The sequence below is a fragment of the Thalassophryne amazonica genome, chromosome 10 (assembly GCF_902500255.1).
Source record: "Thalassophryne amazonica chromosome 10, fThaAma1.1, whole genome shotgun sequence".
Classification (NCBI taxonomy): Eukaryota; Metazoa; Chordata; class Actinopteri; order Batrachoidiformes; family Batrachoididae; genus Thalassophryne; species Thalassophryne amazonica.
This window is the reverse complement of record NC_047112.1, coordinates 51108941-51181029: the sequence shown is the minus strand read 5'-3', so window position 1 is coordinate 51181029 and position 72089 is coordinate 51108941. Positions and strand designations below refer to the sequence as shown.

General features: G+C 39.7%; 2 long non-coding RNA genes across 2 annotated transcripts; one reads left to right on the top strand and one right to left on the bottom strand.

Moving 5' to 3' along the window:
* Positions 1-23140: 23140 nt before the first annotated feature.
* On the bottom strand, positions 23141-39920 carry LOC117518069. The gene is made up of 3 exons (XR_004562913.1): positions 39909-39920; positions 26006-26017; positions 23141-23212 (listed from the first exon to the last, which is right to left on the bottom strand). It is a non-coding gene; the product is annotated as an uncharacterized LOC117518069 (long non-coding RNA).
* A 3340-nt stretch (positions 39921-43260) lies between these two features.
* Positions 43261-66848, top strand: LOC117519511. The gene is made up of 4 exons (XR_004563317.1): positions 43261-43374; positions 46579-46585; positions 65618-65620; positions 66838-66848. It is a non-coding gene; the product is annotated as an uncharacterized LOC117519511 (long non-coding RNA).
* The last annotated feature ends 5241 nt before the right edge of the window (positions 66849-72089 follow it).

Below are 72089 nucleotides of genomic sequence, written 5' to 3'. Positions count from 1 at the left end.
AAACATCCCTATTTCAGATGGAACCGTCACTTTATGTTCATAACATGTTCATTTTTTAAAGTTTTTTTTCTCTGAAATGTGGTGCTTCAGGGGTGAGAGAAGGTTGATTTAGTCATTCTGTTTCAAGCTTTAATTAACTGTTGAGTAGCAAAAGTGAAAGTAATAATCATAATAATAATCAAGGAAGCAGTTTTTTTATGTTGGATAGATCTCCAAATTTTCATGCCTATATTTCTCATTAAAAAAAAATGGCACACAGCTTTAACTCAGTGTTGACCACTGCTTATAAAACTTTCATGATGATTGTATTAGAACGCAGAAAGTTACTGGGGTTAATAAAAACACAAATGTTGAATTTTATGATATACAGCTTTCACAGGCCCTCTTTGTTCTTGTATAATGCACAGCTTTACTGTGACTTTGGCCACTGCATATTAAGTTCCTGATCAAAACCTAAAAATTACTGAGGTTAAAATGAACCAGAATTTCTTTGCTACAGCAGAGATTTCCCACAGTTATTCACTCGAGTATGATAAATGTCCTCAAAATTTGCTGCACAGCTTCACCTCAGCCGGAGCCAGTGCATACCACAGTTTCTCTGAGCTGTCATATATTACACAACACAAAGCAGTTGTGTTTGACAGCACTGAATATCTCAATGTGTGGATTACAGTATTAGAGGAAAGCACATACTTTGGCCTTTTCCCTGATGTCATTCTGGCATTCCCATGTCTCCCCTTGTGGGATCCCTATTCCGATGAAAGACGAAAGGGTAAGTCAAGTCTCCTGCAGCTCCTGAAGGACAAAAGCCAGTCATAATAAGTCAAGGCTGATCCCTGGACCCCGGGCCCCTAAAACAAGGAAGACAAAGCGTCGAGTTCTCCACACAAAAGCAAGTTATTACAGTGGAGAGCCTCACGTTGCTACGCTGTCAATCAAACTGCAGCCGAGTAGAAAAGTAGGGTTGGACTGTTTTTCTTCGCTTAATTTGAGGAAATCAAAGGTATTTTTTTCTTTCACTCTCTCTTTCTTACTGCTCAAACAGTCTCTCTTTCTCTCTCTCTCTCTTTAACGTTCTCATTACTTCCACTTGCTCCCCCCTCTCCAATTACAGACAAGTCTTTCATCTCCACGGCCAAGGAATGGAGTGATAGGATCAGGAGGAAGAGTGAAGAAAGAGGCTTTGTTGCCCTTTGCCTCCCCCCTCTGATATCCCACCCTGGCCTTCTAATAACCCCAGGGCCACTCAGGTCACTCAAAAATTGCAGGTTACATAGTTACAGCTCTGTAATGCCAAAATAAACATATTTTCAAGCTTCTAGTCTGACAGACATATTTATTTGGATGCAGTTCAAGCTTGATTGTCAAAATTGTGCATTACAAGCATCAGTAATAAATTTTATTCATGCATATGTTCACTTTTCTTTTTCAACCTTTGTTATATTACATGAGCAAGTAGCTCAGTTGGATGAGGAGTTGGGTTACCAACATGTAGACCTGGGTTAATTTCCCAGTCAAGTTACCTTTCTGTGCCCTTGGACAAGACACTCCATCTGCATTGTCCACCCATTTGTGAAAGATTGCTGGGGGTGGAACCTGCATTGGACAGGTCTCTTATTCTTGGAGACTCAGACTCTCATCTACTTAATTTTATGGAATCCTGGGAAAAGCACAGGCACGTATGGGCCTCAGGTCCGAAATCAGACTTTGATCTTTATTTTAATCATATTCAGACCTCTTACTGCTCTACTCACCTTTTTTTTTTTTTAAGATTAGGGGAAATGAAGGCATGAACATGACAACTGACATGAGTGTTATAAAAATTCACTGTATGCTACATATGGAGTAGACATAACATCAGAAAGCTACTTTCTAACAATTGCGGCATTAGGAATATGATGACAACATCTGTTATGGTGGGACTAAGTGTTTTTTTTTTTTTGACAGGGACATTGCACAACAAATATGTTGCACATAACCAGATTTAGCTACAAACTAATTTTCATCTGTTGTCACCGGGCAGAGAAAAGAAACAGCAGGTCACAATGTACAAAATACTACAAAATATAAAAAATAAAAATAGATACAACCACCATAAGCACCAACAAGAAGCTAAGTGGCTAAGTGTTTAATTTTCTCATATACTGCTTTACGCCAACCATACATCAGTCTTAGAACTTTGCTCCAGAAAAAAAGTGTTTACAACTAATGCACATGGATGCTGCACTCAGTTTATCCTTATTAATAACACAGTGAACATGCAGTACAAGAGAAGAAAACTAAAATCAAACATAAAATGTGTTGTAAGCCTCCTCAGTAAGGTCAGTGAGGTGGAAGTGACAATTCTTTCGTATTTGGTGAGACCGCTATCTTACAGATTTTTCTTTCCAAATTTGTATGAGCAAAGAATAACAAAAGCAGGCATTAAGTATTCAGGAGATGTTTACAGAATGTGTACCACCAGTGGGTAATTACCATATTATTACAATATTAGACTCCAGTTTTTCAAGACATAAAAAAATTAAGACTTTAGAAATTCTTTTTCCAAAAAATATAATGACAAGTCTTTCATTTGAAAAAAGATTACCAATAAATGCATATTTTATAGACAGTTCATTTATTTTTATTTTTTTTTAATCAACATACTGACACCCCTTCCCTCATTAATCATCAATCAACTCTCAAGCACTCTCACATCATATTGTTTGACTGCTTGAGAGTTGATTGATGACTGCTGCATTTATCACCATGAGCTTAAAATATGCAACATTTCCCAGTTGCTGGTTAACTTACCCAAGTTCAAAAGTACTTTTTTCCCAGATTGATCATCATGTCTCTCTGTCATGGTGTCTTTTCAGACACCAAGCACACTCATGTCACAGGTATTTGGTGCCCACTGCTATTGCATATGTATTCCATGTAGTCAAGTTCCTGAATATAATGCAACCAAATTCTTTTAGATGTATTTCCAAGGGAGGGAAAAAAAAAAAAAATTATATTTTTAAAATACTACCATAGTTTCCAAGGGAACACTATAGAGATTTATTCAAATCACCACTAATATATAATATTAGTGGTGATATATATGGTCCCTGTCATCTTTGACAATGGGGGGTCTCTCATAATGATGATTTTTTGTTTGTGATTTGCATCTCGTCAGTTCACTGAACAACAACTGCTTTGTATAAAGGCACAATCAAGTTAAAATACTACTCAACAAGTAGTACCACTGTAATGCCAAGATTACATAACATTAATAATATATGTATGGTGTTATTTCGTTGGGTGCTTGGTTGTATCAAATGCCAGAAAATTAGTAAATCAGATAGCAACTAATGCTACAAACACAGCTTACCTGTTTATCTCACTAGCATCCGCCGTGGCTTCTTCAATGGAGCGTTGTAGTCCAATCATTTCTCTGGGTAAAGATCCAGTAGTGTGGGTTTTTTCTCCACAAAATAAAAAGAACAGACATAGGGACATTTGAGTGGATTTTTCAAATTCAGCACCTTTAGCCAGCACCGGAGATCCTCATCTTTCAGTGGAGGAGGGAACAAGTTAAATGTTGGTCCACAGGACACAGATCTCTCCTTTCCATGTTCAAAACATGTTTCTGAAAGCGATAGGTTCATCTTCTTCTGAACATTTAATGCTGCTCATGTTGGGACACTTGTAGCGGACGCAGTGGAAAACTGGAAATTGCTTGGCAAAATGGAGCCACCCACCCTGACTTCCTGAATAAGGTGAATATGAAGGAAGAAATCATAAAATGCAAGAGTCCATTAATAACTATGCTACTTAATTGTAAGGTTTGGGAAAAATATAGTTCATCTTATGTTCTACGGGTTCTTTATTGACATGCATTAGTTTGGTTTTCATCAAAGTGTGGGAAATAGGATTTCTCTCGACACAAATGATTTTTCAGAAGTTTGATTGTGGACAGATTTAATATGAAGAAAAAATGTTGAATTTTGAATTGTTTCCATCACTGCAAATGAAGTTGCTAAAAACAGGAAAGTCATACAAATTAAAAAAAAAAAAAAAACTTTGCCTTGGAAATGAATGACTCAGTTCATGTCTGGAGACAATGGACAGGCTTAATGTCTTCCCAGTTGTGGTATTCCTGTCTCCTAAATTTTTTGGCCAATTTGAAAGACCAACCCCTTGGTTGGTATCTTAATGCCATTCTTGGATTTAAAGAGGCTTACATCGTTAGCTTTTGTGCCCCCAAAGTCATAGCTAATCTGTTAATGTGGCTTTCTTGGCAAAGTTTTCCATGACATTGAAGTCAATGGAACTTGACAACAAACACAAAATGCTGATGATAGCTAGAGCTAATGTCTGCTCATTTATTTGATAAATTTATGCATCAGACTGAACAACAGAGATTTTCAGCATAAGGACAGATCAGCGCAATTGATAATGTTCCAGACCTGAATTCCGACATCACCTTTTATAAGTCTTTCCTCAGTGGTCCCATCTGTCTAAACACTGGCAACGAAATTTGAGTTGACTCCTGATTCCCAAGAGCTTGGGCCTTTCTTAGGAGCACAGCCCCCTATAAGGTTAAGGCAATTAGGCCCGGTGAATAGGCCGGCAGCCTGCTTACAGTGGGGCATTGTTCCCCTGTTGTAGCCTGGTCCATTGTCTCAGGACTAGCTAGAGGGGGAAGGTTCCATCCAGGAAATGGACAAGGGGATGGAGTTCTAATTGCAGCACCCTATTTGAGTATAATACAACTGTAAAAGAAGGAAGGGTTTTAAGGGGTGGGAGAGGCTTACTCACCTGGAGAACACTCTCATTCCATTCCAGAATACATCATGTCTGGTATGTGAGGGGACTAATTTGCAGAATTAACCTGCAAGAAGAAAAACAAGATAATATTCCTGTTTGTACACACAGGCTCTTATTCAACATCATTACTTGGAAGAACGACTACATGTATGTTAAAAAGAAACATCTGAATACGGGCAAATGTGTCAACAATGTAAGAAAACATGGATGTGTCATATTCATGGACATGCTCATCTCTATACCCCCCAACCCCCCTTCTTTCTCTCTGTCTCTTTCTCTCCCCAACTGTCTTGCCCAGCCTATAGCTGTTCTCTCTTCCAGTCTGTTTTTCTCTGGTGCATGGAGCTGCTACAGGCAAGATAAGGCTGGTCTCTCCGAGTTGGGGCTTAGCATAATCCGTCTTCCTTCTTCAGGAAAAAAAAAAAAAAAAAAACAGTGCTCAAACTCATCAGCGCTGAAGAAGAGAGTAAGAAGTGATGAGAGAGGGCACAGGAGCAAGAATGAAAGAGGTGGTCAGGATGAAGAGACAGGGATAGAGAAAGCAGAAACAGGAAAAGGAAGCATGGGTAAGGCTTCTGCCACACATTGTGCAAACTTTGGCCAGGCGTGAAAGAAGGACAAAAGAATGCAAGCATGCAGTCGTAGCAGAGAAAGCGCAGGAAAGGTTTTGCATTCCCGCTGATCAGCGTGCGAGTTAATCCTTTGACAAGAGGGTCTGGGGAAACCGAATCCTGATGCCCGAAGGCCTGACATACTTAAAGCTGGCATCCCGACTCCAATGGCAGGATTCAGACACTGTGTCGGTGAGCCAGTGCTCAATAAGCTGGCATGCACCCGGCAGTTCAAAGATCTCGTGCAGACAGACGTATTTGCCCCACCTCCAAAAGCAAACATTGTGCTGTGAAAATAAATATAAACCACTTATGAATTGAACTATAAATGCTTGGCTGGGTGCAGTAGGTGGACAGATGCATATTGTTAGAAGAAGAAGAGATTAGAGGTCAGAGTGCTGGCAACAATCGTGTCTGTCCTGGAGGTAAAGAACAATGAAATAAAAGAATGTAACATTCAATTTTTTATTCATTTAATTTTTTAACATTACTTGTCTGATTGCACAGTATTAGACAGTGTAAGTCATAAATTCAGAGAACACATTTGCTATCAAGGTGCTACATTAGGGCACCTTCACACATAATACGAATTTGGTCAAATTGTGCATTAAGTGTGCATGAAGCAAGAATCGAATGCAAACCGTGTAATTTCGGAGCTGCTTCCAATGCCTGATACACGTGTTGCTACAACTATTTGTGCACACCAGCGGCTGACAGAGTGTGCGCTGTGCGAGCCCGCTGAACCCTCTCGCAGCAGGTGTTGGCCAAATTCCGGGTGACACGCACAAACATCTAACGCTGCTCGCATGGCACTTAGAAAATGTGTGGCCATTCGCACTCTTGGCATGACAACAGTCTGCAGACAATCACTGTTGCAGTAGCAGTGAAATTTGCTTTACGAGTGTGGCTTTGGTGTGTGCGCTGAATTGACAGGAGGTGTGGCTATGAGAGAAGCGGCCATGGAGATCCGTCATTCTGGACATCACAGCAGGACAGTACTGTGTTTGGACGGACATGGGCTAACAACTGACCACTGTGACGTGCATTTGTTTGCTGTCATCAAGTGGACAAAAATAAAAACATATCACTGTGGCGATGGGCTACAGCAAGCGAGCATGCGCCATCCACAACACACGTGTGGGCCTGCAGGACATACGCCAACAGATGTGGACATGAATGAGAAGAGCAAACTGCTTCTCATTCATCCATCCCTTTTTCTCAAGACCAGGCACCTAAGTGGCTCTACTTTACCCTATTCTACTCTTCCTTATATATATATATATATATATATATATATATATATATATATACACACCTTAGTATACACTAATAGAGTTCTACCTTAGAAACAAAATAAATTCTAGAAGACACACCTCACTGAATTTTCATGTGATTTCATGACTGTACGTTAGTGATCATGGGTCATCTACAGAGGAACAGATGGATCATATATGTATTGCCCACTTGATGATGTTTTATATGTTTTATATTATATGGTATATGGTGCATCGTTTTTATTTTTTCTTTAAATACGTCCATGTGCTTCCTGATATAAGAGAGTGTTCAGCACCTTTTAAAGGACATTGATGATAGCTCACTTGGTAAAGTTTCTGGTTGCAATCAGAGCTTTTGGAAGGTGCGGGTTCAAATCCCGTGGGTGACGTATTTTTTTTTTCACACCAGCTGGTGACACTGTGGTCCTGCGCGCACAAGCCGTCGCAACAGCATCATGCATGCCTGCCCGTCGGCACGATGTTTCATGGTGCGCACATACCAGCTGCTCTGACAGGTGTCACCCTGGAGTTGTACATATTCGCACTATGTGTGAAGGGGCCTTTACTTTGGACTTTATACTGCAGATGACAAAAATATTTTCTTTTATTTGGTCTTTTCTTATTATCACTATACCATGTAGTCTCAAAGAAATACACTACAATATACTCAAAATGATTCATCTCAGAATAAAACAGAGCACAACCCTGGAGAAAATATACCTCAACCAGGACATAGCACGGTTTTTGAACATCGTACCTTTCTACCACCTTACTTAGTACCACAACTGCCTTCAATGCTTTAATTCTTCATGGCATAGATTCAACAGAGTTTAGAAAACATTCCTTAATGATAACCATGTCAACACAATAATGTCACACTACAACACGAGCAGGCTGAATTCCACACAAGTTTTTTTAAGGACTTAGAAGAGAGCTGCAGTCACTCCTGGTATAATCAGTCATTTTTAAAAAGAAAATGTCTCTGCATTTGCTATGGTAAACATGCACATGTTCCTCAATCAAATCCTATTCAAGCTGTCTTAAACTTTTGCCATTTTTGCCTGTTCAGTGGCAAAAAACAAGTGGTTTATTTTCAAGATAGGCTTACATTGCACAGCTGTTTAGTCTGTGACGGCATTGGTGTTGTCACTCAGTGCTGAGCAGATTATCATTATTTTTGAACCAAGTAAAAGGTTGAACCCAAAAACATCTTAAAATAAGGCCTGGGTTTAAATATCCCAGGATTCCTCTTTGAAGGCTGTCAGACTTTGATGATTTAGCCTGCATATGCCAGTGTATTAAAAATATGCCATCTATGCTGGCATACGTTTAATAAATTATGGGTACGATTTGTATACGTCAATAGCACATTTAAGCATGCTGGTATACATCATAGTATGGTGAGTTCATGGACAAATTTTGTGCATGCACAAGTAGCGCACCTAAAACTTATGAATAACTAGCTTTGAACCTATGTGTAACTTATCTCCAATGAATATTGACATTTGTAAATGTATTTGATGTGTTCTGGATGACACAGAACTTACTGAACATGTCAGCAACCATATAATGGCATATTGTGAATTTCCACAACATTTACCTAAATAACCGACCCATACTGTGCCATTTTTTTCAGCACCCTTCAGCTAGGGTTCCAAAACTATAGGGCCCGGTTGCAAAAGAGAGACGCTAACCTGCTGCTGTCAGTGATTTGCTCAACAACTGAAAGCTGCAGTCATGCAAACAGTCAGGGTCGGACTGAGAACAAATTTCGACCCTGGCATTTTTCCTCTGGACCAGCCCACTATTGGCCCGATGAATCCACCCCCAAACACGCACACCCACCCGTCCATACCAAACCCCCAATGAACAAATACCATACACCTAAACACCATGAACACACACCTAAACACACACTTTCACTGTCATTTCATCTTGATCATAGTACAAAACGGAAGCAAAAGCACACAGGTGGAAAAAAGCTTTTGTGTCTCCAAAGTGTGAGTGAGTGAGTGAGTGAGTGAGTGAGAGAGAGAGAGAGCGAGAGAGAGAGAAAATTAAGGTAATATTTTGCATGAACATTACTGAGTGGAATGGAGGCAAACTAAAGAAGCTTGAAAAACTTAAATTAAATAACTTGACTAACTAATAACACCAAAACCTTTAAATTAAATTGGTTAAAATTAATTAACAGTGTAGAGGACAAAGCAAATTAAGTATACAAAACCACTTAATTAAATGTGTTGCTAAACTTGGGTTTGTCTGACTATAAGTGTCTTGTGTGTACTCAGTGGCTGAGTTAGAATTTTTTTTAAAAAACATGCAAATTGCTATTTTAGGGGTTTCTTTTGTTTTGTTTTGTTTTTAAACTGAGTAATAATTTGTTTTAGACTGTGGAATACTCCAAAGAATATTTCACTTCTGTGGACTGATCCTCATAATGTGTACAGTGAAATCAAAATACCAGCAAGGCTGCAGCTTTGAACACTGTTACAAACAGCCCCGGCCTCCCCTATTACCATTATAACTGGTCTGCTGTCCCAATAAAGATCACAGCTTTGACCCCCAAAAACAAACAAAAAACATCACTCATTCGTTTTATCTTAAATTTTCACCCTCGTTTCCACACCAGGAGCAACATTCGGGAATAAATCTGAGCAGCAGGGAGAGCGAGAAGCGCAGAGAAGTCCAGGCGCCGAGGACTCAGTCCATTCACAGGGGCGCAGATATGAAATATAAAACTATCGTACCAAAACCTCAAAATGATCATATTTTGGGAGAAATGATCGTACACAAACAAAACGCATACAACGTAGCTATTTTAGCATTTTTTTTTTGTTTTTTTTTTATTTCCAAAGAATTTTATGTCACACTTTTAAACAGTAATTATAGGAATGGGGAAACTAGAACGCACTACTAGAAAGATTTTTTTTTTTTCTGTGAAGGGACACAAACGTGTTAATTACCAGACTAGAAAGAGTCGAATTCAACCTCGAGGTCGCTGTCGTCATCCGATGCCACTTTTGTTCAACACAGAAAAAATGTTGACACCTCCATAAGGAACTTGAACTTTTTTTTATTTTTCTTGTATATCTCTTTGCTCTTGTGTTTTGTTCGTTTGTTGTTGCATTTGTTGAAATAAAGTTTCAAAAAAAAAAAGATGGTGTTGGTTGGGGAATCTTCCTGTCCTGTCCTGCACAGATTGGATGGGAACTCATTACTTTGTATGGGGAGGGGGCGGGCTTTCAAATGACTGTCCCGGGCCGCCAAAGCCAGCAGCAGCCCTGTGTGTGTTGTGTCTTTGATGCCGCCTGAGTGCAACGCCTGCAAAATGATTCTTGGGTGTCAGAGAGAGATGCGTGTTTGGGCAACCAACTGAAATTATCGTACATTTTGGATTTTTTCCCATTATTGATCGTACATCGTACAGAGGGTAAAACTATCATACAAATATGATAATTATCGTACATCTGGCAACACTGCAGGGGCGGGAGCGGCCGCCTGCTTTTCCTGCAATCTGATTGGCCACCCTGTATGCTTCTCCAATTGTCATTAGCTGTTGGTCATGTCAATCATTGTGCTCGATGTAAGTCACCGTTGTGATCGAACGGAAACAAAACTGAAACCTAGAATAAGACTGCGCCGTGTATGAAACACAACAGAACTTATATTTTGACACAAATTCAGGAAGTGGTTCTGAAGCTGCGCCGATTAAATGCTGTAGCTTCACCGATCACGGACTTTCCTCGTGTTGACAGCAGCGCGCGGTTCGAGAACACTGTATTTCCATAATCTCTGTAAATATGGGAGGGCCGGCCCACGCACGTGAAAACGTGCAGCGGCCCACCGGGCAAATGCCCAAAATCACAGATTATCAGTCCGAGTATGCAAACAGTTGTAAACAGAGTAACAGAGTAAATATAAAGTCAGAGTAAATATAAAGTCTTAAGGGCCTTCACATTGGATGCTTTATACGCATCAGGCAATGCCTCCCAACGCGTTGTGATGTCAGATGCTTCGCTTCGGAAGCGACGGGGGGCGGTGGAGATTGCTACGTCACACTGGCTGTTTTCACAACCCGAAAAAAGTTGAGCAATTGCCATCTTTGAATTCGCATCGGCTGAACCACAAAAAAGCTTAAAAACAGCAAAAGAACCATTCTCCCATCACCCTGCTGGGAGAAGCTTTATTTCAGCTACTTTTCAGAGTGACGAGGACTGACGACTTGGTGGGATATCGATCGAACCGTGATAGCGGGTCGACCCGCATGGAGAAGCCGGGGTCCTGGCATCATCCCTGGGCAGAGTGAGGCAGGCAGTCAGGGTGATGGAGGAAACCCACTCAGTCTGAAATCTCCCACTTTTTGGATATATGCGAACTCCCAGTTTGACCACCTGAGCTTAGTTCTGCAGCTTTATCGAGATGAGAACAATATAAAAATAAAACGTGATGTTTGCTGCACTGCTATGAAGGTTTAATGATTGGCTAACATTAGCTTAGCCTCTTAGCACAGTTCATCTGAGTGAATGCTTTAATTTGTAAATGGTTGAGTCATTTTTTTTATTTTTACCAAATAAAGCTACAGCTTCTTTGGAGACCACAAAAGCTCAATTTAAATAACTTTTTTCGGACATTTTTTTTTCCCCATTTTTTTTAAGCATGTAAACTGTTTAGTGTTTCTTTATATTTTAAAAACTATTTTTTATTTGTCATTTGCTGTGCAGACAAACTAAATACAGATGCGCTTCACAAACTTCCATTGATGAGCTGAACACCAGGAAGTCCAGTCAGGAGAAAAATCTCTGCTCTTCAAAATAGGAGAAAAATGTCTTCAACAACAAAACAGAAGAGACCTTCATCTGGTCCCGAGAATCCAGCATAACATCACCTGCTTCTAAATAAAAGGCTCTTTAAACAGCAACTATTTTATTATTATTTTTAAAAAGCTGTTTCATTTTATATTTTTACAATAAATGAATGGATCATTAAAAATGTTCACAAAATCAAATTTAAGTCAAAAGACATTTGCACAGATAGAATCTCTCCCCTTATTGTGTACAATTTTAAAACATTCACAATCACTAGTTAAATTCATATTTAGAAATAACTCTGTCCTGATGAAGTTAAAATGATTCAATTAAAAAAATATTTCACCATGAGGTTTATATCAGAGAAATCCTACTTTACAATCACACTGCAGTCATTGTTAAATTATCTCCTGTTGCATTTATAATAATTATTTGTATTTATTTACAGTGTCTGTTTTTCAGAATCAGGACATGTGGAGGCCCTCGATGATTTTGTTTCATGGTGTGACGTAATAAAATGTCAGCTACAGACAGCATCATTCATGGCAAAGCAGTGGAAAGAGTTCCTGCATATAAATACCTAGGCACCTTTTTTGACGAGAAGCTGAAATTTAATGTGAATACTGCAGATATTGTGAAGCGAGGGCAGCAGAGAGCCTATCTCCTCCGCAAACTGAACTTTTTCTCTGTCAGCCCTGTTATTATGTGTCGTTTTTATCAGTCTTTTATTGAAAGTCTCCTGTGTTTCTCTTTCATCTGCTGGTATCCCAGCTGGTATCCCAGCCTCACATTGAAAGATAAAAACAGCTTGTAGAGTATTATAAAACATGTTAAAAGATCACTTGAGTGAAATTTAGGGATCTAACCAGATTTTGTGACCAGCAAATTCTGAGGAAAGCAAATTGTATTTTGTCTTCTCCTGGTCACGTGCTGGCAGGTGAATTTTCCCCATTGCCTTCAGGTTGTCAAAAGATTTTAAAATCTTTTATTCCCTCTGTTATTCATCTTATAAACTCCTTGTATGTTTTTTTAATCAAATTGTTGTGATGACACTGTATCCCATGGTATTTTTTATTTATTTATTTTTGCTAACTTATTTTCTATGTATCTTTTGTATTGGGTGGTTACTGTGTTTTGTGTGTCAGTATGTAACCTGCTGAAACTAATTGCCCCTGGTGGGATTAATAAAGTCGTCTAAGTCTAAGTCTAGTTGAAATGAAACATGAATAATCTACCAGACTTTAAAAAAGTACAAATTTCCATGATATTTGTCTAAAAATAAATGTCCAAGGTGACTGGGCCATTACCTTTTGTTTGAGTCGGATTCATCATCACAGCCTGTCCACATAAAGCATCATGATTTTGGAAAACGACCTCTGAAAATACTTTTAATTCCTTGTCGTAGCTGAAGAAACATAGCATTTTAAAAGAAGCCCCTTTGTGTTTGCTCTCAGCATGTTTCTCAGCCTGAACCAGAGAACGCCGGTGCTTTGTGCCACAACAAGAAAATTAACTTATATTATGAAGTCGAAATAGCTACAGCGCCTCATTCATTCACATCAGTGTTTATCACAGGCATCAGTCAATTCTTCAGCATTCTGCACGTGATGAAAATAAATCCCATAATCCACCACGGCAAAATAAAACAAAAATTAAAAAAAAAGCTAAACTACCCTGTTTGGCCTCCATGTGGAGGGCCGAGGCTGCTCGACAGTGTAGGCACACTTAATGACGTACGTCAACATCTACATGCTTTGCCTAACAAACAAAAGGGTACCGCTGGCGGTGGAAACACAAGCAAAGCCAGACATAACTGTTCTGACCCATACCATACTGTGCTGTATCAACCCAGCCCACTCAGTGGAAGCAGGGCTGTCACCATACACTGGCTAAATGGTGATGGTGTGACATCTGCATAAATTATTCGACATAGCCAGTGTATTTCCCAAATTTTTCAGAATTCAGCATACCCTAGCTAAATCATCAAGGTGTGACAGGACCATAAGTAAGAAAATTCAGACATTTACATCCTGTGGGAATAACAATCTGGAATGGGACACTCTCCAAATACAGTTGTGCTTGCTATGTACATTAAACCGTGCACCATAAATCATCAAGACTGACTCGAAGTTACAAACACATTTGTTAAAGATTGCTTTCTAGGTATACTGCTCAGTTCATGACAATGCAATGATAGTTGCCGATGAAAAATTAATGTTGCACAAATGAACTACAACCCAGTTTTCGCAATTTATTTTTATTTATATCACCAAAAATAAATTAGTTTTCTACATGTGATCAGTGGTTACACATAGTTTTATGGCTATCTCTCCCTCTCTATCTTTCTCTCTCCACACACGCACACACACACACACACACACACACACACACACACACATATATATATATATATATATATATATATATATATATATATATATATATATATATATATATATATATATATATATATGTGTGTGTGTGTGTGTATGTATGTATGTGTGTATATTACAGTGCATGTATTCACAGCGCTTCATGTTACAGCCTTATTCCCGAAATGGAGTCAATTAATGTTTCCCTCAAAGTTTCTACTCACAGCACCCCACAATGACAACATGAAAAAGTTTTTTTTGAAATGTTTGCAAATTTATTCAAATAAAAAAAAACTAAGAAATGACATATGGCACATAGATATGCCAGGTACAATCAATAAAGCAAATCAGTTAATCAGTTCAAAAAACTTTGCCAAGGCACTGAATAGCCCAACCAATGTGAGATGCAAGATACATACATTGATCTCATTCCCAAACATTGTGTAAAACCAAAAGGTTGTCGGCTTTACAAATTTAAGTTTGTAAAGTTTTATATATATATATATATATATATATATATATATATATATATATATATATATATATATATATATATATATATATATATATATATATATATACGAGGTCTATTAGAAAAGTATCCGACCTTATTATTTTTTTCAAAAACCATATGGATTTGAATCACGTGTGATTACATCAGACATGCTTGAACCCTCGTGGGCATGCAAGAGTTTTTTCACGCCTGTTGGTTACGTCATTCGCCTGTGGGCAGTCTTTGAGTGAGGAGTCGCCCACCCTCTCGTTGATTTTTTCATTGTTTAGGAATGGCTCAGAGACTGCTGCTTTGTTTGATCAAAATTTTTTCAAAACTGTAAGGCACAACTGAGTGGACACCATTCGATAAATTCAGCTGGTTTTCGGTAAAAATTTTATCGGCTGATGAGAGATTTTGGTCTGGTAGTGTTGCTTTAAGGACGGCCCACGGCGCCTGACGGCGATTTGTGCTTCGAGGCGGCAGCGTCTCGCCGTTTCAAGTTGAAAACTTCCACATTTCAGGCTCTGTTGACCCAGTAAGTCGTCAGAGAACAGATAACTTTCAGAAGAAGTCGGCATGAGGAGTTTATTCGGACATTCCATTGTTAACGGACATTTTGTAATGAAAGAACGTGCGGGCAGAGTCGCATGTCGGGCCGGACCCGACCGCGGGGGGTCGCGACAGGAAAAACACCTCCGTTGGAAACCTTAACGGACAAGTTGGAACATGCCCAAGCTGTTAAACAATTTCTCAGTTACTCACTTGTTGAAAGCCATCAAAAGCCGCCTGAATTTTACAAATGGTTTTCAACACGGAGGTGTTTTTCCTGTCGCGGCGCACACAGATTTGCCGAGTCGTCACGGAAACGACTCGGCGAATTTGCGCGCACGTCTTTCATTAAAAAATGTCCTTAAATAGTGGAATGTCCGCATAAAGTCCTCATGCCGGCCTCTTCTGAATCTTCTCTGTTCTCTCACGACGTCCTGGGTGAATTAAGCCTTAAATTAGGATGTTTCAGGTCGAAACAGGCCGACGACGGCGCCTGGAAGCGCTGCACGACGTCCTGCTCCATGGGAAGTCCTTACACTGACAGAAACACCCCATAATCTCTCATCAGCCGTTAAACTTTTCACTGAAAACCAGCTTAATTTCTCGAATAGTGTCCACTCGGATATTCCTCACAGGTCCAGAAAAAATTTTGATAAAGCAACGCGCGCCGTCTCGAGCAACGTGTGAAACAAAGGAATTCAGCCGAGAGGGCTGAACCACATCTCACTCAAGGCCTGCCCACAGGGAAATGACGTCACCGACACGCGTGAAAAAACTCATGCATGCGCACGAGGGGTCAAGCATGATTGGTGTAATCGCACGTCATTCAAATCCATATAGTTAAAAAAAAAATAAAAGGGTCGGTTATCTAACAGACCTCATATATATATATATATATATATATATATATATATATATATATATATATATATATATATATATTCTGGAACGGCCAGAATATTCTGAATATTATTGAAAGTAATATATAATAAATAAATATATTTTAAGTGGGCTGTCCATGCTCGGAAACCAACAAACCAGAGATGTTTTGTAAAGAAGAATGGTTCAAAATACCTTCAATCACAATCCAGACCCTCATTGGAAGCTATAGGAAGCGTTTAGAGTCTGTCATTTCTGCAAAAGGAGGATCTACTAAATGTTGATGTATTTTTTTCTGTTGGGGTGCCCAAATTTATGCACCTGTCTAATTTTGTTTAAATAATTATTGCACACTTTCTGTAAATACTAGAAACTTCATTTCACTTCTCAAATATCACTGTGTTCATCTGCTATATGATATGTTTAACTGAAATTGCTGATCCAAACAACCAATGATTTTTAAAGGAAAATCATGGAAATCATCAGGGGTGCCCAGACTTTTACATACAACTATATACCAAACTGTGGACCAAAATTTATAGTTCTTCCTTGTCCCGTATCTGACCTGATCGCCACGTTTAATGAAAATTGGTAAGATTTTTAGTCATCCTGGTGACAAATAAACAGACTCTTTGACAACACAACCTCCAGGAGGTTAAATGTCATTAGAGATGTGAAGATAGCTGCAGTAAGTTTGACACTTCAGGAGCAGATCGTGACTGAGGTGATGGTACGAACAGATAAAGATGAAGTGCCTGTTTCACTAGGATCAGTTCAGGTTTAGTTTGTCAAGGAGAGACCTGAAAACATTCATGTTATCACAAAGTCGTCACTGTCTCATCAAACTGATAATGTTTTGGTGACTGATAGCTGTTTGGACGTTTTGACAGTTTTATCTTTGTAGACGTCCTTGACTCAGGATTCAATGGGTTCTTTGTTGAGTCATTAAATGAAGACGTATATGACAAGCATGAGGGTCTCATTAGAGACCATTCAGACCACTCCTGGCTCCTGGTTTTGCTTTTAAGAAGGCTTTTATTTAAAAATTACTGACCTCCATTATCTCAAAGAAAGAACAAAAAGCATTTGTGGGTTATCGTATTTAATCATAATTTTAAAAGCCGGAATTTGTCTTAGCGGGATTCAAAACAAAACAAAAAAGTAAAAATAAATAAATGTGACAAAGCTAGTCTTTATGATCTTATAAATCATTTGGTGGGATGAAACAAATTAAATTCAGATGAGATGAACAATTTTATAAGTTGGCAATCTGATCTTGGCATGAGCATGATTGAGAATGTTTTTATAGTGAACAAACAATTTCCTCCGTCTGGAGCCGTACGTTCAATTTGATTTGCGGTAACCTGTGCCCAAGTTGTTGGCAATTAACAAGAGTGATCACACATCTATTCACTGTGCCACACTGCTCTGTTTTATATTTCAGTTGAAGTTCATATCGCTGCGAGTGTGCATCTCTGTTTCATACAGATATTCTCTATGTGCAAAGGCAAAGACTTTTATTGTGATGAAAATGTCTGTGCTGCCATAATCAAGCAAATAAATGGAACAAATTACATTAATAAACTATATTTGCCTATAAACTGAGATTTTATTCTGTTTTTATTCATGAACATAATATGCATCATTGGGATATCTTTGGTCTCAATAAAAAAGCAATGTTTCTGTTGAAATGTTTTTTTTTTCATCTTTGTCAGCTGAGTTCTGTTTGCAGACAGCATAAAGAACAAACAACACATAATGGCAACATGATGAAACACATATTTGTGATATTGCTTGTGAAATGGCTCTTTTAATGTCTTTTTGACTGGATCTCAGTGCATTTGTAACATTAATAATACATTACTTTGCAAAAATCTTCCATGAATTTATGATAACATCATGTGATCAATTCATTATTTACTGCTGATTATACCTGTTTGTTGTGTTTGCAGAATCATGCATTGAGATGTAAACCTACAATTTAACCAAGTGTTTCAATCATCTGAGGAGGTATTTTCTAATCTCAATAAATGTTATCATTTTATAACTCAAAAATAGGAAAAAATATAGATAACATGAACAAACCTGATTGCATCTGGTGAAATGTAATGCAACAAATGGCGACATAAAAAACCCCTTTGTTAACCTTGTCTAATATTCCATAGACATGTCAGACACCTGCTGGATAGTAAGTGCATGCTGGATCAAAAATTATGAACATCTGTGGTTGAAACCCACATGACTCCAGAACTGTGCACATTGTTTTGCTTTGCCCAGCTAGTAAGTTATCATCCACATCCAGTTGACACACTGTACATGGGACAAAATATACAACAGAACAGGAAAATAATACTGGAATTAAAATGGGGATGGTGCCCAATCTTTTCATCAGTACTGTAAGTTAGTGACTGCAATAGCTTAGAGAACCCCAATGTAGAGAACCACAGCAATGGTGTGAAATAGCTGGTTTATTGATCACAAATCCATCAGGTTGTGTTAAAACACTAAAGCCCTTTTATGCTTCTACAACTCTATAACTCCATGTCCATGCAATTGCACCAATGTGATAAGTTAGATACCTCCATTGTATCATTTACTGAAGGGTGGAAATATATGTTTTTGACACCTGAGTTATTTCTCTCTACCAGCACACTGAACCATCTGCTTCACTTTGGATCAACAGAAAACATTCATTTATGTTTTGATTATGGTTATGGTCATGACTAAGGTTAGGGTTAATTAATGTTTTCCTTCGTGTTAAACAGTTCGGGCAAAAGTAGCTGTTTGCTTCAAATGTGATGAGTCGGGTGCGAAACTGGGTTGCTAGGAAACAATGCGAGAGAAACGGCATGACATAAGACAATCTGGCAAGGAGGTAATGCATTGTGAAAAGTTACAGAAAACGATTAACAGCAGAAGTGCAGAGACACCTTGAAATAGGAAACCAAGAACAGGAAATCAAGCTACATGAGATGAGCTTAACACAAGGGAGAATTACTGGAGAACATGTAGGAGAATATCACTCGAGCTCATGAAGAGAATTAGCATGTAGTAGAGTCATGAGAGAGCAATGAATCCACACTGAATAACAATCTGCTGAATATGAGAAATAGATCAGAATCAATCACCAGAAACCTGACCCATGACAGCGATAGCTAACTCTGCTCTGGAATAGTTTGAAAATTGTTTTTAACATTACTTCAGAGTTCGTATCAAAAGGAAGACATAAAGATAAAATGGGGCATCAATACAACAACTGCTTTGAAGTAAATGCTTTGAAGTTTGAAGTGTTTGAGTTGATTTGCTCCCTCTTGTATTGAAACGCAAAAGAACAAACTAGGATCACATTGAATTGTGAATCTCACATTGAAAGCTTGGGTCAGCAGAGGGTCTATGTACAGCTAGTAGCACATACATTGTTTGTTGGCATTTTAAAATAGGTCTTTTACTGACTTCTTAAAAAATAAAAAAAACACATTTTGACACATAAAGGGACTTGGAACTTCTGCCCACGATTGTATTTTGGTCCATTGTCATAATTATGTGATTAGATGTGTTGATATTGATTTAAAAAAATACAGTTATCAAACATGGTGAGCTAAAGCTCGGCCTGTTTTCCTTCAACAGGTGTGGAGTGTTTTGTTGGACTTCATTCAATGTCGGGTGAAAAGAAAAAATGTTTACTTCATTATTTCTGTGTATATTTCACCATCACTTGTTTAAACTCTGCATTGTCTATGTGTTTCTCTCACTCCACTCTTCGGATGCGAACTCATGACCTCTGGCATCGGTGGCTGGCTGTCTGACCAGAAGGGTAAAACGCATGGGTGCCAGCATCTGTGGCCAGAGCATCTTTTGGCATTGGGGAGTGAGATGTACTGACGACGATATGCACAGCGACCCCTGCATGAAGTAGTTCTCCAAAAACAAGGCAGATTTTTGGCGTGGAATACGGATAAGAAAATCACTATCTGTGTTTTGGGTATCCTGCACTTTTCGTATGGTTCTTTGCTCCCAGACAATATCTCTTTTTGTGCACAGTGAATGCAAACAAATACAAAACAACTCCAGGAAAAGCAGAATCAATTTCCATCATCCAAACTATTACCCGCCCCCACAGAATGCGCCGCGAGGCTTTAACCAAACTCCAGCAAACACAACCACGTTTCTCCTGTCTTTGCTCCCCCATGCAGTGGCTTCTGGTCAGTTACAGAATTGATTGTAAGTTTGCACTGATAACTTTGGAATCACTCCATGACCAGGCTCCAAGCTGCACTTTAGACATGTTAATTCTTGGTAAGCCAAAGCGGATCGTCAGACCCTGAGGTGCCTCAACACAGTCTGCTACCCCCGTCCCCCGCCTCCACCAGCTTTTGAAGTTCCTGCAGTCTCTCAAATCATTATCATCTTTTAAATCACTCTGTTATATTTACTTCTGTTGGAAAACTTTGCAGTATATGTTATCATATGCACTCTGTTAATTTCCTTATACAAGTTCTATTTAACTCAATATGCTATTTAGAAAGGTATTCAGAAAGCTCCTGTCTAGACAGCTCCTGCTCCAGTTTGAAAATAAATTTTTGTCTTTCAGGTCGAGGTCATTATCTGGATGTGGGCTAAAATATTATAATTGGGGATAAACAATCACAGGACACTGAACACTCACCTTTGATCTTAATCATGACAGTGATCTCAATTGTTCACCTTTGTTTATGATTGCTGACCTATGATCCTCAGCCTCTGTTCTTCATTGCTCATCTTTGATTGTGACCACTCATCTTTGATCTTGAAATAAATGAAGACTCCAGTTGGTAATCTTTGATCAATGACCTTAAAACATGAACAGTAATCTTTGATCCCAGTGGGTCTCCTTGGATCCTGACTGCCATCTTTTGGTTGGTCCTGACCATTATCCTTCATTCTTGACTCTTGGCCTTTGATCATTATTACCCATCTTTGATTTTGGTTGCTGAACTGTGATCTTGGTTGCATCCACTGCCGTTCCACTTGATTTGGATACATGCCAAAATTTAATTTAATGTATTTCCTTGGCCCATGCCCCACCCTTGTACAAAGCATTTTTTTCCTTTTTTAATGACTTCAAAAACTAACACTGTTCAGGTGTTGAATATCTGAAATAAATGTCAGGACTGTGATGTAATACATTTGTCAAAAGTCATAGAACTGTTGCAAAATATAAAAAAAAAGATACCACCACCACCAACAAAAAGGTTTCTTAAGCCATTTTTTTTTTCAAATCTCAGACATTCCAAAATACATTTAAGTGTTGATACACTTTTTTTTAACCTCAGGATTGTCAGAATTGAATTAGAGCACCAAGTTGCGTTTGAGTCAGGAAGAAACTCACTTTTTCCTGAGTGTAACAAACTTTTTGCTGCTCTTATTGCTCTCACCACCTACACATATATAACTGTGAGCCAAACTGGCATAAGTTCTTCTTATTTCCAGTAACTCACAAGACAGAAAGGGATGAGTAGAAAAACACCACTGGACAAACAGGTTTGGCAATAGCCATTGTTGACCCAAATAGAATAGGGGTACATTAAAAATAAAGCATTTCCAAGTCACTGTTGAGAAACTCAGCAGCAACACACCTTCACTCAACACATAACAATATAAGTGTACATGTCTGTAGTGGTGTTTTTGACAATGTATTACTTAATCATACAATTTCTGTGTGAATTCATTATGAAGTCATTCATACCAAACTATCAATCAGACAGATTTTTCTGATCGACGTGCTTGAGATCAGGTGTGCACATAACTGCCGCTCAGGTGCCTGTGTGTGCTAAAAAACAAATGATGTGCAGCAGAAAACACAGAGGGAAATGCAAGGAAAGTGATTAGGGAAGCTTGTAGCACATTTCTCTTTGTTTACATTTACGGTACAACCAGAAAGTATTCACAGCTCTTCACTTGTTCCGTATTTTGTTACGTTACAGCTTCATTCCAAAATGGAGTAAATTCATTTTCCCCCTCAAAATTCTACTCACAACACCCCATAATGACAACATGAAAAAATATTTTTTTGAAATGTTGGCAAATTTATTAAAAATAAAAATGCGCATGTACAGTATTCACACCCTTTGCTCAATACTTTGTTGATGCTTCTTTGGCAGCAATTACAGCCTCATGTCATCTTGAATATGATGTCACAAGCTTTGCACAACTATCTTTGGGCAGTTTTGCTCATTCCTCTTTGCAGCACCTCTCAAGTTCCATCAGGTTGGATGAGGAGCATCGGTGGACAGCCACTTCCAGATCTCTGCTGAGATGTACAATCAGATTCAGGTCTGGACTCTAGCTGGACCACTCAAGGCCATTCAGAGTTGTCCTGAAGGCACTCCTTTGATATCTTGGCTGTGTGCTTAGGGGTAATGTTCTGCTGAAAGATGAACCATCGCCCCACTCTGTGGTCAAGTGCGCTCTGGAGCAGGTTTTCATCCAGGATGTCGCTGCACATTGCTGCATATGTGCACCCCTGCTTTAGATCAATCATTGAGTCTCCTTGGTTTTCTTGACATTGTTTTCCTTTGTAATGCCCCGGTCACACGGCACACCGCGAAAGCTGGAGGATAAAAAGTGAAAAATTGTTGAGAAAGGGTGGACAAACCATAATGCACTCATCACATCACCGAAAAGCCTGTGAATCAAGCAAACTCAAACAGAACTTAAAACAAAAAGAAAAACAAAGCAAACACGACCTCGATGTTTTAAACAAAATCAAAACAAAACATTCACGATGCCGTGACCGAAGGCGGGCATAAAGTGCACATTGTCGTTCTCGTGGTGTGTCTGTACGTTATTGTACACTTTCTCTGTGATAGTTCTCATCCTGACAAGAACCTTTGACAAGTCCAAGAAAAATAATGGCATCATAGTCTTCTCCCTTTAGGGTGGCGTTGCCTTGACAGCGGAGGGAGAAGAAAATGTGTTACTCTGGAGGACCTCTAATCTGATTGAGTTCAAATTTGGTCTGCACCTATAAAACCCCAAGTGGAACAAAAATGTGGCCCGAAGTCTCTCACAACTTATTTTTTTCACAACATAACATGAACAGCCCTAACAGTCTGAATAATTGTTCAATACCTATTCTAGTGTTATTATTCTGTTAATTGGCAGGTTTATGCTAGTTGTTCAAGCTTCTTAAAGTTTCTTAAAATGATCCTCATAAGTGATTTTGATGTCTACATTAAAACAACATGACATGATGACTGAATGGTAGTTATAGTTGAATAGTTGGGTTCCAAGCTTCTGTTGGATGAGCTCTCACCACCTAGTGGCACATTTATTTTATTTAATGTTTATATTTTTTCTCTCAGCACCTCCCTCTCCATTTCACAAAAGTTGATTTTCTTTGCTCTCTTAACTGTTATTCCAATGAGGAACACAAGCAAGAAATAGATAGCTGTTTTGTTGCCATGTATGGTTATCTGTGAGTCTTACTGAATGCAATTACCATGAACATGCACGAGCATGTGGTTTAGAACATGTGGAATTCATCAACAGCTGATACATACTGATGCGTGTTTGGTGTCAAAATTCCACCCTTTGTCTGCTTTGTGACACCTGGATAACGGATCAAGTAGGGGCCTGCCTGTTGGGCTGAAATATGGTGGAGACCTTGTGTGCTCTGTGGCTGGTATGGTAACCACGAAGGCCCAACAGGAACCCTGAACATTAGATGGCTGACAGGGCACTGGTGAAACAAGAAGTCCTCAACAGGGGATCAGGAGGTGGTGGCTTGTGAGCCAACAGATGTGAAGGCAGATGAAGGCTGCAGCAAATCCTCAGACCCTGATCATCTGGGCTTTCCCAGCCATCAGATCAGGCTAAGGATCTGTCAAGGGTGTGTTTGTCGGCGTGCAAATACATTCCCTTGTTAAACAAACCCATGCACAGGTGTCTCTAAATTGTCTATAAATGTAGATGTCCCATTTGGGAATCGATCAAGAGACAGTTGCCCCAACTGATGTGTATATGAATGACATGTGCCTGATTGATGAATACAGAATTGTTTTATACTTACACATATCATAAACTTTCTTCATATGACTCCTTTTAAAACCTTTTCTATGCACAGTTTGATAAGTGAAGGCCCTGGTCAGAATATCTGGTACCCAACATATTTTAAGTGCAAAATTTTAAATATTAGCACAAAATTAAAATTATATTCAGGAATAAATGCAAATGGGTAAGTTTTGTTTTATCATATTATTTTTAAAAACTGTCCAAAGTTGCTGAACAACAACAATTAAGCAAAATAATGTCACACGTTAAAATAAAAATCACCATACAGTGTACGCCTGACAAAGATTTAGGCACATTTTGATAAATTTACAGGAAATTACGTTGAACATTTCCAAGTCACAGAATATGTCGTACACTTCAGTTCATCGATTACTAAGAAATACAAACAGTAAGGCAGTGCATGGTGACTCTGCCTGGGGTAGGCTCAGTGAAGTACATGTAGTAGGACTTCAAAGTACTTTTGTTGCATCATTAGCACCCTAAGTACAAAATTAGTGCTCAGAAATAGCACATTTTCATGCAATATTTAAGTTTTCCGAAGTGTATTGAAATTAAGTGTATTTTATTCAATTTGGATTTTTGTTTGTTTGCTTGTTTGTTTTTTGAACCTGGGGATGAAACCCAACTGTGATTTTAAGCACGATGACATGCAAAGGTCAGTTTTTCCTTCATAGAAAGTGAAGTTGCTCCTTAATGTATCCTCAAGGGTCAGTCAAACATCTCGTAAAAGCATCTCTGTACAGAATACACGTGTGCTTCACTATGTGAATGTTTTCATTCACTATTTCCATTAATTACATCAAAAACCTCACACACCTCATCACCTGCAGGGGAAGCCATAAAATGTGACAGCAGCATCTCAGATGTTATACACCGGTTTGAATTGGACTAAAGATTACAGATGGGCCAAGGTGGATTTGTTACCTCGCCAGTCGACAGACTTGGCTCCAACAGAACCTGATCTGAATGCAAAGCTTCTCAGGAGAGCCATCGTGCTCGTTTTTCAGGAAGGCCTGCATCTGCAAAGCTTCTCAGCATTGGATTACTGATCTCATGGATCACTGGTTGGGTCACCAATCATCTTGTGATCCAGAAGTTAATCACACCTTAAAAAAAAAAAACTGCTTACAGTAGTTAAAAAAATGCTGTAAGGGCAAGCTAAAGTAAAAACTAAATTACATTTCAAAGAAGAATTTAAACCACTTGACGTATAAAGATGAGTGACTCACATAAAATGACAATGATAAATCAAACTAAACAAGAGTGATCCAAGATTAGAAAATCCTACAATGCCTTATAATACATCTTCTTGCTTGGACACTCCAAAAGCATCTGAAATTAAATCAGTTCATATTCTGTTAATGTTAGTTCCAAGATGTCCTATCTTACAACACTGTTTTGTGTGTGTGTGTGTGTGTGTGTGTGTCAGTCAAACTACAACCCCAATTCCAATGAAGTCTAAAATGTAAATAAAAACAGAAGACAATGATTTGCAAATTCTTTTCAACCTATATTCAATTGAATACACCACAAAGACAAGATATTTAATGTTCAAACTGATAAACTTTATTGTTTTTCTGCAAATATTTATATGTAACTGAAAATGCAAGGGAAACACTGTTAAAAAACATCTTGCCCAATTTTCCCATTTAGCATGGAAATGTTCTTCAGTCTCAAAAGAGTCTCGTTAAACCAACTCCTACCCCTCCCCATAAATTGATTGGAATCCACCTGAAACCTTTGACCATTGGGAAAGTTTTATATATATATATATATATATATATATATATATATATATATATATATATATATATATATATATATATATATATATATATATATATATATATACAAGGTCTGTTAGAAAAGTTTCCGACCTTTTTATTTTTTTCAAAAAATGTGGCATGCTGAAACTGTTACACAGTTTCTCGGATACTCACTCGACTGAAAAGCCACCGAAAGCCGTCTGAATCTTCCGAATGGTTTCCAACACGGAGGTACTTTTTGTTGTGCGCCATGAGTGGCTCCGTCCCGACACGCGAATTCCTCCGCACGTCTTTCATTACAAAATCTCCTGTAACAGTGGAATGTGCCGCAAAAGTGCTGATGTCCACCTCTTCTGCAATTTCTCTGGTAGTCAGACGACGTCCCGGATCAACACAGCCTTCACTTTGGAAATGATCTAGTTGTTTCAGCCTGTCGATGGCTGCTCGAAGCGCAGCGCGCCGTCCGCTGCTGTGGGCTGTCATTAATCCGGTTGTAATCCTCCTTAATCTGTGTGACGCCGATAGAATCTTCACCGAAAGCCATTTGAATTTTCCAAATGGTTTCCACCTGGTTCCTTCCCACTGTCGCCAAGTGCTTGCTCACAGGGGGTCGTTTTGACCGTTGGGGTTTTTCTGCAATTATTATATGGCTTTTGCCTTACAATATAAAGCGCCTTGGGGCGACTGATTGTTGTGATTTGGCACTATATAAATAAAATTGATTTGATTTGATTTGATTTGATTTGGCTGTCGCACACAGTTTCTGAAAAAACTTTCATGGAGCAAAGCGGCAGTCGCTCAGTCATTTCCCTGACAATGAAAATCCGACGAGGGGGCTGGACCAGTGCCTACTCAAAGCCTGCTCACAGGCGAATGACGCAACTGACAGGCGTGAAAAAACTCACGCATGCGCACGAAGGTTCAAGCCTGGCTGATGCAAGCGCACATGATTCAAATCCATATAGTTTTTGAAAAAAATAAAAAGGTCGGATACTTTTCTAACAGACGTCGTATATATACTCAACAAAAATATAAACGCAACACTTTTGGTTTTGCTCCCATTTTGTATGAGATGAACTCAAAGATCTAAAACTTTTCCACATACACAATATCACCATTTCCCTCAAATATTGTTCACAAACCAGTCTAAATCTGTGATAGTGAGCACTTCTCCTTTGCTGAGATAATCCATCCCACCTCACAGGTGTGCCATATCAAGATGCTGATTAGACACCATGATTAGTGCACAGGTGTGCCTTAGACTGCCCACAATAAAAGGCCACTCTGAAAGATGCAGTTTTGTTTTATTGGGAGGGGGGGGGGGGGATACCAGTCAGTATCTGGTGTGACCACCATTTGCCTCATGCAGTGCAACACATCTTCGCATAGAGTTGATCAGGTTGTCAATTGTGGCCTGTGGAATGTTGGTCCACTCCTCTTCAATGGCTGTGCGAAGTTGCTGGATATTGGCAGGAACTGGTACACGCTGTCGTATACGCCGGTCCAGAGCATCCCAAACATGCTCAATGGGTGACATGTCCAGGGAGTATGCCGGCCATGCAAGAACTGGGACATTTTCAGCTTCCAAGAATTGTGTACAGATCCTTGCAACATGGGGTCCTACATTATCCTGCTGCAACATGAGGTGATGTTCTTGGATGTTGGCACAACAATGGGCCTCAGGATCTCGTCACGGTATCTCTGTGCATTCAAAATGCTATCAATAAAATGCACCTGTGTTCTTCGTCCATAACAGATGCCTGCCCATACCATAACCCCACCGCCACCATGGGCCACTCGATCCACAACATTGACATCAGAAAACCGCTCACCCACACAACGCCACACATGCTGTCTGCCATCTGCCCTGAACAGTGTGAACCGGGATTCATCCGTGAAGAGAACACCTCTCCAACGTGCCAAACGCCAGTGAATGTGAGCCTTTGCCCACTCAAGTCGGTTACGACGACGAACTGGAGTTAGGTCGAGACCCTGATGAGGACGACGAGCATGCAGATGAGCTTCCCTGAGACGGTTTCTGACAGTTTGTGCAGAAATTCTTTGGTTATGCAAACCGATTGTTTCAGCAGCTGTCCGAGTGGCTGGTCTCAGACGATCTTGGAGGTGAACATGCTGGATGTGGAGGTCCTGGGCTGGTGTGGTTACACGTGGTCTGCGGTTGTGGGGCTGGTTGGATGTACTGCCAAATTCTCTGAAACGCCTTTGGAGACGGCTTATGGTAGAGAAATGAACATTCAATACACGAGCAACAGCTCTGGTTGACATTCCTGCTGTCAGCATGTCAATTGCACGCTCCCTCAAATCTTGCGACATCTGTGGCATTGTGCTGTGTGATAAAACTGCACTTTTCAGAGTGGCCTTTTATTGTGGGCAGTCTAAGGCACACCTGTGCACTAATCATGGTGTCTAATCAGCATCTTGATATGGCACACCTGTGAGGTGGGATGGATTATCTCAGCAAAGGAGAAGTGCTCACTATCACAGATTTAGACTGGTTTGTGAACAATATTTGAGGGAAATGGTGATATTGTGTATGTGGAAAAAGTTTTAGATCTTTGAGTTCATCTCATACAAAATGGGAGCAAAACCAAAAGTGTTGCGTTTATATTTTTGTTGAGTACATTCAATTGAATACACCACAAATACAAGATATTTAATGTTCAAACTGATAAACCTTATTGTTTTTCTGCAAATATTTATATGTAACTGAAAATGCAAGGGAAACACTGTTAAAAAAAACATCTTGCCCAATTTTCCCATTCAGCATGGAAATGTCCTTCAGTCTCTAAAGAGTCTCATGAAACCAACTCCTACCCCTCCCCATAAATTGATTGGAATCCACCTGAAACCCTTTTGGATTACAAATGCCAGTGAAAACATAAAGTCAGTTTGTTGGCAGAGGTAATTATGTAAATAATTAAGGCAATCAAATCGTTATTACTATATCACTTAATAGTGATTGGATGTTCTACACATTTGACCATTGAGAAAGTTTTTGTTATTTTAGCCGGCACAGCTGATGTAGTCATTGTGCTGTCAGTTTAAATTTAACTCTAATTACATTCAAATCAGGTAAACAGTGTTAGAATTACAGCATTTTTCTGTGTTGTTCCACATTTTTCAAGAACCAATAATAATTGGGCCACTGGCTACCGAGCTGCCTGATGACAAGTTGTGTATTAATCTCTCATTTTGTCACTGGCATATTAACAGATAAAATGTTGAGAGTTGATTTCATGAGTTATATATCTTTTGGAGTTGTGTGAAATCATGGGAAAAGAATACAGAGCAGCAAGGTAAATCTGTGTAAAACAGGCCATTCACATAAACTGAGTTACCATTCATGAAGACTTGAGACTGGAACCATAAGACATCAACAAAAGTTGAGCGCACAGCTTTTGGGGTTTAACACATTCAGTCCTCAGTGGTATCTGGGTTGCTTTCCTCACTCATTTCTTGACATATTTTGCTTTAGCTCTTCAATTGTAATTTGAACTACTTACTGTGTATGACTTCTGCGGTCAACAAACTATTTTCTAAGACTGATGCAGGGTTGACACAAACCAACATATTTGATAAAGTACATCTGGCCAGCCGTGGTTCTTCAGACGTCATTATACAACCCCTGGCAAAAATTATGGAACCATCGGCCACGGAGGATGTTCATTCAGTTGTTTAATTTTGTAGAAAAAAAGCAGATCACAGACATGACACAAAACTAAAGTAATTTCAAATGGCAACTTTCAGGCTTTAAGAAACACTATAAAAAATCAGGAAAAAAAATTGTGGCAGTCAGTAACGGTTACTTTTTAGACCAAGAAGAGGGAAAAAATATGGAATCACTCAATTCTGAGGAATAAATTATAGAATCACCCTGTAAATTTTCATCCCCAAAACTAACACCTGCATCAAATCAGATCTGCTCGTTAGTCTGCATCTAAAAAGGAGTGATCACACCTTGGAGAGCTGTTGCACCAAGTGGACTGACATGAATCATGGCTCCAACACGAGAGATGTCAATTGAAACAAAGGAGAGGATTATCAAACTCTTAAAAGAGGGTAAATCATCACGCAATGTTGCAAAAGATGTTGGTTGTTCACAGTCAGCTGTGTCTAAACTCTGGACCAAATACAACATGGAAAGGTTGTTAAAGGCAAACATACAGGTAGACCAAGGAAGACATCAAAGCGTCAAGACAGAAAACTTAAAGCAATATGTCTCAAAAATCGAAAATGCACAACAAAACAAATGAGGAACAAATGGGAGGAAACTGGAGTCAACGTCTGTGACCGAACTGTAAGAAACCGCCTAAAGGAAATTTAATTTACATACAGAAAAGCTAAACGAAAGCCATCAACACCTAAACAGAAAAAAACAAGGTTACAATGGGCTAAGGAAAAGCAATTGTGGACTGTGGATGACTGGATGAAAGTCATATTCATTGATGAATCTCGAATCTGCATTGGGCAAGGTGATGATGCTGGAACTTTTGTTTGGTGCCGTTCCAATGAGATTTATAAAGATGACTGCCTGAAGAGAACATGTAAATTTCCACAGTCATTGATGATATGGGGCTGTATGTCAGGTAAAGGCACTGGGGAGATGGCTGTCATTACATCATCAATAAATGCACAAGTTTACGTTGATATTTTGGACACTTTTCTTATTCCATCAATTGAAAGGATGTTTGGGGATGATGAAATCATTTTTCAAGATGATAATGCATCTTGCCATAGAGCAAAAACTGTGAAAACATTCCTTGCAAAAAGACACATAGGGTCAATGTCATGGCCTGCAAATAGTCCGGATCTTAATCCAATTGAAAATCTTTGGTGGAAGTTGAAGAAAATGGTCCATGACAAGGCTCCAACCTGTAAAGCTGATCTGGCAACAGCAATCAGAGAAAGTTGGAGCCAGATTGATGAAGAGTACTGTTTGTCACTCATTAAGTCCATGCCTCAGAGAGTGCAAGCTGTTATAAAAGCCAGAGGTGGTGCAACAAAATACTAATGATGTGTTGGAGCGTTCTTTTGTTTTTCATGATTCCATAAATTTTTCCTCAGAATTGAGTGATTCCATATTTTTTTCCCTCTGCTTGGTCTAAAAAAGTAACCGTTACTGACTCCCACAATTTTTTTTTCCTGATTTCTTATAGTGTTTCTTAAAGCCAGAAAGTTGCCATTTGAAATGACTTTAGTTTTGTGTCATGTCTGTGATCTGCTTTTTTTCTACAAAATTAAACAACTGAATGAACATCCTCCGAGGCAGGTGATTCCATAATTTTTGCCAGGGGTTGTACCATTAAGGCATGACCACTTCAAAGTCACTTGTGTTAAATTGTTGTTTTGAGCATATGGTACATTTTTTTTTTTTTTTTTTTTTGGAACTTCAAGAATGACCACTCTGTACTGTATACTGTTTCCTTCTGAAACAAAATTTTCAACAAAGGACTGTAAATCTCAAAAATAGGCAAAAAACAATAATGTACTTTCTACAATGGCACAAATGTTGTGGCTACGTTTACATGCCGTTAATATTCGGGATAAGGTCAATATTCTGGTTTCTGAATCATTAGGAATAACCCGTTTACATGCTTAAGTGTTGGGAAGGTGTAGTGACACGGACCCACAACAGGGGGCGTTAATGAACGGACAATGGATGAGCCAAAAAGTAACAATTTAATGTTGTGAATTGCACAACGGAATACAGACAAAAACAATAGAGGAGTACAGTCAATTGTATACAAAGTGACGTGTGGGCAGGCTCGAGGATAGAAGACGTCTGTCCAAAGAAGAGCCGGATCCCACACGGCCTCCACCGCCAGCGGATCTGAAGAATACCGGAGCCGCCAAGTCCCGAGTCCCAGGTGTCCACCGTCTCCAGCTGTCAGACCAGGTACTGCTGGCAGAAACAGAAACAGTTAATGGTGGGTGTGTGAAGACACACCCAGTAATCGTCCCTTGATTAATTCCTCCGGGAGGGAGAACCAGCGACGCACGTCTTCCACCGGTGCTTGATTTGGTCTGGCGTTCGTGCAAATCCTGCTTTACGTAACTTTTCGGCCACCTTCTTGTAAATGATGCTATCTCGGTACTTCCTACCATCAATAAAAGACATTATATTCATGTCTTTCACGATACTAATGAAGTACTCGGTTTCCTCCTCGCTCTAAAAATGTGGTGCTGTGCTGCCGCGTCTGGATTTCCCCGTGCTTGTTTACCTCTGCTTGTGGTGTCTGGTGGGTTGCGCGCACAGCATACAAGTAGTTGCCGTACTCAAAAGACCAAGATTCCTTGCGGATAGGACATGCACAGAACACAAAATAATGTTCCTTTCTATGGGGATATCCCGATGCGCGTTTATATGACCTGATATTCGGGTTAGAAAAGCCCAGGGGTTATATTCAGGTTTTTAAAAACCCGAATATGAGCATATTCGAGTTTTTGAGGGTGTTTACATGGCCGTGCGCAACCGGGTTGTTGCTAATATTCCGATTATGAAAGGGTTATGAAAGGGTTATTGGCTGCATGTAAATGTAGTGTATGTTGGTGAGAGAATTGTACATACCACAATAAGCAGTGGGCAGTACGTACAGACATCTTTTAGTACATACTAATTATTCAGATGTAGAGGTAGAGGCTCATCTACTCCACACTACGGAATTCGGAGACAGGCGTGGGCAACAATGGCCATTGCATGACTTATTACAACTACTTCTAAAATGCTCTGATATACACACATTGGCCACTTTGTTAGGTACACTTTGCTAGTACTGGGTTCTTTTGCCTTCAGAACTGCCTTAATTCTTCATGGCATAGACTCAACAAGATGTTGGAAACATTCCTCAGAGATGTTGGTCCATATTGACAAAATAGCATCACACAGTTGCCTATTCAACCAGTCTGCCCATTCTCCTTTGACCTCTGGCATTAACAAGCCATTTTGGTCCACCCAATTGCTGCTCACTGGATAGCTTCTCTTTTTTGGCTCATTCTTTGTAAACCCCAGAGATGATTGTGTGTGAAACGTCCAGTAGATCAGCAGTTTCTGAAATACTCAAACCAGCCTATTTGGCACCAACAAGCATGGCATGTTCAAAGTCACTTCCCAATTCTGATACTTCAGCAAGTTGTCTTAAGCATGTCTGCGTGCCTAAATGCACTGCTATGTGATCGGCTGATTTGCTATTTGTGTTCGCAAGCAAATGAACCAGTGTAACTAATAATGTGGCTGGCGAGTGTACAACTAAAAAAATCTGCCAGATATATTGTCATACCAGTAATATTACTGCATAAACAACTATGAGTCATATTTGCTTGAGTTGAAAGTTTCGGAGTGTTTTTTTTTCCAGTATTATTTAAAATCTAAGTTGAAACATGAGATTTACACATATAGCCGTTACTGTGTGTGTTATTGTTAACACGTCACCTGACATCAATCAATCATCCAATTCCCAGACTGGAATCATGCATGGCGGGTGGGGTGGGGTGGGGGGGTTAGTTAAGCTTTGTTGAAGACTGCCACTCTTATTTTTAAGCAAACACTGACTCAACTCTAAACCATGGGCGCTGTGCCAAACGAAACATACAATATTTTAAGACGTGCCATGGAAAGCAGCCGTAATGATGCAGAGCGCTCCACCAGGTGTGTGCAGAGGTTTAAAACTGCATAATTGCTGGTGTACTCTGTAATTAGCATGTCTAAATGATGGTGAAGCATCAGTCATTAAGTGCACTCTTGAGTAACCTCAGGAAGAATGACAATCTGCAATGGCAGCAGGTAATATGGATTTTAATTTTGTTTTAAATGGTCATTATGACATCATAAAAAGGGGGTTTGGAGTCACAAAGTTATATTTGTAGTTAGTAACAGAGGAAAAACAATTAGAATCCAACTTGTTGCTTTCATGTGCAAACTTTATTCTGAAGAAAGTCAAATACTGATATTTTATCACACACACACATGCACACACACGCACTCATTCCAAATTTTAGAAAGAGAATTGAATAGATTTTGTTTCTAAATGAAATTCAATATTGAAACATTTTTCTTAGTAACTGCTTGTGACAAAACTGATGAAACACTTATATTAACATGTTACTTACATATATGTTTTTTTTTTTTTTCTCATCTTCATTTTCAAAATGAGCAAACCTATTTTTAATAGTAAGCCATGAAGTGGCTTGCTCAAAGATGTTAAATACAAAGGACTGTTTTGAGCATTTTTAATTTGAAGTTTTTAACACTGTTATTTATGTGACAATGATACAAATAATCTACAGGTCTGGTGTTTCCAAATTTCTGGCAATTGGTGTATGCATTTTTTTTTTTTTTCAAATGTATGTTGCAAAGGTTTTAGCACATTCAAAATTTTAATTAGAGGTAGTATTTTACTATTTTTCTTAATGAGCAGCATAAAACACAATGTATTTTGAAATATCCAAATATTCATATTTCAAACAAACAAAAAAATCAACTATAAAATGACATGCACAGCAGCAACTGCATCAATCTGTTTTCATGTCATGAGTTCAAGAAAAAAAAGATCAGCACAAAAGCACACTGAACTGCTAAACATTAAAAAAGGCAAATTAACTACATATATGATGCTTTTCCATCTGAATAAGATGCTCAAAGTGCTTTACAATGATGCCTTACATTCACCCATTCACACTCACACGCTAATGTCAGGGTGCTGCCATGCAAGGATAATTAAAAGTAATTATCTTTTAATATGTTCATTAAAAAAAAACAATTCTCAGTTGCAGTGCTCATTTAAAATGAACAGCAAAAAGCAAGTTGATTATTTGGAAGGTGAACTGCTCAGTACGACGGTTGCTGTTGATCACTAAATCATAAAATGATTTTGCAATCTTCCTTACATGTTGGACTCCATATGTTTAATTTTGCCAAATCTGTCACTAAAAACCCTTATTCTTTTGGTTTAGGCCCCACAAATAATGTGGCCGAAGGCGATGGTGTACCAATTAGCCTCCTGTTGTGTCTGACAGCACATGAATGTAGAATCAGCAAACAGCACCTGGCTACATGGCTTAAGCCTTTGCTTCTGGGCATTGCTTCCACACAAGGTGTGCTTGTACACGTTGCCAAGATGAAATCCCCACGTGATCACGCTGGGGTCTGTTCCCAAAGACAGACGCAGCTCTCAGTAGATGCACACCTGTCTGAGTGATCATAAAGCCAGGTTCAAAAACAGCTAAACTCCTTAAATGCCTCAAGTCAGTGCTTAGACTGCTGCCAATGTTAATTCTGAAGTAGACCTTCAAAAGTGCTACCTCTTAGTAATCTGTCTTTGGACTTTGCATGTTAATTTTCAGTATCAATCGTGTGCAGAACGGCAGAAGAATGTTGCTGTTTAAGTCTCTGGACTTTTTGAATTGGAATTTGTCAAATGTGGGATAGTGCAACGAGACCTTATCTTTACCTCAGTTTGAATTCTGAGATCACCTTGGAAGCAAAAATATATAGATTTTACTTACAAGGGCAAAGTCATAGACGTACAGATGTGTCAACGCTCACTCATTTAATTCATAACACTCATAATAATGAAAAGCTGGTATGTTTCTAATATTTATGAATAACATGACAGCCGCATCAAACTATGAGAAATGCAGAAAAAATACACAAGGATTTTTGGTATGACGAGGTGAAAACTGTTTCCAGTAAAGGCCTTTTACCAGTATTGGACCCCCCCCCCCCCCCCCCACAAAAAAAACCAACCAAACAAACAAACAAACAAACAAAAAAACTTGGTCAGCACCCGTTAGGATCATTATGTGATGAGTTGGGTGGCCTCTTCAGTTATTTACTGATGAGCACATTTCTCTCTGATGATATACAAAACAAGAGCAATCTGAGGTTTTTGATGTCTGCCATTCTGGATCTGGATCACCTCCAAAATTCAGTGGAGTCTTCCATGTCCTAATATCTATCTGTGGTCCAAGTCTGGTAAGAATCAGTGAAGTAGTTTTGACATAATCCTTAACAGCCAATAAAGTGAAACCCTCAGTCAGAATCCAGATCTGGATCACCTCTAAAATTAAGTGGAGTCTTCCATACCCTAATATGTATCTGTTGTGCAAATTTGGTTAGAATCCATGAAGTACTTTTGACGTAATCCTTCAAGGTCTATATAAAGTCAAACTTGATACAGAATACAGATTTGGATCCCCTCTAAAATTTAATGAAGTCTTCCATTGCCTAATATAATAGTAATAGTGAGAGAGCAGATTGGATAGACATCTGGGTGTTGCTCAGGGTGAGTACTTTTAACTGCCGTAAATTTTAAGGTAGTCGTTAGCTGTTTACTGCTGTCACATAAATAAATCCCATATGTTTTAATGTTTTAATTATATATTTATAATCTTTGTCTTTTTTGGGGCACACCAACATCTTTTTCCAAGTGCTCTGAATAAGACTGGAGTGTACGCAGCTGCATCAAGCCACCTCCAGATAAAATGCTGCACCCAGGGTATTTTTCCAGAGCAGACTGTTTTTGCGGATTTGTCACCCAGAATCATAATAGAGACAAGAAAAACCTCATCTGTGAGAGCACATTGCACATATGTATGGTTCTTGCTCAGGGTGAGTACTTTTAATTGCTGTACATTATAAGCTAGTCATTAGCTGTTTATTGCTGTCACAGAAACAAATCCCATGTGCAGGGTTTTTGTTGTATATTTATTTACGTTGCCCTTTTTTTGGCCACACAATGTCTTTTTCCAGGTGCTCTGAATGCGACTGGAGTGTATGCAGCTGCATCAAGCCACCTCCAGATAAAATGCTCCACCCAGCATCTTTTTCCAGAGCAGACAGCTTTTTTGTACAGCAGCTCCGAGCGCTTTTAATTTGCAAATTCTTGAACCTTTCAGAAAGATGGTGTGACATCACTTTTATTTTTCTAAATTTGTTGCTTAGAATCATAATAGAGACACAAAACAAACCTCATCTGTGAGAGCAGATTGCGTAGCCATCTGGATCTTGCTCAGGGTGAGTACTTTTGTTACGGTCACAGAATCAAATCCCATGTGCAGGGTTTCAGTTATATATTTATTTACTTTCTCTTTTTTGAGGGCACACCAATGTCTTTTTCCAAGTCCTCTGAATGAGATTGGAGTGCATCGACCCACCTCCAGATAAAACACTACAGCCAGCATCTTTTTCTAGAGCAGACAGCTTTTTTTTTGTATAGCAGCTCTGAGCGCTTTTAAGTTGAAAATTCTTCAACATTTCAGAAAGATGCTGTGACATCACTGTAATTTTTGCTGATTTATCACTCAAACTCTGTCATAATGGATACAAAAAAAAAAAACTTATCTGTAATAGCAGATCAGATAGACACTTGGTTGTTGCTCAGGGTGAGTACATTTAATCACCATGCATTATAAGCTAGTCTAGCTGTTTATTGCGTTCACATGTAGGCTTTTTTTCCCATGGAAAACACTAAAACCACTGTGATAAAGCATTTGTGGGCACTCTGTTAGAACTTTTTGCCAGAAAAACAAACAAACAAACCAAAAAAAAGGGCCCTTTCTTGTTATAACATAATTATAAGCTACCTGCATTAATGGTGTTGCATAATTCATACTGACGCAGACTTTTATTATCATATCATTGTACAGCCTTAATGTACAGACATAAAAATCACAGAAATTTGAGGATTTTTAACATGAAACCCTAACCAAATATGAAGCACCTGCAACATTTGGGGAGATGATGGTGTAGTGGTTAAGGTGTTGGGCTTGACACCAGAGGATCCTCAGTTCAAATCCCATTCTGACTGGAAAATCACTAAGGGCCCTTGAGCAAGGTCCTTAATCCCCTAGTTGCTCCGGTGTGTAGTAAGCGCCTTGTATGGCAGCACCCTCACATCAGGGTGAATGTGTGGCATTATTGTACATTGCTTGGAGCGTCTGATGCAGATGGAAAAGCGCTATATAAATACAGTCCATTTAACATAATAAATAATGCAAAGAGATTCTGCTTTCTGTGGTAGTTCTGCTGCACAATTTACACGATTTATCTCTGCTGTTTCACGTGTTGGTCAAAAATTAGCAAAAATGTGTTAAATGAAGAATGCCAATCACAGGTTTTTCTCATCATATGTGTCATAGATCCAGCATTATGCTCTCTCAGTGTTTTTACCACACCATCACAGAGCACTGTTAGTAAGAGGCGCAGAGGGACATTTGAGTTCCTGTGTCTGTCTCACTTTTCTCACCTGTCTCAGTGATAAATTGGACACATATGGCATTTTTCCTCCGAGGCCACTGTCCGCTGTTTGCCTGCCAACAGCTTCTCAGCACTTCCATCTCTCACAGTCTTCTCAAAATTTCTGCCGTGTTGCGAGCTTATAAATCTCAACCGATTTATAATACAAATAATTCAGATCATCACTTCTCACTCAGGGGTGAAGATCTTTGAATAACGGTGAAATGAAATGAAAAATACCCTCTTCCGGCATGTGTGATCATGAAGAGAGCAGAATTAGATCAGTGTGCTGGCAGATGTTCTGTGCCTTCTTCTCCTCTGCTTCAAAAACAAATGAAAAACCAACTGGTTGTGACAGAAGCTATTTTTCAGATGCCTGAAATGAGAGTGCAGTTTGGAGCAGGTGCAGCGCCTGCGAGCTGAACCCAACCCGGGTTAAATGATTTGAGCTGAGGCTACACCAAACCATGTGGATCTGCATCTTATGCTTCCTTCATTTTAAACACAGTGGTGGCGGTGGGCACATTGTGAGAAATAAGACGGTGTTTGTGCCACTTCCGGTCCGTTATAGAAAGTTTTTTTTTTTAAGATTAATGGAATTTTAATTTCTCAAGCAGGGATATTAAAATTTTGGGTGCATTTTTGTGAATATGCATCTCCTTCCCCTTGCCTTTTCCTTTGGTTCCTTTGGCAGAAAAAAGCAGATTTTTCTTCCGCTGACACATTTTAGGATGCCCTAACCACACTGTAAATTATGCATTTGTTTTCTTTCTTTCTCTTTTTTAGCGTCATTATTTTTAAGCAGAAACATCGAAACACAAGACTGTTCAGAGGCTATCAGAACCTTTTTCTTTCCCTTCATCTGTTTGTTCTGCCTGTTGGACTAATCAGTGTCATTGCACAGTCTAAATCAGGGGTGGGCAATCATGTGCCATAAAGGGCCGAGACACTGCAGGTTTTCTGTGCAACCAATCACCTCAGCAGGTGATTTCATTAATGATCATGTGTCTCAGCAGGTGATTTCATTGACAACCAGGTGTTTATGTTCAGAGCAGAAGCTCATCACCAACCCACCTGCTGAGGTGATTGGTTGCACGGAAAACCTGCAGTGTCTCGGCCCTCGATGCCCACCCCTGGTCTAAATCCACGATCACACAGATGGACTGAACTTGGATGCGTGCTGGAGGACAAAATTACAGCAAACTCAAACTTATTATGGGGAATTAAGATTAATAAGATATTTCTTTGGAATGACCAAGTAGTTCCAGCTGAATTCGTACTGCACAGCAGGGTTTCCCAATCCTAGTCCGCTGGAACCAAACTACTAATCCTGGTTCTGGGGGGGGTTCGTGTACATTTCTCTTTTACAACCAAACTTGGTATTTTTGTTTTACATATGATGAAAGGTTTCAAAAAAACTTGGTGAACCTTTTCATACCTGGTACGTTTTTTCTCTACAGCCCAATATGTGATCAAAGTTGAGTGCCGTTTGGCAAAAATGACGAAATTCAGTTTTAATGACAGACAGACAGACAGACAGACAGACAAATACTTTATTAATCCCAAGGGAAATTGTGCATTATCTGTGCTCCAAGGATAAATGGAATTAAAAGTTACAATAAAATGGAAGGAACAAAGCCCACCACAGAAATAAATAAATAATAACTAAAAACTAGCTGCTAAAACACATTCTCCCTCCTGCTCCTCCCAGCAGAGGCCTCATTAAGCAGCCTGATGGTACGCGGAACAAATGAGTTCCTCAGTCTCTCTGTAGAACATCTCAATGACCGAAATCTTCAGCTTACTGAATTTCTCTGGATGGAGAAGACAGAGCTCAGCGGGTGACTCTCATTAGACAGGATGGCATGGGTCTTTGTGAGTGTTCTCTGCTCCACCACTGCCTCCACAGAGTCCAAACCCAGACCCACTACAGAACTGGCCCTCTTAATGAGCCGATTCAGTCGATGAATGTCCTTCTTAAAAGCACTGCCCCCCCAACACACCGTGGCATAAAAAAGAACACTGGACACAATAGCCAGATAAAACAGGTGCACTAACTTAGGGCAGACTCTGAACGAGGCCAGCCTTCTGAGAAAATACATTCTGCTCTGGCCCTTCTTATAAACAGCGTCCATGTTGGCTGCCCAGTTCAGCTTATTGTCCAGATGTAGTCCCAGGTACTTATGCGTGGAGACCACCTCCACCTCCGCTGACCCAAAACTGACCCAAACTGGTCAAAAACATCTTTTTGTGGTTCTTTAGTGAAAAAGTAATTCAGATTTAGTTTCCCATGCTGTGTAGGGTGACAGAGGGGGTCAATATAAACAAAGATCACCCTTACCCCCCAAAAGCAGATTTTACCACATTCACTCATAAAGCTGTAAGTCAACAAATAATTGCAATAGGAGGTTATTTTTGGACTCCAGATATAGGTTTTTCATATCAAGGGATTAAATGGCATTACTTTTAGCCTTATTAGAGGTTACCTGATTTGCATAATTTCAATATGGCCTCAAAATAACCATGACAACAGCAAAAATTACCAGCGAACCCAATGGCCTGAAGCAGAGCAAAAATGGACACTGTAGTCCTTTGATGTTGCATAAATTGCATCATACAACAGAAATGTCATGAAATAGGAGGACAAGTTTCCAGTATATTATTGGCAGTATTGGATTGTTCTTAGCAAGAAGAGGCAGAAGTCTTTTAATGCATTCCCAAGCGGTTCATACACCTGTTTTTTGGTGCTTTATTGCAATGACAGAATTTAACACATTCAGCTTCAGCAGACCTGCAGAGACATGTTGACCTTGCACACTTAGCACATGAACAGACAACTGTCCAGTGTGGTTCTAGGGCTTTCCATGATGTGTCAGGTACCAGCTGTTGCTTGTCATTCTTATAGCCACAGTCTTCTGGTTTCACTACGATTGCATGTACAGGATCATAATGAATTTCTATGGCGTGCATAATGGTGTAGGCATTGTAAAAGCTTCGCTTGATATGTGGTAGAAGTCCTTGGCTTGTTGGTGGCAGATTCTGATGAGAACTTCCCTTTGCATGGTGGAAAATTTCAGCCCGCGGGTCTGTAAAGTTCTTTCTTGATAATGGCTGGGCTAAGATTTTGCATTTTTCCAAACAGCTTTAGGAATTTAACAGGTTCAGCTTTTAATGCAGATTTCTTTGCTCCAACTTTACTCGTTATATCACATCCAGCAAGGCTGTGTACTGCTGGAAGAACTGCACAAAGGTCAGGTCCAAGGCGATCATACAGACAATGAAGGGGCACATAGCGAGTGGTGTCGCCAACTCCAGCACGAACCCATAGCTCCTTCAGATTATTCTGGATGAAGACTGGCATGTGGTACAGTAGTGAAACACTTACATCAGCATCACCTGAAATGACAATGCAAACCTCATGTCCAGCCCTAAGCGAGTCAAGTACATGGATGGGTAACCGAAGGTCAGCTTCTTCAAATATTGCTCCTGTAGACTGTAGTTCTGCTAAAGTCCTCTCCTCGCCTCTGTAAATACTGCGGCATTGCCATTCCTCGCCCTCTCTGCTAACCTGTCCAAGTACAATAGGATACTCTTGAAGGGAAAGACAACTGGTTCGGAGATGGTTGTAGATCATTTTTTTCAAGGAGAAGTTTGTTGTTGTTGGATGACCAGAAAGTGTCCATGTTTTTTGGTAGCTGTGATGATGGACCAATTGAATTGTACTCGATGGGTGTTGTACAAGCATGCCTCTTCCTCTTGCTGTCCTTCACTGAAGGATCCTCAGAATACATATCAAAAACATAGTCACATCGACCTAACTTATGGTATGTATCTGAGAATGATGTGAAACTTGCTAGTAAGTCACTAAATTTGGAGAGTTTGGAGAGACCGACTTTTCTAATGTTGGCCATGACATCAATTATAAAAGAAGTATTTGTACTGTGAGTGTAGTTATAATCTTCAGGTTTGAGATGTACCTCCAATTCCTTGATAAGTTGACTCTTTGTTGGCTCTGTCATCATTCCCTCACCATCGAACAGAACAGGGGATGGCACAACATCATATCTTAACAGGTCTTCAGTAGTAAGGCCTCGTTCCCGAGCAATTTCAATTTTTCTCTCTGATATATTCATCTCCTTCACAGCCTGTTTGGTCGTCTTCTGTGGCTTGTTGTGGATAGCTTTCATTGTTTTCAGATTTACACGATGAATGCAATCACTGATTCGAATAGTTTTCTGGATAAACCTCTCTTTTCTGAATTTCAGATACCTTTCTTTCCCTTTCTGGACTGCATTAAGCAAGTGATTTCTTATGTCATTGGTCATGACCTCTTTTTCACTAAAGAACCACACAAAGATGTTTTTGACCAATTTTGGGCCCCTTATCATTGAAAATAAATTTGTAGGAAGTCACCAAACTTTGAGTGACTTTCAAACTGAAAGTGATTTTTCGACCAAAATTAGCCAAAAAATGTCTGTTTTTCGTGCAAAAAACATGAAGTAGGACATTGAAACATACTGAAAATGTTTAAGGTATGTGTAAAGATGCTGAATAAAGTTATTTTTTTAAATTTAAGATAATTTCCTAGTTTGTCAGTCCATTAAAACTGAATTTTGTCATTTTTGCCAAACGGCACTCAACCTTGATCACATATTGGGCTGTAGAGAAAAAAACGTACCAGGTATGAAAAGGTTTACCAAGTTTTTTTTTAAACCTCTCATCATATGTAAAACAAAAATACCAAGTTTGGCTGTAAAAGAGAAATGTACACGAACACCCCCCCGAGCCTATACTATACTGCATATTTTGGATGAACGAGTCACAAAACTGATCTGATCTGGGAGAAATACAAAATTGAGGCTCCTTTGCTTCCTGAGGAGTAGGATTGGAAAACACTGCTGTAGAAGGGACAGGTATTTTGGCACTCAGTGACATTTGAATACACCCTGAATTGATCCACAAAAGGTTTGTCAGAGTCGGCGGCCTGTGAACAAACATTACATGGTTGGGATAGTCATTTATTTCCCAGATATGTTGGGTCTCCATTGATTTGGTGTGCATTAAAGGCATGTTGACCCAGTTGTAACCCAGAAAGAGTAGGTCAAGGTCCTGTCTGAACTCATGCAAGAGGATCCTGATATGAATTTCTTTCCCAAATATATTGGGTCTGCGATGATTTGGTGTGCTGAAATTGCAAGGAGAAGGCCAAGGAAACGTGCACACACACAGAAATACACACAACCTATCTTTCTGCACTGACAAGGTTTTGACCCAGAAAAGGTTCATCCAGGTTATCGCTCTCTGAACTCACGTGAGAGGTTTCTGCGAATAATGTATATACCAACAAGAGCAATCAGAGATTTCTGGCATCCTCCAATCCAGATGACCTCCAAAATTCAGTGGAGTCTTCCATGCTCTAATATCTATCTGTGTTGCAAATTTGGTGGGAATTCGTGAAGTAGTTATGATGAAATCTTGCAAAACCTATATAAAGTGAAATCTTGATCCAGAATTCAGATCGTGATCACCTCCAAAATTCAATGGACTCTTGCATGTCCTAATATCTATCTGTGACGCAAATTTGGTGATAATCTGTAGTAATGTGTTATGTGTCGGACGCAGCTCGGAGAACCGACCAGCGTTTGAAGGACCCAGTATGAAATAAGCAGAGCACGGTACAAAGGCTAACTGAATTTAATACATAACAGTGAAAATGTAATAACAGAAAGGTGCGGCCTGGCGTGGTGCGCTCCCAGCAGCGCTAACGGTCCGGAGCCAGAAGCTGTTTCGGACCCAAGGACCCCGCCGACACCCCCCAGGTGGCCGCAACAACCGAGTCTGTGAAAGAAGGAACCATTATGTGAGTCCACACTCTACACACAGAACACTTAAAGGTGTACAAACAGCAAACACTTCCTGGCTTGATTACTGATCAGCTTCCCAACCTGCAGGCATGGAACATCCCGTTCACAAAACTCCACCGCAGTGGAAGCTGATACATGACTAACATACAGCTCAATACAATAAGGTGTGAGGGACACCACATTTACTGACTGTATAACTGTTAGTCACAAAATCCAACGTACCTCAGGAAGTGTGCTGACGAGCGTGAGACCTCACCCCCTCCTCTTTCACAGACCGTGCATCAAACCTGGACATTCTCAGCGTCCGCTGTTGATGAGATGGCTCCCAAGACGACGATCTCACCCGTCTGGTCACAAGGTCGAGTCTCTGGCAAATACACACTGTGCACTCCAGTCTTAAATGCCAACATGCTCCAATCCATCCAGATGCACCTCAGCTGTGAGTCCTGACGAGTCGCAGGTGATCAGGGTGAGGTCCTGACAGCCTCAGCAACACAGCCACTCAGTCCCAAATGCACGCCACCTGGGAGGAAAACAAACAGACAAACAAACCGGCAGCCAGGCCCCCCCAGCCATATAACATAATGTGGACATAATCCTTAAACGCTTATATAAAGTAAAATCCTGAGCCAGAGTCTGGATCTGGATCACCTCCAAAATTCAGTGGAGTTTTCCATGCCTTAAAAGCATCTTTAAAGTAAAATCTTGATCCAGAATCCGAATCCAAATCCAGATCACCTCCATAAGTTAAAAGAGTGTTCCATGGCTTAATATGTATGTTTGGTGAAAATTTTGTCAAAATCTGTACAGTAGTTTTGATGTAATCATTAAAAGCCAATAAAGTGAAATCCTGAGCTAGAATATGGATCCGGATATGGATCACCTCCAAAATTCAGTGGAGTCTTCCATACCTTAATATCTATGTGTGGTGCAAATTTGGTGAGAATCTGTGAAGTAGTTTTGACATAATCCTTCAAAGCCTATATAACGTGTAATCTTCATCCAGAAATCTTGATCAAGAATCCGCATCTGGATCCAGATCACCTCCAAAATGTAATGGAGTCTTCTGTGCCCTAATATCTATCTGTGGTAAAAGTTTCATCAAAATCCATGCAGGCGTTTTCACTGCTAAAAGACAGACAGAGAGACAGACAGACAAATAAATAAATAAACACCAATGATTTTATTTCATCCTTGGCAGATGTAAATATCTTGGGTGTTGTGTGTTGGGGGGGGGGGGGGGTGGCTGGACATTTTGGTGTTCTTTTCTTTTCTTTGCTCTCCAGGTGGTATGCAAACTGATTTATCGTCTGTGGAGAAGGTGCTGGCAGAAGAGTCCTTCACCCTCATTAACATGATGTGCAGCACCTGTGGATGATGCTCACGTGCAACCTTAAAGACTTTCAGCTGAAGCAGATAATGAGATGGCGTTCTGCATTTAAGTCATGTGTGATTCAAGCAGAATTGCCGGGAACTCGACTTTGTGATGTTCGTTTGTGAGACGCTGAGGACCGCGCCTGGGTTTGACACATCGTGCCTGTGAAGGAGGAAGGGTGAGGGACACATGCTGTCAGCACACATCAGAGGTGATTAATTGTCTGAATAATTGTTAATAGTAACTTGGTATTTTGTTACGCAGTATATTTGAACTTTGATGAGAATTGTGCAGCTCGCTTCTCACTGCCGTGGCATGCGGACTGATGATTCCTCCACCTGTTGTGAGACGCTGCTCATTTACATAAAGCTTAAATACAGACCTGAATGTGTTGCTGATAGTGTGTGCCTTTTGAAGGATATTAGTTGTAGCTGCTGACTTACCTCACCTTTTCTATCCTTCGCAGAGAGTCGGTTTGTCGTGTCCACCTGGGGGGTGTTTGGCGGTGAACGTGGGTCCAGAAGCGCCGGGCTTTGATTTTGGGCGCTGGAGAGCGTGCCATCCTTCACTCCGCCAGACTGACGCAGCTTTTGTTTGTGCACTTTGTTATGCACCAAAGGGTGGAAAAATAAATTGTTTTGTTATTGGAACCGCTTTCTGGTTGTTTTAGCGCTGGGTTCCGTCAGACGCAGGTCCGCTCCTCAACCCGCGTCGACACATAACAGTAGTTCCCGGCCATTCCATAATGGACCCAGCGGCAGAGGTGGTTCCATTTGCCGAAAGAGTTCAAGAACACTTGGAGAAAATATGGGAGCAATTACAACATCTCACAAACCAAATTAAACAAACAGATGTCCGCGTTACGGAGCTTGCAGCGCAAGCCGTTCCGCTTCTTGCTGCTCCAGCTGCGGCACCATCGATACCGGTGCAGATAACTCCGTCACCCAGAGATTCGGCTTCCGAATTGATTATTTGTCGTCCGGAGCCTTATGCGGGAAACGTTGAAGCTTGTGCTCCGTTTTTGATCCAATGTTCTCTGGTTTTTGCTCATACCATTGCCCAGCGGTTGCTGAATCTCAGGCAGGGGAGGCGGAGTGCGGCGGATTATTCTGTGGATTTCCCAATTTTTCCTGCTCAGTCCGGTTGGAATGCCACAGCATTAAGCGGAGTGTTTGTGGTTGGTTTAAATGATCCATTAAAAGACGAGCTAGTAGTCCGTGACGAGCCACATGATTTAGATGAGCTAATATCGTTGGTGATTCGTCTAGATGATCAGATGAAGGAGCGTGGACGCGAGAGAGGGCGGCCATCAGAACGTGTTTTTTCGTCTCGGGGCTTTCCCCAACACAGATCTGGGCTGCCTCTTCTTCGCCCCACTGAGACTCCTCCGACGGGACCTCTGGCTCCTCTTGCAGATGAGCCCATGCAGCTCGGACGAGCTGAAGCCGCTATATTGCCCCATCATAGAAGCGTCAAGAAAAATAGTGGTGACGTCTCTCCAGGTGTTCTGGGACAGGCGAAATAATACACACACAAAAAAAAAAAAACTTGTATGGGTTAATGTTTTATTTCTTTGAAAGGGGTTGTAATTTGTTTGGGGAGTCAGAGGCGTGTCTGGTGGAGTGAACGACAGGCGGTTAGAAGCCCGTCTGGACTCACTTGATCGTTGTTTTTTTTTTATGTGTCTTTTGGTATTTTTTGTTGGGTTCTGGGGTCGTTTTGTTTTGTTGTTTTTCTTATTTCCCTACTTCCCTAACCCCAACCTCACTCGCCCCAAGACTGTTTGTCTTGTGGGCGGTGGGGTGGTGCAGGTTGGTCACGCTGAGCGTTCTCAGAAGACCTCTGCACCTAGGGGGGGGTTGTAAGGGGCATTTTTTCTGGTTTAGTTAGGGCCCGGTTTTGCTCCAGCCTCGGTGGGCCTTTGTACCGTTCGTCATTGGTGTTGCCGGGGTGTGGTGCAGCGGGAACATACCTCAGTCGGAGGGGTGGGCCGATCTGTTGCCGTTCGCCATTTCGGTAGTTCCACCCCTCCCGATAGGCTGGGGTATGGTCGGGTTGAGACACCGGACGTATTTCCGGTTTTCCGCTGCGCCTTGGGGTGGGGCCGGGTTAGTTTTTCCAGAGAGTCGGTTTGTCGTGTCCACCTGGGGGGTGTTTGGCGGTGAACGTGGGTCCAGAAGCGTCGGGCTTTGATCCTTTTGGGTGCTGGAGAGCGTGCCATCCTTCACTCCGCCAGACTGACGCAGCTTTTGTTTGTGCACTTTGTTATGCACCAAAGGGTGGAAAAATAAATTGTTTTGTTATTGGAACCGCTTTCTGGTTGTTTTAGCGCTGGGTTCCGTCAGACGCAGGTCCGCTCCTCAACCCGCGTCGACACATAACATTGGGTCTGTAATGATTGGATGTTGACTAATATCGCAATGAAGTCCTATTTATTGTTGATCGAATTCTGTAACAGAATAAATAAGGAGCTCAGTGCCCTCTGAACTCACAAGATAGGGTTCTGAGATGATCATCTGAAGTGGCAAATGTCTCAGCTGTGCAGCAGTTTTGTGCTGACAAAGAAAAACCTACGTTTATATTAACTTATATCCCAAATATTTTGGATCTGTGACAACTTGGTGTGGAGTAATGGCGTGGCAACGGCACACTGGTGAGCAAGGGCGTAGGTTTGGTCTCAGCTTTGGTAGGGACAATACCACCACCATTGAGTTTCTGTGTAGGCTCTCAGTTGTCCAGGTGGTTTCCATAGTAGAGAAGCTTGAATCTTCAACTGGACTGGGGGTCTGGTTAGGTTTAAAACTCCAGCTTTTGTGGCTTCTGTTATTCTTCTCTACAAGAGTCAAGACAGAAGTCAGACTACCAGAGCAAGAATTTTAGCTGAGGAAGCTTCTGCGATTTGAAGCAAAATGTCCTCATGTCAAGCAACCCAGTCAAGTCGAAGATTCAAGCTTCTCTACTATAAAATTGAGTTATATGCCAAAAATTTTGGATTTTGCTGTGATTTAGTGTCAAGCTATTGCACAACAAAGGCCATGGACTCCCACACACTTACAGACAGAGCCTATTTCTATAGCTCCTGCACAGCAGCGACGGGAGCTAAGAATATGTGGAATATTGGATGGAGTTTGGGTTAACTAAATTATTCATGCACATATGTGGGCTGAGTGTACATAGGAATAAAATTTAATTGAACTACATAGCCACTCTATCTCAATGCCAACTGTGATTCAAAGCGCTTAATGTCTTTGTTCTTTGCGTGTTCTGCAGATGTGTGCATATCTGCATATGTGCATGCTACGATATGAAGACACGATGAAGGTAGAATTAGCTTGTTTTCTGTCAAAATGTTGAAATTAAGCAGCAGGCAAGATGCCGCTGCTAAATATTTACGGTGTGCGGTCAAGTGAATACTGAGAAGGAAGAAAAAAAAAAGAAAGGTTTTATTTGGTCAGAGCAAAGAAACACTACCATCACGCTGACAGACGCATCTATATTCATGAGGTTTCTTCAGAGAAAAGTCACAAATCTGAATATAGAAATGAAAATTACAAATGCATGAAATTTCTTAATACTACGTCCTACCCTCCACCTACCCTTTCCTCCTTGTCCCTAATCCTCATGTTCTCACTTGTGTTTTCATTTTGTGTCAAACTCACTCACTCTCCCCCTCCACCCCTTGGCATAATTGCCAGTCTTATTCTGAAACACATCACATAGTCCATTATAGCGTGGCTGATGTTGTTGTTTCAGCTACTTATGTGGAAAACAGCCATCGCCATCCTGACTTCATTCAACGATTTTGACATGTCCAATTTCGAAGCAAAACAAAGTAACCTGAGAGTTTTGTTTTGTTTAGCCGGTCACCAAAATATACAAATGTCAATGTGGCTATTTGTGTAAATCATGGCTATGTTTTGGTGCAGCATGGATTATGCTTTTGGTGCTCGTTGTTGCTATGTCACTATTGCGAAACAGAGATGAAAACGAGTGGATGTGTTTGCAACCATCTGCACCATTATTGTCCCCAATCATTGATTCTGAAGTTCTGCTGCTTTGTTGCCATGCTTGGATCTGTCTGTCTTTCTGTCAATATGGACTGTTTGCTGTGAACACCTTAATGCACTAACAAGTCATAGGAGATGCTCTATACTTAGACCATAGGCCAACCTTGTAGTACATGAGACTATTGCAGCTATTATTACAGTTAATATTAGTGTTGTTTGATGCATATTATACAAATAATGAATGTTTAAGAGTTCAGTGGTATGAATATTTAATTTGGTGAAAAATGGAACGTACCATTCAACGAGGCTTGTTGAATGGTACGTTCCATCTTTCACCAAATTAAATATTTATTTAATTGAAAGAATGGAAAAACATTAATTATTTGTTTTATATTATTGGCATTTGTTTTATATAATGGTGAAAATATATCCTTGTCAATTGATATTTTATTAATTTCTAAACAACAGAAAAGGGACTTACATTTTGGTGCAACACAAACTTTAAATAGGAGTCCAGAATTGTCCTCAGTAGTCCGTGATGCCGTCCAGTGAATTTGTATACAGACTGCTGTCTGCTTTCCTCACTCCAATGAAAAATTGCACCAGAACATTGTCCAGCTTTTCATCCCAACAGCTCTTAATGCCTCCAGACAGCTTACAGCGTGGTGGATTTTTTTTTTTTTTTGGTGTGTCTGTGTGTGTAAGAATTAGCAGCATCAGTTAGCTCCTTCAAATCGTCATCCACCAGCAAAACAAACTCCGCTATGTTTAGCTAAACTCCGCCCCCAGTAGTGTGAGCATGTGTGGTGGTCAGGCGTGCAATAGCACATTTCATATAGCACCAAAATTGCACGCTAAAAAAGAACAATTTCACAGTAAAAGAAACACAATGGCAAATGGCATGTATAATCCATGTCACGTGACATACAAGCCACCAATCAAATGACAAGGATCCACTCAGCCATTATATAAACTTGGATATTAATGATTCATTAATTTCCGGTCGATTATCCACTTAGGCATCCTTGGTCAGACCCATTAACTCCTCCTGGGGAATCCCTAGGTGGTCACAAGCCATCTGAGAAGTATAGTCCCTCCAGCATGTCCTTGGTTTTCCATGGGGCCTCCTCCCAGTTGGATGTGCTTGGAAGACCTCACTAGGGAGATGACCAGGGGGCAATCCTCACCAGATGTCTGAACCACCTGAAGCAGCGTATCTACTCTGAGTCCCTCCTGGATATTCAAGATTCTCACCCTGTCCCTGACTGTAAGCCCAGATACTCAATGGAGGAACCACATTTCCATTGCTTGTATCCATGATCTTGTTCTTTCAGCCACTACCCAAAGCTCATTACTATGGTTAAGGATAAGAATGTGACTTGATTATATTTTAGAGTTGTTGGATACATATATTTAGATATTAATGATTATGAAGTGATTTTCTTGAACAAGGGAAATGAAGAACAATACACGGTAAACACTTAATTCTTACATGTTAGAGAATAGATGGAACAATTCCATTTTAGAGTTCTATGAGAATTGAATCTCCATATTAGTGAGCACGAAGCACCTGTGCTGCTCTGGATACACCTGATCCTGTCACATCTTAAAAGTGAAACAGAGGAAGTCCTGATTAGTCTTTGGCTTGGAGACCGCTTAGAAATACCAAGAACTGTGACAAGAACCTGTGACAGGCCAAACACACCAATGGTAGATACAACATGTCCAAGAAACACACAAAGAGCATTAAAAAAATCCACAAAAACAAAAAACAGGATGGGTGAGGAGGCTATCAACTGACCAACCTGATCACATGGCAAAAATGTGATGTCACGAAAAGTGACTAAATGTAGTACTTTGTGATACCGTCACAAAAATGTAATATATTTCACAATGGTATCACAAAATATTTTGTGATGGCAACACAAATTTGCGGTGACACACATTGGGGTTACAGTTGGAGTTCGGGTTAGGGTTAAAAATAACAACTGAAACTTGATGGTGATGCCATCACAAAAATGTGTTACTGTTTTGTGACGGTATCACTGAAAAAAAAGTGAGACTTGCCTGCAACTGACAGGCCCATTGACCTACAAGTAACAGGGTGAACAGGATAGACACCAGTGGTGGGCACAGTTCCGATAATCCAATAACAGATAATTATCGAAGATAATGTTTTCATTATTGGATTATCTTTTTAGATAACTTTAAAATCCATTATCAGACTAATTATCTTCCGATAAATTTTTGTCCGATAACTTTTAGACCGATAACGTAGTAAACAAAGCTGAACAGTGGCAAACATTTTTAAAATTTAAAATCAGTTGAGCACCTACCTGTTAAACCTTTCCTAACAGAAGTCTAGTTTCACCCTCTGCAAACAGAAAAGAGCTGCTTCTAGGAGAAAGCACTCTATCCTCTGCAGGCAAAGGAGAACTAGTCACAAACAAACAAACAAACAAAACAAACAAATAAATAAATAAATCACCCAAGTCATCCAGAGGCATACATTTTTAACCTATGGTTCAAATTTTAACCAACTAATTTTGGACAAGTTATTTAAAATTACTGTCATGTCTGAAGTTTATAAAGTGAAAATATCAGATATATGTTTTAGTTTTAAAGTAATGTGCTAATTTTTAAGGTTTTAGTCTGGACAAGCTGTGCCCAGCAGTGCATTATGGGTAGGATAGGGTAATCTCAGTATGTTCACGACAGGACAAATGCATTTCAGACACTCTGTTCAGGCTCCACAGACAACAGCATTAAACTCTAGTGTCTAAAACTCTGCTGAATATATTCTATGGGTTTATAGACATTGTTATTGTGTTTGGTTTGTTAAATTCCATGCATCTTAAATGTAGCAGACACGGATTTTCTGGAATTTTGTTTTGGCAAGTTTTCAAGGCCTCTACTGCCATCTACTAGCCAGTAGTGTTCATGGCAGTTCATGGCAGTATTCATCCTGAAGCTGAGCAGACACTGTATGATATTTTTAATCACTGTTTTCGGCTTCAGTTCAAACTGTACAACAGAATCGCACGGTATAAAAGTTCAGCGTGCCGATTTATGTTCTCACACACATTGTATGTTCAAAAACCACACGTCAAACTCGTGTTTCCAGAAGCAAAACGTAAGCTTTTCCTTCAAACTTAATTTACAAAACTCTCGATGGGAGACATCAAAGTTTAAAAACAAAACAAAACAACAACAAAAAAAGATTACAAGACAGCTCTGCGGTGTTTGCACATGCACAGTGCGAGTGGTTGGATGCTTGTAGCTCTTCAGCAGCAGGATACCCTCATGACGGCCGACCAGAATATAATATCAAACAGGTTTGATTTTCATTCGACCATACGATCGGCGATCAGAAGGTGGTCGTGAGATGTTAAATGCAGCTTGTTACTCCATGTACACTACACGATGCAGGACGCGCGATTAACCTGAAACTTGATCCAAAAAATTCTTGCACGAATGAAAAATCATCTGAAAAAGGGCCAAAACTCACACAGTGTAAAGCCAACATTTATGTGTTAAGACAATATTGAGTGCACATTTTACAACATCATAAAATGTGTGCACGGCACTAATAAAATGAGCGCACATTCTCTCCACATGCAAAACATTTTGCGATGACACTTCCAGGGCTCTGTAAAAATGCCTGTTTTTACAAATAAAAAGCACATTTATCTGTAAACACCAACACATGACACGTCACATTAACGTGTTGGTTTACATAATAAATGACTGAACCAATCACTGTTTAGCAGAGGCACTTTTACCCAGAATCCTTTGAAATCTGTCTGTGTTAGTTACAAAACCTCAGAATTAGTGCATTATTCAACATTAAAAGATATATGTTATATTTTAACTTTGTACAAATGACAGAATTGACATTAATGGAGTTATTCTATCAGTATTCACACCAAACCATAAGTCAGCATGACTTTATTTTCCAAGACCTCCGCCTGACCGGAGCGTTGTGATTGGTAGAGAGATGGTTTTATGGCTGCTCTCAGGGTGCTTCTGTGCTGGAAGCCATGTAGTAAACAAGAGCTTCCAGCAGGGGGCAGGATGTTCAAACATAGAAGTGTGGGCTCATTGTTTGGGTCTGTTGTTGCTTTTGATGCTTCCAAAAGTGATCCTGGTGTTAAAACTCAAATTCAGCTTGTTAGTTGTTGCAAATGCAGGGGTGGTGGCCAAGTGGTTAATGCGCTTGGTTTCAGTTCAGAAGGTTCCGGGTTCAAATCCCACCCCTGCCACATTTCTCCATGTAATGTAGAGTTGCGTCAGGAAGGGCATCCGGCGTAAAACGTGTGCCAATTCAACATGCAGATCTACCTTGGATTTGCTGTGGCGACCCCAAGTGCAAACAAGGGCGCAGCCGAAGGGACTTACTTTAGTTGTTGCAAATGTACCAGAGACGATACTGGAATTTATCGGTTATCTGTAACTTCCGATACATTTTGGGTGGTTTATCTTTATCAAAGATAACTTTTCAGTATCTGATTATCTGTTATTGAAGTTAATTTTTTGGTTATCTGTGCCCACCACTGATAGACACCATAGGTAAAGAGATTATGTTTTAGATACATATGTTTTCATAATAACCAGGACAAATTACTTGAAAACGCAGAATTATAGATATATAATTAATAATAGCTCATGTAACATGTAAATACAATACTTAGGGAAAAGATTGACCTCATAATTCCATCTTTTTCTTAAACTAACAGTTATTACTCGGGAATACTTTAGGATAAAGACTGTATTTACAGAAAGTGTGTACGTTATGTTGACAAAAAATGATGACATGTATGAATATGCTAATTATGGTCCTGATTTGCATAAATGTATCCAACAGCCATTTCTCAAAAATGCTTCACATTTCATTCACAAAATGTATATGGATTATGTTGATACAGATGATGAATATGAATATGATAACAGCGTGCTAATTTGCCAACACCACACTTTTATCCCAATTAGTATTCTAGGGCAGCTAAAACATGCAGGAATCTGAAGGCCATTTGACTGCTTCTTGTCCTTTCATGATATGGAGATTCATTCTGACAGAAGTGGCCATGTTATCCCTGATAACTTTGCAACCTTGAAAAATATGCATGCACAGTGAAGCCAGAGTGTACTTTAAATATAAGATTAAAATTGATGAACTGGCATACATTGGAACAGCTTGAATGTTCCCCCTAGGGAGCGCCAGCAGCCTGAAGCTGTTTCCAAGTGTGCATGAGTCCGAGTGTGTGGGTGCGATACCTGCTCATGGCCCCTCTTGTGCAGGTAGGTGGCTACATGTGCACTTGTCAGAAGCACTCAGAGAGGAGCTGCCAAGGTGAGAGAGAGGTCAACCCCAGCCACCTGTCACTGACACTTACCTCCCGTCATGGTCCTCGCTTTGCACAGGGCTCTTGCTCTTTATATGAGTGATTGATTAAACCAGAAAGCACAGGCATTTAAGGCTGGTGGCAGAACAAGGAGGGGGGGCAGATAAATGAACAAATTCCAGAGTCTCTGTCCTCGCTTTGTCAAGTTTGACCTAGCGACAAGAAGGCAGCACGAAGCCTGAGGCTGGCTCCAAAAGTGAACACATTCCCATAGACGCCCATGTTAAAATGTCAAGTGTTATAAGAGCAATAAAGATGTTTACAGCCTGGTATGAAAAAAAATAAATAAATAATTGATTTGTGTTGTTAATTTCTCAATCCATGCCAACTGTACAAGTTTTTATTATTATTATTTTATACCTCATCAGTTTAACATACGAGCTCTATTAGAAAAGTATCCGACCTTATTATTTTTTTCAAAAACCATATGGATTTGAATCACATGTGATTACATCAGACATGCTTGAACCCTCGTGGGCATGTGAGAGTTTTTTCACGCCTGTCAGTTACGTCATTCGCCTGTGGGCAGTCTTTGAGTGAGGAGTGGCCCACCCTCTCGTCGTTTTTTTCATTGTTTAGGAATGGCTCAGAGACTGCTGCTTTGTTTGATCAAAATTTTTTCAAAACTCTAAGGCACAACTGAGTGGACACCATTCGATAAATTCAGCTGGTTTTCGGTAAAAATTTTAACGTCTGATGAGAGATTTTGGTCTGGTAGTGTCGCCGTAAGGACGGCCCACGGCACCTGACGGCAATCTGCGCTTCGAGGCGGCAGCGTCTCGCTGTTTCAAGTTGAAAACTTCCACATTTCAGGCTCTGTTGATCCAGGAAGTCGTCAGAGAACAGAGAACTTTCAGAAGAAGTCGGCATGAGGAGTTTTATTCGGACATTCCATTGTTAACGGACATTTGTAATGAAAGAACGTGCGGGCAGAGTCGCATGTCGGGGCGGACCCGACCACGGGGGGTCGCGACAGGAAAAACACCTCCGTTGGAAACCTTAACAGGCAAGTTGGAACATGCCCAAGCTGTTAAACAATTTCTCAGTTACTCACTTGTTGAAAGCCATCAAAAGCCGCCTGAATTTTACAAATGGTTTTCAACACGGAGGTGTTTTTCCTGTCGCGGCGCACACAGATTTGCGCGCACGTCTTTCATTAAAAAATGTCCTTAAACAGTGGAATGTCCGCATAAAGTCCTCATGCCGGCCTCTTCTGAATCTTCTCTGTTCTCTCATGATGTCCTGGGTGAATTAAGCCTTAAATTAGGATGTTTTCAGGTCGAAACAGGCCGACGACGGCGCCTGGAAGCGCTGCAGGACATCCCGCTCTGTGGGAAGTCCTTAAAGCGACAGAAACACCCCATAATCTCTCATCAGCTGTTAAACTTTTCACCGAAAACCAGCTTAATTTCTCGAATAGTATCCACTCGGATATTCCTCACAGGTCCAGAAAAAATTTTGATAAAGGAACACGCGTGTGAAACAAAGGAATTCAGCCGAGAGGGCGGGACCACATCTCACTCAAGGCCTGCCCACAGGGAAATGACATCACCGACACGCATGAAAAAACTCACGCATGCGCACGAGGGTTCAAGCATGATTGGTGTAATCGCACGTCATTCAAATCCATATAGTTAAAAAACAAATAAAAGGGTCGGTTTATTATCTAATAGACCTCGTATTTTATTCCATAAAGTTATGAATAATTTGGGGCAATATACATTAATCTATTGGTTCGTGATATTGTGACAAAAAGCGCCTCATTTTCATCACGGCAGCACAAATTCATTCTAATTCATTCCGTGATGGCTGCATGAAATTAAAAGTGAAGCAGAGGGTTGGGGTGGTTATGGTTAGGGTGGGGGGAAGGAGTAGGATTAAGTTATGGTTAAGGTTAGGGTTGGGGGTAGGAGTTGGGTTAGGAATAGTGAGTTAAAAAACCCCGTCACGAAAATTTGACTAATTTCGTCACGGGAGCACAAAAAAAAAAAAAAAGTGAGACTGGGAGACCAGTGAGCGATGGCACGGCGCAGATCTACTCTGACTGGCTGTCACCCACGCCACTCAGAACGGATCAGATTGAAACAGAATGCAACTTTTTAACCTCTTAAAGTACATCAAGGTTAACCATCTTTGAACTTGTCCAAGGTCTGTGTCCCAAGAATGTTCCAAGTGAATTTCAAGAGCCTGGTAGGACTGGACTTATGCTGAATACAGACAGATGGACAGTTGGCTTTGCAATACCCGATGGCCATATTTGGGTAAAAACCTATGCAATTTGTTGCATCACTTTTTCTCTTTGAGACAGCGGTTTGCTTTTTAGAGTGTGGTCAGGACTGGCCAGTCTTTCCCACGCTCCACCTCTGTACAGATTTATGTGTAAGCCAGACAGACGTTAAGCAGAAACTGACTGGCGAGATGTTGACATTTGGAACAGCCCATGTGAGCTTCAAACCGGCTCTTCAGAAAACCTTTAGGTGACATCATCAAGGGTTTGTCCAGAAAATACTGTATATAGATTATGGGCAGCTCCTGCATATGGCCGTGACGTCACCTGGCCCAGGTGCAGCGCTGAAGAATGCCACAACATCCCTTTCAGGCAGCGCTCAACTCAATCAGCAGCTTGGTTCCGTGAGAGCTTCTTTTCCATTCTCACTTATCCATGCATCATTACTGCTCGTGATTCATGGCTGAGCGACTTGACGATTTTATATGCGGGAGCAGATAAAACCTCGTTGGAGGTAACGTGATCGGACAGGTTTCTGGTTTTTGGAGCACCTGCCATATATTTTTTTTTCCAAAGACGTGGTTTGTCTGTCAGCTACCTGTCACAATGATTTCCGTCTATTATTTTTTTGTTGTTGTTTTTCCTCCACACAAGCTTAAAGGGTCTTGTTGACATGCAATGGGGTGCATCGTTGCAGGATGAAAGGGAATACCTTGTGTGTCAGCAGAAGAACACAGGGCTGGTGCGGTGTTCTAAACGCCGCAGACTTGGCACCGCCGCGGCTGCCCCCTCACAGAGCCCTCTGTGTTTATGCAGCGCCGAGACTTGTGAAAATAAACATTCTCCTTGGCAGCTGCAGCACTGTCAGCTTGGTGCCGTATAACGATTAAATGCATTTTGTTGGAATCATTATACAGGATATAAATCACAAAAGAAAAGAAATTTTTTTAAAGGCTTTTTTTTTGTCCCAAATTAAAAAAAGGAAGCACTTACTGGTGTATCTTCTGAAAGATGAGGGGCAGTGACAGAGAGAGAAAAAGGGTGTGTGTGTGTGTGTGTGTGTGTGTGTGTGTGTGTGTGTTGTGACTTGGTTTTTATGTCACTGTTGTACTTAATTAGTATTAAAGATTTCATTCAGCGTACAGAACAGCTCAGGGGCACATTCAGGAAATGTTATGCTCATTACTCACTACTACTACTATATATATATATATATATATATATATTGCTATTATAATATCTCAAGCTGTCTCAAAGACTAAGTCTTTATGTGGAAGCACAAGTTTCATTTGTTGTTTTCCAGCGATTAATTTCCAAACAATAAATTACTTTCATTATTTACCCATTTTTGAGATGTAAGTCATTTTGTCTCAGGCACTTATATTTTTGAAAATTCAACTGACATCAGGGTGAATGTGAGGTATTATTGTAAAGTGCTTTGAGCATCTGATGCAGATGGAAAAGCACTATATAAATGCAGTCCATTTACCATTTTGGAAACAATGGCTATTTTTCACAAGCAATTGTTTAATTTAGCATTTTCAGCATTTTAAAACAGTTCAAAGTTTTCTGAAGCAATTGTATTCTTAGTGTGTTCGCCATTTAACAGTGACTCATTTTCCGATGTGGGTGTATCATTTACTTTTTTCAGGTTTTAATTTTTGAAACTAGTTTATACAACAATTCTTTCATTTCATTGAATGATTTGATTGTTTTTATTAATTACTAAGTTGGTAAGTTGGTGACAAAAAATTATAAATTTAATGTATATTTTCCATCATATCTTCATCAAACATGCTCTAATCACTCTCATATTTGAAAGTGAGGTGCAGACCAGTGCTCACTATGGCCTGACAAAGTTTAATCTGGATCTGATCCAGATTGTGGATTTTGTGGACATTTGAATTAAATATTGAGAAGACATTTGGTGTACATCTATATTATAACAGCATGCCGTTTGGTATGCTTATGTGTTTTGGATCAAGGACGCATGCTGGGACAACAGAAAGTTGATAGGACAAATATTTTTTGAGAAATTAGTGATTTTACGTAAACAGTAAACAATGGAATTTGTGCAGCAATGCACCATGGGAGTTCGGGGGTTTGAGGTTTTAATGTTGGTATTGTGGTTCATTTTATTTTAACAGTGTTGTCAGAGTTATTGATTTATTTTATATTGATTTTTTGTAGTTCAGTTGGTTTAGTTAAGTGTTATGTTGCTGTTACCATGAGTGACTTAAGCTTCATGTTGGTACCATGAATGAAATGTGTATCGCTTTTAATGTCTCTCGCCACCGTCTGTTTGTCAAATTAAAAGCAACTGCTTACAGCAGACTGTACAAAAGACAAAATGCTGGGCATGCATGTGTGCATGCATGCATGCAATTTTGATTACACACGACCTGTGGGGAGCTGACATTTGGTGTTTGGAAAGCTTATGTATTTTGGTTCAAGGATGAACGGCGTCAAAACCAAACGTTGAAAGGACAAATATTTTAAGATAAGATACATATATTAGCTAGTAACACTGAACACTGAATATTTATATTCTGGACTTACACGCCAATCCAGCAGGGGGCAGTAAATCATCTATATATTAAAATCGTGAATGTGTGTGTGGGGGATTTTATTTTGTAAATACATAATATAATTGTAAATACATTCAAAACACATGGATGACACAAGAAAGTGAAAACACTTATTACCATTGTGGTCATTTAAAAATGAAATGTCAAAATAGAAGTAAAAATAAATAATAACAATAATAACAACAACAGTATTACTGATAATAACAATAATACTGATAATGATTATAATAGTGATAATAATAGTGTGCATAAAACAAGAACCTAAACAATTTCTAAATACATTAAGACAGTTAATTAACATTAAAAATTATGTAATGAACAGGAAATAAAAGGGTTGAGTTCTTTTTCTTCTTCAAAAAAAAAAGGTTGAGGTCTAAGGTCCAAGGTTCTAAAAAACATTCTAGACTCACACGCCATTCCAATTCATTATAGAAACTTTGCATAATTTACTGGCCTTGAAAAATGTCAGCTACTTATTTTATAAACACGACCCAATCTAGAGCCCGTGGATCCTCACGAGCAACATGCTAGTGTTATATTATATCTCAATCAATAGGGCCTCAATCTCTCATTTTTCTGTTATGGATTTACCTACACCCCCAAAATTGGAGCCAGTTGGATCGCGGTTCCAGTTTTATGCCCGTTTGTCTATCTTCCAGTTATCAGTCGGAAACCAAGTGCCAGAAAGCAATGACAAATTCTGCATAGCATAGATAAGCAATGTTCTGTGAAAATTATCTGAAAAAGAATTCAGAAACAAAAAATGTTTTAAAAAAAAAAAATCCTTACAACACCAAAAAAAACTCTGATTCAAGTGCATGAACAAATTGTATACTCCTTTTGATCACATCTAATTTAGCTTAGGAAAAGCCACTTCTAACTTTGATCTTGAAATTATTTTTAAGAAAAAAATTTGTGGAATTGGAAATTAATGTTGGTGGAGGTTTGCACTCTAGTTTAGCATTTGAAACAGTGAATCCCTTTGTAAAAAAAAAAAGTTTTGTCATTGAAACAGTGAGATATTTTCCAGATGTATCATGTGTTGTGTCCATGTGTGTTGGCAAAGCAGCAATAGCAGTGTGTGTATGTGTGTGAACAAGATAAGGATTTCCTTTAAACCTGGTGGGAATATGGCTTGGATAGCTCTCTCGAAGTAATTAGATTTTAGAGTAGTTTGGCCAATGGTCATGAATAAAGAAATACAGTCTGAAAACCAGCTTTTTTGTATTTTGCAACAACCAAGAAGCCTAGATTGATTTTAAAGCATATAATTATAATCAAAATATTTGTGAATATAGCCAAACAGAAGTAATTTAACAAAGTCACACGGAGCCAAAAGCACCACTACAAATACAAGTATATACAAGGACATTGCCTGTGGGGATCCACAGGCTCCAGATTGGTTTGTGTTGTAAAAGAGGTAGCTGACATTCAAGGGTGATAATAAATTAAGCAAAGCTTGTGTAATGAGTTGGAATGCTGTGTGACTGCAGTGTTTTTAGAACATTAGACCTGAACAGTTTTTTTTGAAGAGGAACTCAACCCTTTTATTTCCTGTTAATTTGGTAATTTTTTAATGTTAATTTATGGTCTTAATGTATTTATAAATTGTTTAGGTTGTTGTTGTTATCATATACACACTATAGTAATAATAATAATAGTAACAAGAGCAATCAGAGATTTCTCACATCCGCCAGTCCGGATCCGGATGACCTCCAAAATTTTATGGAGTCTTCCATGCCCTAATATCTATCTGTGGTGCAAATTTGGTGAGAATCCCTGAAGTAATTTTGACGCAATCCTTCAAAGTGTATATAAAGTGAAATCTTGATCCAGATTCTGGATCCGGATCACCTCCAAAATTCAGTGGAGTCTTCCATGCCCTAGTGTCTATCTGTGGTACAAATTTAGTGAGAATCTGTAAAATAGTTTTGACGTAATCCTTCAAAGCATATTTAAAGTGAAATCTTGATCCCAAACCTGGATCCGGATCACCTCCAAAATTTAATGGTGTCTTCCATGGCCTAATATGTATCATTTTTGAAAATTTCATCAAAATCCATGAAGTAGTTTTGACGTAATCCTTCAAAGCGTGTATCAAGTGAAATCTTGATCCTGAATCCGGATTTGGATCTGAATTACCTCAATAATTTAATGAAGTCTTCCATGGCCTAATATCTCTCTGTGGTGCAGATGTGGTGAGAATCCATGAAGTAGTTTTGACGCAATCCTTCAAAGCCTATATAAAGTTAAATCTTAATCCAGAATCACATCCAAAATTCAGTGGAGTTTCCCATGGTCTAATATTTATCTGTGGTGAAACGTTCGTCAAAATCCGTGCAGTAGTTTTGATGTAAATCTGCTAACAGTAATCCTTCAAAGCCTATATAAAGTGAAACTTGATCCAGAATCCGGATCAACTCCAAAATTTAATGAGTTCTTCCATAGCCTAATAACTATCCATGGTGAACATTTCACAGACAGACAGACAAATAAACAAAGGTGATTTTATTATGTTCTTGGCAGACGTAATAATAAAAATAATTATTATTATAATCAGTTTTGTCATTATTCTTATTTAATTTTATTATTACTTCTATTTTGTCTTGTGATTTTTAAATGGGCCACTATGGAAATAAGAGTTTGCACTATCTGTGTCATCCATGTAATTTTAATTTTAATATATTTACAATTATATTATGTACCTACATTGAACTTACTAAATAAAAACATGCACACACGCACTAACACTTTTAATATAAAGATGATGATTATGACCGCCTGCTGGAATGGCGTGTGAGTTCAGAATGCAGTTAGGAATGTTACCTAATATCTGTAGCTTCTCCAAAAATGTTAGTCCCATTAACATTCCATTTTGGCAGCATTCATCCTTGACCCAAAAGAGATAAGCATACCAAATGGCAAATGTCAGTTCTCTCCAACTTCTCCATGATCGAAATGTATGCACCCACGTACGCATAGAGAGCTTTGTGTCTTTTCCGCATTCTGCCACAAGCAGGAGCTTCTAAAATCAGACATGCAGAAACATAAGACTGTGGTGGAAGACACCAAATGCAATACTCTTCTCACTTATGGTACCAACCACACTTAACTAAACTGACTAAACCAACTGAACTACAAAACATAATAAATCAATAACACTAACAACACTGTTAAACTAACATGAACCACAATCACAACATTTAAAACTCCAACTTCTTCATGTTGCATTGTGGCACAATGTCCATTGTTTACTGGTTAGCTAAAGTAATTAATTTCCCCAAAATTATTTGTCCTACCAACTTTCTGTTTTCACAGCCTTCATCCTTAACCCAAATACCAAATGGTAGATGTCAGCTCTTGCCAGTTTCTGCTTGATCAACACCATACATTCTTGTATACACACACACACACATGCACGCATTTATATACATAGTAAAACTCGCCAAAACCAGCATCGTATAAACCAGATATTCGCACTCAATGGACAAAAGCAAATGTCCCAATGGTTTTGTTTGGTTTTCCATGTAATAAACACTGTATATAATTGATTTTGTATCATGGATTTTCATTCACATTGGACAAAACGCCCTGTCCGATTGAAATGCATTTTCATTAAAAACCCCTCGCATATACTGGACAAAGCAGTCTGTACGTGCCCATTAACAGAGGTACAAAATGAAGTTCAGCGCTGACACTTGCTGATTCAAGGAAAGTGGGTAACCGTATTTCATTGATTAAAAGCCTGGCTGTTTATTTTTTTCAAACTGTGCTCAGACCCGGTGTCGCCGACCGAATGGTCCCCTTTAATAAATTGGTCAGCCCTGCCTTCACTGCACATGCGTCTGAGACTGACTCTGTCTGACTCTCTTCAACCAAAGTGATCAAAGGGAATAATGTGATTATTAACCACCAAATGACAAATTAAAACCTTAAATCATTCTGAAGTCAGTTTTAAGCAGAAATGAGGCCATGTTAACCAGAAACTATAGGTGATATTCTGAAAATTGCTGTTGACGCTCCAAAATGACATAGATGCAGCATCACATCAGACTCAGGCATGTTGCTGTGGTGCTCTGATCAGTCTCCCATTTTTTATTAGGAAATAATGCTGAATTAATGTGGAAATGATTTTTGTACAAAAGCTTCAGATATCTGTCGCTGAGATAGATGATGACTGGAGTGCAGTTTGAACTGTTTGAACTGCACTGCACTGTAATATGTTGTTAAGTTTCACACATATCCCTGGGTGTAGCGAACCAAACCGCTTTAGATCGGAGCCCTCTGCCTGGCTGTGAACCCATCTAGCTACTAAATCAAAGACTGCAAAGGGCTGTGATTTATCACTTACATTTTCACTCCTTCCTCTCCCGTCATATTTTAATAGGTTTTGCAGTCCGCACACCGATTACATTTTGACCATGGATCAAATACGTTTGGTAGAAAAGTCCTCAAATATGACCAACTTTACAACATGGAGTCATAAAAAGACACTCAAATATAATATATAACAGATTTAGATTATAATGGACAAAATTTGCTGGTCCACCTGAATCCTTTATATGCAAGTTTTACTGTGTGTATGTACACAGTGGCTTGCAAAGTATTCATACCCCTTGGTAATTCACACATTTTAATTTGTTTATGGCATTTCAAATACAGAAAGTAAATCAGGCTTCTCAATATAAAATTTCTAAATTATCTTCCTTGGACTCAAACTGAAAGTAAATCTCTACAACTTGATAGAAATTAATTAAAAATATAAAAGCCAAGATGATGGGTTGCATAAGTAATCAGCCCCTTTGGTATAATACCTGTAAATAATCAGTTTAATTGCCAGTTTTCTTCAGACAAGTCAGGGGATGGATACATGAACATTTCCAAGTCACTGAATATGTCTTGGACCTTATTAAAAAGAAGACCTGAAAGTTCAGCTACAATTTGCCAGAAGGTACATCTGAGACACAAACCTAGATTTAATGTTTTGGTCAAAGAAAACCCTCCTCTGTCCCACTTCATCATTAAGCTGTATAACAGCGGATACAAAATGCAAAACATGCACTATGCACAATTTCTCCAATCACAGCCACAAAAGCCTGTAATCTCTTCTGGATTGTCTTGGTGTCTTTCCTCACTCTTGTACAGTCACTCAGTTTTTGAGAACTGTCTACTCCACACAGATTTACCATAGAGTGCCATATTGTTTGTATTTCTTCATAACGGATGTAAAGTCCAAGACATATTCAGTGACTAGGAAATGATCATATATCCATCCCCTGACTTGTCTGAAGAAAAGTGACAATTAAACTGATTATTTTACAGGTATTATACCAAAGGGGCTGATTACTTATTCAACGCATCATCTTGGCTTTTATATTTTTAATTAATTTATATCAAGTTGTAGAGATTTGCTTTCAGTTTGAGTCTAAGGAAGATCATTTTAGAATTTTTTTTATATTGAGAAGCCTGATTTACTTTTTGTATTTGAAATGCCATAAACTAATTAAAATGTTTGAATTACCAAGGGGTATGAATACTTTCATAAGCCACTGTATATATATATATATATATATATATATATATATATATATATATATATATATATATATATATATATATATATATACAGTAAAACTTGAAGGGTTCAAACCTGAAATCTACCAGACACTTCCAATACTTAAGTGTTTTCTTCTATCATCCTGCAAGCGGCATAATTCCAAGACATTTCATGTCAGTAGTAAACTAATTTTCCAAAGGTGAAAGGCATTGTTTGCATCTCTGAGAACATTTCGCCTTCATTTATTCAGGTAATCCAATAAACTGCCATGACAGACTCAAATAAATTGAGGACTTTCCTTAGCGGTGAATTCATTTAACTTAGAAAGATATGTCACATTAGGTTTCTAATGTCAATAAATAACTCCAAAACTCATGGAATAAATTGTGGGTTTGTTTAGAAGGATAGCTTACGGACAACAAATTATTCAATAAAATGTTTGAAATGTCAGATGCAAATGAACATGTGTGCTGCTATTCTGAGGCCTTTCACTATAGCATGCTGTTCTCATACCAATCACCTCATATAAGCATCCAAATACTCAGAGCAAAAAATTTTAGAAACACACTGACAGAAAGAAATATCACTAAGAAGAACCAAACTGACTGATTTGCATTTGTCAAATAATAGCAGCAAATATCAGATGTGTTTATTTTCAAGCATTTCTGTGCTCAAATTTACAAATCATCCTTCTTTTACATGAACTTGTCTGAATGTAGGCACAACATTCAGTACTGGATGAGGCAGTCACAACCTTACTGCAGGATATTCTTATTTATGCAAGATGATTACATTAATGCAGTCTTTGTCGACTAATTCATCTACATCTGGGACATTGAGCAAACAAAAATCAACAGCTGAGTTTGCGCAAAGGCCAAACACTGTAGGAGTAACTGCAAAGCTGATTATATATATATATATTCACAGATTTTTCCTTTTAATGCATAATTAGATATTTTTCAGCATTTGAAGACAGCTGGAAAAGGCTAATGGGATGCCCATGTTTCCCCTTGTTGTGGCAGATACATGTTACTTGCAACAGGCAGGAATGGGTGGTGCTTGAGGGCAGGCCTGTGGGCTTTCCATGGTGTAGCAGATTTGGCAACATGCGGCACCAATGCATACTCCCAGACCTGATCTAAGCTTAGTCAAACTAGATATTCATTTGTTAAAAAACAAAAATTGTGTTGACCACATAGACTGTACCTGGACTAGTAGTACAGTAGATATTTACAGAATATTATACAGACAGAGAGAATACAGACAGAATATTTACAAAGGAATCCTTTAAATGGTGATGCAACCACCAAATTAGCACAAATACTCTTTAGACATTACTCTTTTGAAAAAAAAAATGGAATGGACACTTGATAATATTTTGCACCACTTTTGACCAAAATTGGAGCAAATTTTACTTTTGACCACTGTACAAACTGAAATTGACCTTTGTCACCATTCTTGCTCTTTTTACTCCATAATTCCATAACATTCAGTCATAGATAATCCAAACTCTACCTTTTTAGAATCTTTATGTTCAGACAATAAAGTGGTGTAGTTTTCAATATGTTTGGAGCATTTTTAAATTTTGACACCTGTGTAATTCTACAATTCACCCCTACCTGGCCACCGATTGCAAAGTCAAGTTGCCAGTCAGTTTTTTCAAAAGGCTAAACTAAGGTCTAAGAAGTATTTGTGCCGAATTTGGTGCTTGCATCACCATTTAAAGGATTTCCAGTTATCTGCTGCACTATAGTCAAACCCTCCATAATATCACCCATTTTTCTGAAGAATTGGTTTAAAGCTGAAATTGGACAGATGCAAATTTTGCCAACTCCTGGTCAACTCATTAATGGGTTAAGAGGTGGAGCACTGACAAGATTGGTGTGATCTGGTGCAGGACAAATGAAGGCAAAGAAAGCCCCCATTTTGGAACTATCATACAAGTTTAAGCTAACAGGCTGAGGACTAAACAGTGGTTTTTCCCAACGGTAGCTTGGGTACAGCAATTATGCATATGGGCTCATTATAGCAAGCGCTTTAGGCCTGCTAATTAGTGCTAAGGGTGCCAATGTACAAATTAAATGATACTAAAGTGTCACTCAGTGGAAATATTGGAGCAAATAATTCTTAGATGGTCCATTAATACAATTAACCGCATAGCGTCCTATCACAGCAGATATTTGTCATAAAATCCTCAAAAAGGACAGTCAAGTCCACAGCAGCTAGCAAAAACCGCGAGCTGCCTGTGCTAGCAAGGCCCTTAACTCATCTTATTAATATGCTCTTCACAATTCATCCAAAAATACATAAATGTCTTTTAAATTCCATTGTTATGACAAGATTTATTAAGCTGTTTCCCCACTCACAACTGTTGGCATCTATCATTTTAACTGCTGAACACCATTCCTTCAACACCTCACATTTATGACACATTTTCTTTTATTTTTCTGAACCACTACAGTCACAAAGATGCTGAACTTTGCTGTGGAAATCCTATGACATTTCATACGTCTCAAACAGCTATGTTGCATCCAGTTTTTACATTAAAGAACAATGTGATTGCCCATTTCATCATTTATTCATTTGGGCTAACAGCATCATCTACAGGGGAAGGGGATCATGTTTTCTGATGGAGATGTACTCTGCACTCCACCCACAAAAAACACTCCTTGGGCCTGCCAGTTGTATCTTTATGAAGGAATGAGGACTCACAAACATCCTTTTCAGGGATTTCCTTTGACTTGGAAGTGACCCTGTCACACTGTCTCTGTCAAGACCCCCCCTCCTCCCCCCCCAACCGGCAGCCAGGGAGCACACGGTGTACTGCTGGAGAGCTCGATGGATTTAGAGGTGGTGCAGTGAGTACCATATGAGCTGCAAACATGTAGCGGCTCTTGAGTGTGCGTGTGTGTGCGTGTGTGTGTGTGTGTGTGTGGGGCGGGGGGGGGGGGGTGCTAAATGGAGTGGGACAGTGATATTTTAGCACTGTACTCCTCGCAGATTGTCGCCCTCAAACTATTAGGGTAGTGAGATGTTGAGTCCTGGATCCACAACATTTTTAAAACTTTTACAGTGAGGTCCATTAATATTTGGACAGTGATAGTGACACCATTTTTGTCATTTTGACTGTATACCATCACAATGTCATTGAATTTAATCAATCAGGAAAGATGTGGTTGTTATTTAGACTGTCAGCTTTAATTCAAGAGATTTAAACAAACTTTTCATAGACCCTCTATTTTCAGGGCCCATACGTAATTGCACAAACTACTTATTTCATACAAATCATGACTTTCACAGCCAGTCATTTTTGCATTTTTACACAGTCATGGGATGGCTACATGAACATTTCCAAGTGAATGGACTTCATTTATGTTCATTATGTTCAATAATTAAGAAGAGCAAACACTGTGGTAAGGGTTTTTTAAGGTGCTGCTACTAATCTATAAAATTATTCATGAACTAGCACCCCTACTTATCTCACCTAATTAAAGCCTACGTACCGGCCCAGGCTCTGCATTCTCACAGCACACGACTACTTCATGTCCCTAGGGTGAATAAAAAGTCTGCGGGGCACAGAGCCTTCTCTTGTCATGCACCTGTTTTGTGGAATGATCTCCCTATGCAACAGACCGATTCCATACAGACATTTAAGTCCACACTTAGAAACAGTCATTCCTTTCATATGGCTAACGTACTGGCATAGTATGGAACTAAGCTTCCTATCCATTTAAATTAATTGTATTCATAACTAGTGCAGTGCCCCTATAGAAAAATTGGCACTTTGTTGATGATCTTTGTCGAAGCTGCCACGTTCCGCCTTGTGATAATAAAGCAAGAAGTGTCTGTGTGCCTATCTGTATGTCTGTGGCTCGCATATCTGAGTGTTTCTGTATTATTTACTTCTTTAATTTATTTCTTCCATCTGTTCACCGTGAATGCCTTTGAGATAGGCATCTTTTTAAGGCAGAGACTGACGATCTTTGTCGAAGTTGGCATGTGAGAATGGTCCATCTTGTTCCAATAATGATGATGACTTCAAAGTAATGATGATGACTCCAAAATAAAGGTTTTGAAAATAAATACCCAAAATTTTCATAATAAAGGATGCATGTCATCATGCCATGCGCGTGCCATAACGGAAAACTCAGGCTGATCTGACAAACAGTCAGAGAGATATGCGAGCCACACACACACAGACAGACATGCCTTGCTTTACAGATAGATGGAACAGGTCTTGGCCTCAGCTTTATCTAAATTCTGGGTCTGTTAATCAAGCTTAGGGCAAGCGGCAGGCGATTACCTTAGTATTTCCTTTGCTTTCCTGTCAATTTATTGCTGATGAATTATACATTAGATGTAGTTTTTCCAGCAGACTAATTCTCTTTTTCTCTCTGTCTGAGGTACAGATAGGAGAACAGCTACTGAACACAGGGTGCTGGACTGACAGTGAAATGGCATGCCTGAAGCTGGTGCAGCACACTGCAGTCTGCATTTGGAAAGGACATTGCCATGGGAACAGGCCCACTGACACCATTAAGAATGCTGGATGACCCCTGCCTGTGTCATAACCACCTGCATGGACTTCTCATCAAATACATCTTTTGTTATTATGTCATGTTGTTTTGATTTCCTGTTTCTTCACCTTTATAAAACTTTGTAAAAAACCATGTAACTGTTAGAATGGCCTTAACAGTGGGTCACCCCCCCCCCCCCCCCAAGTCTAGTCTGCTTGAGGTTTCTTCCTCAATATCATCAGAAGGAGTTTTTCCTTACTACTGTCACTTGTGTCTTTGCTCTAGGAGCTGGTAAGGTTAGACCTTACTTGTGTGAAGCACCTTGAGGTAGCTTTGTTGTGATTCGGGACTATATTAAATTAAACAAATTGAAATTGTGGTACTATACTCCTATAATAATACTACTACTACACCTACTAAAATATAATAATTATTATTTTTGCCAATAATTTTCATTATTATCTTTTATTAAACCTTTATTTAACCAGATAAAAGACCCATTGAGATCAAAACCTCTTTTACAAGGATGGTCTGGCCAAGAAAGGTGGCACCACATGACATACAAGACAAGCAACAAAACCAGAACAACCATCAGAAGATACAAAGTGCAAACAATTGGATGAACAAAGCACTAGAGACTTGTTACAATAACAATATAAGATTTAAAACAGTAACAGTTTAAGGTAGTTGTGTCCAAAGACATTCCAGAAAGGGTCAAGAGGGTGCAGGTTTTCTTTCCAGTCACTGACTCCACCAGGTGGTTTCACTGATGAACTCATCCATCTGCTCAAAGTGATGGTAATCGGTGAAATCACCTGGTGGAGTTAGTGGTTGCAAAGAAAACGTGCACTCTCTTGGCCCTTTCTGGAATGTCTTTGAACACCACTGGTCTAAGGTTTGAGACACAAACACTGTTTGAAGGATTTCCATTGTTGATTTCTTAAGATAGAATGGAAAGCTGGATATTGGAGCAGTCCTGACATTGGACCACTAACCATTCTCTTTTCTATACAAGGCTATAACATCATTGTGATGTTGAAATAACATGCCACAGAAGATTTCATCTACTGATGTTGTTATTTCTATACCACAATGACATAATGGCCTTGTATGGAATTGAGAAGGGGTGGTGGTCCAGTTTCGAGCCTAATCCAATATAGGTACACTTCCTTTAAAGCTGAAAGTGGACACTACAAGAACATATTGATTGTTTTATTTCAGTTCCATTGTGGTGCTATGCAGAAACAAAAAATACAAAATAATGTGTCTGTCCAAATAATTTCAGACTTGAGGTTTTGAAGACATTACTGTAAGTATTCCATTAAAGTAGACCTGCTGTTGTATGGCTGGGGGGGCCTGGCTGCCGGTTTGTTTGCCTTTTGTGTTTCCTCCCAGGTGGCATGCATTTGGGACTGAGTGGCTGTGTTGCTGAGGCTGTTAGGACTTCACCCTGATCACCTGCGACTCGTCAGGACTCACAGCTGAGGTGCATCTGGAGGGATTGGAGTATGTTGGCATTTAAGACTGAAGTGCACAGTGTGCATTTGCCAGAGACTCGACCTTGTGACCAGACGGGTGAGATCGTCGTCTTGGGAGCCATCTCATCAGCAGCGGACGCTGAGAATGTCCAGGTTTGATGCACGGTCTGTGAAAGAGGAGAGGGTGAGGTCTCACGCTCGTCAGCACACTTCCTGAGGTACGTTGGATTTTGTGACTAACAGTTATACAGTCAGTAAATGTGGTGTCCCTCACACCTTATTGTATTGAGCTGTATGTTAGTCATGTATCAGCTTCCACTGCGGTGGTGATTTGTGAACTGGATGTTCCATGCCTGCAGGTTGGAAGCTGATCAGTAATCAAGCCAGGAAGTGTTTGCTGTTTGTACACCTTTAAGTGTTCTGTGTGTAGAGTGTGGACTCACATAATGGTTCCTTCTTTCACAGACTCGGTTGTTGCGGCCACCTGGGGGGTGTCGGCGGGGTCCTTGGGTCCGAAACAGCTTCTGGCTCCGGACCGTTAGCGCTGCTGGGAGCGCACCACGCCAGACCGCACCTTTTATTATTATTATCACTGTTATGTATTAAATTCAGTTAGCCTTTGTACCGTGCTCTGCTTATTTCATACTGGGTCCTTCAAACGCTGGTCGGTTCTCCGAGCTGCGTCCGACACATAACAGTAGTCTCTGGCCAAACATCACGGACCCAGCGGTAGCAGAGACGGTAACGCGCCGGGAAGGCGGCAGCAGACGTTCAGTGGTTATCCGGATCAGTTGCGGGGCTCTCCGCCCGGAAGGTGCGTGTTTGAGACCCATTGCTGGATACTAATTTGTGCTCTCTTGCAGCCGTGTCCTGTGTTTGTGCCTTATCCGTGGGTCGTGGTGGAGTGTGACTGGCGACAGCTTCGCGTCACACTCCGACCGGATAAGAGGTTTAAACGGGAGCTGCAAGAGTGCGTTTGTAATGGGTTCACGCGCACGGCGGAGCTCTGTTAGCACGGGTCGCTGGGCTTCCTGTGCTACAGTCGTAGCCCCGTTTCCCCGGATAAAAGGTAACTACTGCGTCTGTTGTTTCAGCTCCGGCGTTATTTAGTTGAGCACATTTTGATTGTGTTGCACACAGCTGCGCACGAAGATGCAGCTCGTTTGTTTTTTGTCACCAAAGGGGGTTTTTCATTTTTAGCACTCTGGTTCCCCCTTGTG